At 38.1% G+C, this 62436-nt stretch overlaps 3 protein-coding genes, 1 long non-coding RNA gene, 3 other non-coding genes and 2 pseudogenes across 7 annotated transcripts; 7 read left to right on the top strand and 2 right to left on the bottom strand.

Annotated features, from left to right (window-relative positions):
* Positions 1–8541: 8541 nt before the first annotated feature.
* Trnal-aag (transfer RNA leucine (anticodon AAG)) lies at positions 8542–8623 on the top strand. Its single transcript has one exon. It is a non-coding gene; the product is annotated as a tRNA-Leu (tRNA).
* An 8003-nt stretch (positions 8624–16626) lies between these two features.
* LOC145483131 (D(1)-like dopamine receptor) lies at positions 16627–18786 on the bottom strand. Its single transcript, XM_081461729.1, has one exon. It carries the CDS (start codon positions 18311–18313, stop codon positions 17333–17335), a length of 981 nt encoding a protein of 326 aa, XP_081317855.1. The 5' UTR covers positions 18314–18786; the 3' UTR covers positions 16627–17332.
* Positions 18787–21453: 2667 nt separating this feature from the next.
* Trnal-aag (transfer RNA leucine (anticodon AAG)) lies at positions 21454–21535 on the top strand. The gene has a single exon. It is a non-coding gene; the product is annotated as a tRNA-Leu (tRNA).
* Positions 21536–29055: 7520 nt separating this feature from the next.
* LOC145483130 (uncharacterized) lies at positions 29056–30653 on the top strand (annotated as a pseudogene).
* A 106-nt stretch (positions 30654–30759) lies between these two features.
* LOC145482442 (uncharacterized) lies at positions 30760–33416 on the bottom strand (annotated as a pseudogene).
* Positions 33417–44225: 10809 nt separating this feature from the next.
* On the top strand, positions 44226–44307 carry Trnal-aag (transfer RNA leucine (anticodon AAG)). The gene has a single exon. It is a non-coding gene; the product is annotated as a tRNA-Leu (tRNA).
* A 625-nt stretch (positions 44308–44932) lies between these two features.
* On the top strand, positions 44933–50446 carry LOC145482929 (uncharacterized). Its single transcript, XR_014048844.1, has 3 exons — positions 44933–46576; positions 47254–47317; positions 48579–50446. It is a non-coding gene; the product is annotated as an uncharacterized LOC145482929 (long non-coding RNA).
* A 158-nt stretch (positions 50447–50604) lies between these two features.
* Positions 50605–59761, top strand: LOC145481724 (uncharacterized). Its single transcript, XM_081460250.1, has 3 exons — positions 50605–50816; positions 51960–52073; positions 53537–59761. Exons 1-3 carry the CDS (start codon positions 50735–50737, stop codon positions 57991–57993), a joined length of 4653 nt encoding a protein of 1550 aa, XP_081316376.1. The 5' UTR covers positions 50605–50734; the 3' UTR covers positions 57994–59761.
* A 1926-nt stretch (positions 59762–61687) lies between these two features.
* On the top strand, positions 61688–62048 carry LOC145482441 (uncharacterized; the record flags this gene model as incomplete). Its single annotated transcript, XM_081461060.1, has 1 exon — positions 61688–62048. A coding segment is annotated over one exon (255 nt), but the record flags the coding sequence as incomplete, so codon positions are not given.
* Between the last annotated feature and the right edge of the window lie 388 nt (positions 62049–62436).

Below are 62436 nucleotides of genomic sequence, written 5' to 3'. Positions count from 1 at the left end.
AATGACAACGAAGACGACAGTGGAGAAGACGACTACGACGATGGTGAAGATGACAGTGGCGAAAATGATGATGATGGCGGTGTAGATGGCAGTGGTGAAGATGAGGATGATGACGATGATGACAACGAAGATAACAGCCGTGAGGATGATGAGGATGAGGATGATTACCATTAAGGTGATATTAACGAAGTGGACGATGATGGCGATAGCGATTACAATCGCGAAGGTGATTATGATGACAATAATTATGATGGTGACGATGAAGATGGCATTGGTGGAGATGATGATGCTGACGATATAAATGATAGTGACGAAGGTAGCGATGATGACGATGGAGATGACACTGGCGAGGAAAGCGATAAAGAGGATGGAGATGATAGTGCCGAAGACAGCGGTGAAGAGGAGGTAGACGAAGAAGACGATAAATATGACAGAGGCGACGAGACACATGACGATGACGACGATAACGACGATAACGACGATAACGACGATGAGGATGACAGTGGGGAAGACGACGACGATGATGATGAAGATGACAGTGGGGAAGATGACAACGATGACGATGAAGACGACAGTGGCGAAGATGACGCTGATGGCGATGGAAGTGACAGCAGTGAGGTCAACGATGAAGATAACAAAGATGACATTGGTGAGAACGATAATGATGACGATGAAGATGACAGTGGTGATATTGATGAAGATGACGATGGAGTTGACGTTTATGATGATGGAGATGAAATTGACGAGGAAAGCCATGATGAAAATGAAAACGATAACGATGAATATAGCACATATTTTGCTAGAAAAACCTGGTGGATATATTGCTAGTAATATCGCAATGCTACGTAGGACGTTTTTCGCTATTTCTTTCACTGACTTGACTTATGTTCTCTTTGAAACGCAGCCTTTTACCTTGACAAACAGACAACTGTTCTATATATTATCAAATATGAGTTGAAAGTTAGAAGAATTTGATTGCAAATGTTCTGACTTTTTAAAGGGGTACTGGCGTTCTCCTCCTGCGTGGGTTCCAGGAGCGTATGTCTTCTTCGGAAGGATTAAGGCCCCTGCAGAGTCTTTTCCCTAAGATATTACTTTGGCCAGTGACAGTGCAAGCGATTCATTTATGGCGGTTGTCTAGGAAACGGAATGTGAGACAACATGTAAGACTAAAAATAAGACTAATAGCTTAAGGTAAATCTATGCAATGTAGAGGTCACTTATATTTGGTAACCATAGAGCCACCTTATTTATTTTGCCAAGTAGCGCATTACCAGTTAAGACAGAAGGCAAAAAGGCCAGCTTGGTCATGAAAAGATCATACGTAGTCCTTATGAACAATATCGCGATTCAGAGTAGTGAAAATAAAAAAAAAGTTAGAAGAGGAGAAAATACAGTGCAAACATGCGTTACTGTGTCTCAGTGTTGTATCTCTCCCCTTGTATCGTTAGAACGAAAATTGGGAAAAACTCGCCTACTTTTGTTTTGTTTTGACTGATTTCAGGTAGATGCTTTTTACCCAAAGTTCCTGGGCCGCGTAAAGCATCTTTTCCGAACTATTATTATAACCTCAAAACTGGAAAGTGCGAGAAGTTTATCTACGGTGGTTGCTTGGGAAATGCAAACCGTTTTGGCGACTTCGACGACTGCACCAAAACATGTCTAGTAAGTGTTTGTTTCTTTTTTTGCCTATACAGTGAAACCTTTATTAAGCGGACACCCTCGATCGGGACCTTCCCAAGTGTCCGCTTAATAGAGGGTGTCCGCTAATAAAGGTTTATAACAATTGCGCAGTGTTTGTCAACAATTAACATTCAGCAGTTCCTCTGTACTGTAATAAAGTTCCAGGTTGTTAACGAAGCTATTCAGGGTTCAAGTTCGTCAGCTTTCATTACCAACTTTAATTTGTTTGCAATACTTCCCTTTCCATACAGCAGCGATAATACAGGTACATTTAATCGACTATTCCAAGGACATAATCCAATGCCGCATTGTCAATTCAGTCCAGTGTCCGCTTAATATAAGTTTTTAACAATAGAAATTAGCAAAATACAATTTATTAAGTGTCCGCGTGCGCTTAATAGAGATGTCCGCTGAACATGGGTTCGTTATAAAGGGAAATATAACACGTTAATCTCGGGACCAGGGTAAGTGTCCGCTTAATAAAAGGTATCCGCTTAATTGGGGGGTCCGCTTAATAGAGGTTTCACTGTATGCAGAATACCAGTTGATAACCGAGGTATTGTACTTGGCTTTGGGCACTCTCCATTTACTAGCAACACTTGGAACGTGACTTCGTTTCTGACTCTATCGACTGTAGTTTTAGGTAGATAGTAAAATGTCAAAATAAAAATAAAAAAAATAACAGGTCTTTAGACTGCTGATATCGCATTCGTTGTAACATAAAGCAGAGACTAAGTTATGTAACAGAGAATATTAGGAAACATCCCCAGGAAAACACGCGCGCTAATTGGTTAAAAATCGTGTTTCTAAAACTCGATAGAAACACAGAACTAGCACGAACTGTTGACGTAATGATGGCGCGAGCAAAGCGAATTTACATTTTGATGATCAAAGTTAACAATTTGTTTGTCTTTGTTTTCCTCGCGGTGTTTTCTAAAAGAAATAGAAAACATGTTCTCCGTGTTTCGATCGAGTAATAGAAACACTTGTGAAAGTTTGGGAAAACTCGAAAAAGTTGGGGAAACACTCGCCTACGGCTCGTGTTCCACAGCATTTCTCGTTCTCCCAAACTTCCACTTATAACTCGATAGATACACGGTACATGTTTTCTATTTCTTAATTGGCATTACAAGGGTTTTGTTTAATGATTTTTGGTAGTGAAAAACGTAAGGTCTTCAAATAATCGAGAGATAGTAAAACTGCATAAAACTGCATCTTATACATATATATTGCACCTTAAATTTATACTTTCTTCATTGTTTTCCTGTCTTTGGCATGCAATCAATTCCTGACCGTGGATATCGAGCCATTATGCTTTCTACCAAAAAGGGTAGGACCTTGCACCCGCGCCTCCTCCGGTATTTCTACAACAAATATACTCGGAAATGTGGGCGTCTTTATTACGGCTGTTGTATTGGTAACCAGAACACCTTCCTGTCACTTGAGAAATGCAAAAGCAAGTGTTTTGGTAGGTATAATTAACACTAAATTTAATCTAGCAATGTGCGATGGAGAACAAGTGTTCAAATCTTCCTCAGTAGCAAAGAAAAAAAAAATTAGAGTTGATCATGTTTGAAAACATGGGAATGGAGACAAATGCAACGTAAATGCTACGCTCAAAATTGTTTTTTTTGGCCAAAGATTACCTTGTATATTATTATTATTATTATTATTATTATTGCTATTAGTATCATTATTATTATTATTATTATTATTATTATTATTATCATTATTACAAGTAACAAGGTGCACGCACCGACCGTAGACTAAACTGTATGTACATTGTAACAAATAACTCGATACAGGTATTCTCGAATTCATTTAAGTGTTGGGCGGTGTGTTATTTTGTAATCCACCACATATTTTCGAACGCGCACAATTGGTCTAATCATTTAACGTGACTGAATATGCCTCAGCTCAGCTAAAACTGGGGAATATCCAAGTGATATTCCCCAATTTTCAAAACCGTTCGTGTTGCGAAATATATTCGACGTATAATAAACACGATGGCCTCCATTTGGCGCGAAATATGTTCGGGTATTTATTCCTTGGACGTAATCTGTCCCTAAAAGCTCACAGTTTTCCTCGAGGTACGCTCTCGGAAAACTGTTTGCTTCTCGGAACAGATAATGCCCACGAAAAAATATCCTGACATATTTTCGAGCTAAATGAAGGCTATTTTTTATACAATTCGTTGTTTGGAGAATTGTGCAACCTGCATCGCCGTTCCTTAAAGCCCTGGGGACGAGGTTGTGAAATCTGGTATATGAATAACAGATTTTTTTTGTTGTCGTTGTTGTAGATCCCCAATGAAAGTGTAAATCAAGCCTACTTCCGTTTGGCCAGTTAGGAAGTTAAGGGTTTTCTGACAACAACACAACATGATGTATTGAGACTTGCATGTCTCGCTATAAGACCAAGCAGGAGCCATAATCGGGGACGGAGACCGTAAGACTCGGGATTCGCGCGCACCTATGACATGGGACAATTTTTCTATTTTTAGAACAAATTACGCCATCCTGACGTCATATATCCGCGCGGATTCACGCACATGTCGGGGGCTCTCGCGTGGATGTTGTCACGTTGCGTGATCAAATGGTGAGAGTTGAGAGATTCTCGTGCGCGTATTTTTCACAGCGATGGCAGGGAATAAGGCAGGGAATACCAACCAGGGCGCTTATATGTAGTTTTATGATCCGAGCTAACGGAAAAGGTAGGTTTTTCAGGGTCGAAAACAAGACTTCAATCTCGCACTGGGAAGGAATAATAAGATATGCTCACGCTAGTTGTAAGCTTACGCGTATGTTTTTGCGTTTGTTCTGACTTAAGGTCCGGTAATACGGGTAACATTTTCCTTCAACTTGTCTCGCAACTTTGTTGCATTGTAAGTTGAAACACATTGTTGCGCGTAGTACCACGTTTGTGACCAACTTGTCTCGCAGCAAAATATAGCGTTGCAGAAGTCTGCAGAATTCTACAGTTATAATTGCTTAATCGCGTGTGAATAAAGATGGCGCTTTCTTTAATATAATTTAGCATTTCGACGAAGTTGCACTTCGACTTCTGGCCGTCATTTTCGTCTTGACTTCCGTGCCAGCGAAGTTCTCTGAGTATGAAACTCATTGTCGTTTCAGGTAGCTAGGCGAAAAGTTGTATTTTTGCGACAGTTCTTCCAAGCCTTGTGCCTTTTTTCCTGCTTGTTTTGAAGGGACAAACGAGGCGTCCCAAAGACTATGATAGCTCTCGAGGTCTTTGTACAGGACAAATTTATGACTTTCCGAGAGTTCCCGCTCTTCTCCGAATTCAGGCTCGCCTTCACCGTCCGCCATATTTCTTTTTTTTTATTTGCCGCGCTTCGCGACAGCCAATCACAAGCGTTGAATTCAAATTTGTTGCGAGACAAGTTGTAGCTTCAGTGGTAATACGAGCAGCAAAACTAAAATTTGTTGCAGAAAGTAGAACTCGAGTCTACTTTGTGCAACATGTTGCCTTAACTTGCAACACTGTATTTTGCTGCGAGACAAGTTGGTCACAAACGTGGTCATACGCTCAACAATGTGTTTCATCTTGCAATGCAACAATGTTGCGAGACAAGTTGAAGCAAAATGTTGCCCGTATTAACGGACCTTGAAGAAAATAGCAAGAAAACTCTCTACTCTGGTATCGAGTTAATTTGTGAGTTTCTCAGACGATGGTTCATCATAACCAAAGCCTGTTTTGATGGTTTCTTATTGTTTCTGCTTGTTTGGTGAGTTTGCAAAAGTTTTTGAAAGGAAAGTCTGACGCGTGCAATTAGCTCATTTGCATAGTGCAGCTTGTGCACTTTCAAGTCCGAGTCGGTGTTTTTAATTGTCAACAAATCTTGACAAAGATTTCTTTCGTTATCTCTTGTACTGAGATGCTGCAACAAATTTCACAAACGCAAAAAAGGCTAGTAACATCATGTGTGTTTCTTCAACATAAGCATAGTGAAGTTTTACACTGCGGAAATGAAAATAGACAAGGAGTTTTGATAACTCGATCAACAAAATCGAAGTCGTTATTCCAGTTGATTAAACAAAGCGTCATCGTAACTTTTCTGATTATTTCTGCTTTATTCACATATTTTCAGCTTAGCTTTTAATATGTTCTCAAACATTTATCAATCTTAAACATATTTAAAAACTACAGAGTTATTGTTTGAGTTCGATGTACGCTTTCACACGAAAGTGCGGCGGAAGTTCAATTTGTCATGTTTACTGACTGTACAAACCACGCATCAGCGGGCGCTCTCATTCCTCGACAACAGAGAATTTACTGGATTTTTACACGAATAAAACTTAGCAGTATCTACGGACGTAAAGTTATTGGGCCTTTATGAAACATCAAGCGTTACTTACAATTCAAGCGAAACTCAGACTAGCAATTATTTTGTTTTACTTTTCGGTCGCGATAGACTGGCAAATTCCTCGCAAGCGTGTGGCAAGAGGAGCTAGGAAACTACGAAGTCCTGAAGCTCTGCTATATCTAAACATATCCAGCTAGTCTTTTGCTGTGTAATGGAAAAGCTGTTAATCTTCAACATATGTGAAATCTAAAGTGGAGTAATGAACAGCTCATGTAAAAGAAGCATCCGTCGGAACACAACCTGGTCAGCGATATATATAAACTTACAGCGTAACATACCTAAATTCGACACTGTCTTACTTCACTCAAACTGGAGCAGCTTACGACGAAAATACTTAAGCAAAATTCCAACAGACGTAAACCCGTTGAGTTGTGGGCCAAAAACAAGAAAAATTTCGGGAATTTCGGACGCCATTTCCCCCGCGCGACATCCGCAAAAATCCTCGCAGCATGTACGCGCTTGTGCCGCAAGCGATGGCGCAATTTGTTCTAAAAATAGAATTATTGTCCCATATCATGGGGACAGCTCCAATAGTAGAAATGACGTGCGCTTACGGTCTCCGTCCCCGATTATGGCTTCTGGACCAAGAAAAAAAAAAAAGAAAGAAAGAAAGAAAAACAATTGAAAAATTGTAATGCTGTTAAAGTAATAATATTCATGTGGTTGCTTGGTGGACGTAGCATCGTAACATTGTCTTGAAACAATTTTTTTTTTGTTGTTTTTTCATATATATATAGCACTGAAATAAAGCACGAAAAAATGTCCGGGTATGCTTTTGTTGTTTAAATCAAAGGTACGAAAATTTTGGTTATGACCACTCGTAGCTGCACCATCTTTGAGAATACTCTGCCCGAATTTCTCTTTTAGATCTGTTCCCCAGTCCAGCATGAAGAGCAGGAGGTGACGTCGGACGGGGGGGAGGGGGGGGGGGAAGGGAGGGATGGATGCCAAAAAAAAGGTCTTCCTTATTGTTAACGTATGCTTAGTTAAACCTTACAATACCCTGATTGTTTCTTTCAATGAGAATTCATTTTGTGAGAGCGTAATATTCTAGATGTCGTAGCTTGTAGCTCTGGAGTCGAATGAATGATTGCATTATTTAGAGAGCGGCCTTGATTGTCTTACTGTCCTGGATCAACGAGATTGCGATTCGCGTGCATTCCACGCTTATGTCATCTGCGCAACTTGTGAATTTTCCAATCTTGTATTATTTACGTTCCTATAGAACAAGTATCGTATATGGTTATTGTGATCCCCAAGTTTTTAGCTGAATTTCTTTTTTAAGTACGTTATGTAGTTCTCTTCTGTCACTGTCACCTTCTCACACAAGTATTTTGTTAATATTTGGATAAAAGCTAGTGTAAAGTAAAATCTCCACTTCTACCGTATCGTGGTTTGTTTGCAGCGAATGGCGGAATACAATCCATCTCAACATCCCCGACTTTTCTACTTAGGTCTCTAACTTCTTGATAAAAGTATTGATCTTAATTGGCAATTTTATTCCCTGCAGAAGATTTTATTGAACAAGTCATATAAGGAAGCGTGCATTATTCCCCTCATTAATCTGCGTCTGCAAAACACACCCAAAAAGAATTGACAGTGTTGATAGTCATTCCTGAATACGCCCATTAAATGATTCTGTTATTACCAAAGGTTATTTGAATAGTGGTCCATATATACCAACGCAAGAACCCCATTAACCAATATACCAATGCAAGAACCCCATTTTGGGTTGAAATGTTAATTCGAATTATGTGAAATGTCCCGTATCAGATGATGACTTGAAACACGCGCAAGTAGGAACACATGGTACAGAAAATATGATACCCGTAAAAGAGAGTTTCGAAATGGCTCGTGGGTTTACGAATAAAAGTAACATAGAAAGATTCCTGAAATAAAACTAGTCGATTTAAATGATTAATGTTCCAGTGGCTAAACCATCGAAGAAAGTTAAAAAGAACATACCAAATTACAGGGAACAACTTTATGAGGACCGCGCTAGCAGTGATCGTCCTTGTGACCTGTTTCCCCTATTCTGAAAAAGAGTGATGGCGATTGACGTTTTGACAAATTACACTACAAAGTAATTCTGAAATTCTTCATAGTTTGGAGTACCTTATAAATATTTTTCGAGTCTACCGCCAAGCAACGTTGGTTTTCTTTCAAGGTGAAAGACTGGGGTGGGGGAGGAAGGCCCAGGCTATCAGAGAATGCATTTTAAATAGAACAAGAATTTAAATTTTGTAAAGTGTCATTTTCTTAAAGCGTCTCAAGTTCTTTTTCGCCAATTGATGGACCAGGCCAATTCCTTTGATGCATACCTTAAGCATGAAGGGTGCCATCCCGCAGACCTAAGTTTTACTTTTTACCATTTAGCCCGACAGCAACCTGTTCTCTAGGCCCGGTGAGTTCTGAGTATTGATAAGGGCCCCTAGATTTGTCACGCTTTGGACCCAATTGTAAACACATCTGGTAGCGTGGCCGAGTGGTCTAAGGCGCTGGTTTAAGGCACCCGTCTCTACAAAGACGTGGGTTCGAGTCCCACCGCTGCCAAGTTTTGTTTTTCCATATGGCATGAGTAGTTCTATTCAACTGTGAACAATTTTTACCCAATGATCGGATGCAATGTCGTTAGATATAGAAATGTTTTAATAGCGCTTCATGTCCGGCAGCGTGGCCAAGTGGTCTAAGTCGCTGGTTTTAGGCAGCAGTCTCTTCGGCGGCTTGGGTTCGCTGCCAGAATTTCCTTTTTTACGATGATTATGATAAAATAAAAATAATAAAAAAAAATAAAAATACTAAAAACAGGGAATTAGAATTTTGCTGTTTTGGATCGAACCACTGACCCCTGTTCGGTGTTTTGAGTTTATGGTGTCCATACCCTTTACCTTGGACGCGCCAAGTTTTCCAAGCTGTTTTTGTTAGCATGCATGGAAACTTTTAAATGAGCAACAGAAATTTAAAAAAAAACAAAAAAACAAAAGCAAGTGAATACAATTAGGACTTAATTGGTCGTTCGCAAGCTCGTAGGGTATTTCAATCGACCTCAATTTCTTTGTCTAATATCATAGGTAACAATTTACTCCTTAAATTTTGCTCAAAATTTCAGCGTTAGTTAATAATTTGAAATGTTAAATAACAAAGTTGCCATGGCAAAATTTGGCGCGAAATTTTGTCGATAAAATAAACAAGTCAAAAGCCCACAATTGTAAGCGTAATTTGTCACTTAAGATATTTAAAGGAAATAAAATTCTACACTCGCGAGGTTAGGAAATCATTTCACCTACGTTTTGTTAAAAAAAAAAAAAAAAAAAAATATTAGAATTTTTGACAAATCGTACGTGAAATTATTTTCTAATTTCACTTCTTACCATTTCATTACCCATCCAAATTGAAGCATATTCCAATGGAATCTAAAAGAATACACCTTTGCTCACATGCGAGAATATTTGTGGTCTGCTTACAGATAAGCTCAACTGAGAGTCCATTAATCAAAATAAAACGCCACGTCATATAATATACTCATAAAAGCTTAGAGGCATTCTTTACCGCAGCAAATATATACGATTATTTTGTGCAATTGCAAGGCACGCATGGCATGTGCCACGCGAGATTTGACTTTGTTTGCTATTAATTACCCTTTCAATTTTTTAAGGCCGTTAACCCCAATTTTCCTTTTCTCATTAGCAGAGTGGCTGTTTATTATCGTTCGCATAGTTTAATTAATAATTATTTTCATTGCCAAGAATGGTGGCTATTAATTTAGCAGTTACTAGTTTCAATATCAACAGGAGCGACTATTAATAAATCATTCTATTTTGAAGCCGGGGTGCTTTATATCAGCGTAACATTACCATTAAAAACATGTCGCCGTTATCACGACCTCCTTTTACTCTTTTTTTTTCTTTTTTTTTCTTTTTTCTCTTGCCTAATTTGATAAAGAAGGTAAAGTTTGCAAGTAAGGATAAGGTCATGGAAAGAACAAAATTTCTCTTCTGCTATTTAGGTGTAGAAGTGTCATTGTTGGTCTTATGAAAATTGTCAAAAAATCTTCTAACCTTGAGAGACAAAATCCAACATCCACGATATGTTTTACATACAAAAATAACTTACTTTGTATTCACGTGTCCGTTATCGTTGCCTGGTTACCTAACATTTTGAAGCACGTGCACACGCCATATCATTCTGCTCTATACAGATGCATCCGCTTCTCTCCAGCATTTAACTGCATAGCAAGTTTTATTTTTACGATGTGACTGCATGACGGAGTTGGTAAAGAGTGGGTCAAGTTTGTTGCTATGCAACATGGCAGTGCAACCTTAAATTATTTTCGGATCAACAACAAAATCGTGATTTGAGTAAACAATTTCGCGTTATTTTCCCAGATAAGTAGGTCATTATTTGTATTAATGCCTCATTAAACTTAGCCTTGATGTCCCACGCAGGATATTAACATGCAGATAACACCATCAACAAAAATGCTGATAGAGCTTGTCGAAGTTGTTTTCATCTTAACTGGTTTGAAATGTCAATCAGAGAACATCATTGTAAATACTAGAAAAATACCGAGCATAGATACATCTTCAATAAAGCCCACGAAAGTTTTGATTTTAATTTAACAACAGAAGAAAACAACAACAAAATCAACAACAACAAAACAACAACAACGGGAGGCAACGACAACGACAACGACAAAAATAACAACAATAGGCAGGAGCAGCAACAATACAGAGTTCTCGACTGTTTGGTGTTTTATATCGCTCATGACTTGTGTGCCGAAGCTCGAAATTGCGTATTTGTCTTATTCATTGGGCACATCCTCATCCTAATCCTGGTAAAGTCTTCACATTCCTATTAAGAAAGCATCCTATAAGAAAGGGCGCGATGAAAGCTGTACTTCTGCAGAAGCACAGAACCAGCACGAGCTGTTCTCGTGATGACGATGCAAGCAAAGAGAAAGATCGCTATAAATGAGTAAGTTTCTCCTCTCTTTCAATGGCAGGTTTTTCTAAGCCAGACTGGAAACATTTGTTTTCCTGTTTCTCTCGAGTTAATTAATCACTGTGGAATTATATAGAGCTTCTGAGAGGTCGAGAAAGTGGCAGAAACGTTCACCATACACTATCTCTTTTCTTCGCAGCATTTCCAATCACATTCTCCTAAGGTTTCACTTGTGGTCACAACTTAACTCGATAAAGAAGCGACAAATGTTTTTTTTCTTTTTTTCCAATTTCTCAATTAGATTGTTTCAGAAAGTGTCACATCGTAGGTCTTTCCTCAGATTTACACTCTCTAACCTTGGCTTCGTTCAGTTGATATTATTATCCCATTAGCAAATTAGGAAATCCGTACAATGTGTTCTACTTATATGTGTAAATATTTCAAGGTAAAAGTAAATATGAAATAAAATATACAATTGTGGAATCATCCACGAAAAAAATATCCTTGTTGTAGTCTTCTTTTCCGCTTTCTTTTTATCTAGATACTCTAGGGAGGTTTACATGTAAAGGGTTAAAAATAGCACAAGTGAGTGAAACACGATCAATGCAGCTCTCACATGGTTAATCTAGATGAGATATCAACGCGTGCTGATGGGGACCCCGTTTCCTTGCACGTTTCTTTTATCTAAACGGATTACCGTGTAATTACTAATGCAATTCCTTTCTATCACGTGACTCACGTAGATAGATAATCTTGATAAGTTAATAAAGATGGTGCCTTTTAAGCTCGGTAATGAAATGTGAAGGTGAATTAATCAACATGACACGAGCGTGGGACAAAGAAAAATTCTGAGTTCCCGACAGGAATCGAACCCATGACCTCCCGAACACCGGGCGGGCGCTCTATCCACTGAGTTACGAGAACTCTTGGAGAGCAAGATCCACTTATCACTACTCACGATGAATTCGATAGCGTTGATCCTAGCAGTATGCAGGACACCTGCCATATATGAACTCAGTTAAATGACCTTGCTCTCCATGAGTTCTCGTAGCTCAGTGGATAAAGCGCCCGCCCGGTGTTCGGGAGGTCATGGGTTCGATTCCTGTCGGGGACTCAGAATTTTTCTTTGCGCCACGCTCGTGTCATGTTGATTAATTCACCTTCACATAGATAATCTTCTTAGCTGTCAACTTATTGTGAGTTTCGTTCACACAAAAATGATACCAGTCTACATGCCAGAGTGTCGGTTACGCTTTTCGTATATTATCCTCCAATCTGCAGAATTTGTTTCTCCTACACCAAACATTTCATACACGATAGCATTTATCTTATCCCCGTTGTATTGTTTCTTTACTTATCTCGTATTGGATTGTTTAGAATCGAAGCCGTATCTAAAGTCGTTAATTTCATTAACTTTGGAAGCTGATCATTATATCTTTGGGAAAATTTTAGTGAAACTAGCAATGTGAAAATTGTATATCCTTTATATTTAACAATAAAGAATTTAAAAAGTTTTGTCAAATTGTGAACATACTTATGAAGGCAGTAAAGCCATTGTGATCAAATCGAAATTAGTTACAATAATTCAAATTTCTAGATCCCGTAGCGTGGCCGAGTGGTCTAAAGCGCTGCTTTAAGGCACCAGTCTCTTCGGAGGCGTGGGTTCGAATCCCACCGCTACCAAGATTAATTTTTGTAATGATTGTATAAAAAAACTCCAAACATTAATTAGGTATCGGGTGTATGTCGACTGTAAGTCGTTTGCTTTTAGTAACAAGCTTATAATACTGCAAGGCTACACAGTTTAAGCAAGCTAGTTTAATTTCATTAATAAATCATTTTCAGTTGTTTCAAACAAAAAAGTTAACAGAAAAAATACAGCTGAAAGAATACAGAAAGTTACCGCCTAATTTTAAAAAGACTGTTCGCACTACGCGAAATTTTGTTTGTTTTGCAAAAAAATCTGACAACCTGAAACCATTGTCAATGCGAACCATTTTTTTGACCCTCCAAAATTTTTGCAAGTGCCATCAAACTTCAAAGATGCCGTTGACTAGTTTTGGAGGCCTACGGTTTTTTGTCGGGCGAGAAGATCTATCGTTCCTTGACAGAAAGACTTCAACTGGTCATCATATTTCGTAATTTATACCAAGTAAAATGGTAAAATGTACGTGACCCCATTAACGCCAGTTAGAGGTGGAGATTTGTCGAATGACCCTCTAGCTCCCCATTCTCAAATATCTACGGAAAAAGACTTCAGAGAAGGTATGCTGGTGCATGTGGATTTCAAACCAGGATTCTAGGAAATTTTCAATACGGGTGAAAACGACGGCGGTGTCGACGTCTAGTCGGCAGCTGGTTTAAAGTCTCCATGATCCGTAAAAGCCTTCCTAACAAAACCAGAAGTCATTCTTGACTAGCCACAATCAGGTTTTGCATGGCAAGCAAACAGCAAAGGAGGGCGATTAAAACATTTCGAGGGAGCATTTTGCCTTGCGATCAGTCCTTGACGGGAAAGGGTGTCTGAAAAACCCGAATAGCGAATAGCGAATAGTCGCGAATAGCGAATAATCGCGAATAGCGAATAATCGCGAATAGCGAATAATCGCGAATAGCGAATAGCCTCGAATAGCGAATAGTACGAATAGTGCGAACAGTCGCGAATAGTCGCAAATAGTGGCAAGTGAAGGGGGGGGGGGGGGGGGTTGTGACGAATGACAGAAATTTGGTGCCCAGTATCTCACAGTCAACCTAGCAGCAACGTGAGATGGGATTTTCGCGCTATAAAAGCATAGACGCTCATCAGGACAAAAGGTGTTTCTAAACATAATTTCTTCTGTTTTCACCGTTAATACGTCTTTATTAGGTTATCCTCGGCTAGTGTTTTTTTTTTGTTTTCTTAATGTCGGTGATGCACAGCCCTTACCTGAGTCCTGTCAAGAAAAGGTGAAATTCTGAAATTCCGTTGCTTATTTCGATAATATCATAGGTGACAAATTACTCCTTAATTCTGGAGCGAAATTTTACCATTAATTTATAATTTCACATGTGAAATTATAAAATTGCCATGGCAACGTCTCTTGTATCTCGATCAGTGCCAAGATGGCGTCGAGATTCTAAGATGGTGACCATTGAAGAAGATACGGCATTAAAAGAAGCGGCAGAAAACTTAAATACGCGAAAGGGCACAATCAACTGGGTGAGGGTTCTTGAGAAGTAGTGTGACGAAAATAGCCTTGAGAGATACCTGGAGATGATTCTTCCTGAGCAGTTGGATGAAGCACTCGAGCAGTTTTACGCCTTCATGTGTAAACAAGACGGAACTGATTACGAACGTGGGTCCCTAAAACAGATTATCCAACTACTCAGTCTGGAAAACGGTGGTCAGAAAGCTGAAGGCCAAGGGAGTTCCAAAATCCCAAATAATAACAATACCTGGCCATCGACAAGAACAATATTAAGCGTTGAAGCCTACGACTCCGGAAACGAAGACGAGCAGCGCAACTGTCTAGCATCATTGATGGCAAAGAAATCGACTTTAACCAGACAACCAGTCGAGTTCCCCTTCAGCCGCTAATCCAGTCCACTGCAGCGGTGAGCAGTGGCCAGGTCTTCAATTTCCACAACTGTAATGTGATGATAAACCACATGCCGGGCAGGCTAACGCTTCGTACACAACAAACCATGATGTATAATTTGTCCACAACCATGCTCCTTGCCAGCTTTGAAGGTGTTTTAACTTTGTACATTTTCGCCTGACTTTCATTTAGGCAAGTTTTCGTAGACCATAAAGTAAATTTTTAGTGACAATTTCACTTCAAAACAAGCTGTCAAAACTTTATATGGCCTCTAAAATTTCAGTTTCAGCGCATTTCAACGGGCGCTGTTGTCATTTCATTCATCAGTTCATGACGAATTAGAGCCAATCATTTAAGAGAGATTTGACAGTTGCCTTAATTTTGAAACATCATGAACAAGCACGAAGAATTCGAAAGGTATTTTTTGATAAGAAACTCAGAAAATTACGAACTTTAGCGGTAATGTATGCTTGAAACTAAAACTATATTCTTCTTAACGTTCTCGGTTTTCGATAGAATAAACCAGTAAAAAAAGTTACGGTTGTGAGCGTAATTTGTCACCCACGATATTAAAAGATAATCAAATGGTTTTCTCGTGAAATTAGGAAATAATTTCACTTGTTTTGTCAAAGTTCTGATAATTTCCCTCGCCTAAAGGTTCGGGAAATTATCAGAACTTTGACAAAACGCACGTGAAATCATTTCCTAATTTCACTCGTCACCATTTGATTACACATACTAATTACTTAACGCAAGATATAGCTTAGATGATGTTGTTTTTATAATCGGTTATCATAGCAGCTCGTTTGTGTCTCTTCAGTTGATAAACTAAACACAGACCACTTGACTCACATTTGTATTTTACTGTTACGTTTTTGCTGTTTGTTGTTGTTGTTGTTGTTGCTGTTGCTGTTGCTGTTGTTGTTGTTGTTGTTGTTTGGCAGAACGTGCTTGGTCGAATTTATCAGCTTCCGCGGGTAAACGCTATTACTCCACGTGATCAATTTCAATGAATCCAGATCAATGCTGAACTAAAATCTTGGTATATATTTAGATTGATTGGCATTTGTGGTTACACAAATAATTCGCATGTCTCAAGTACGAACGCTATTACGAAAACAAAAATTTCGTTATCACGAAATTTTCAATTTTTTTACGAACACTAAACCAAGTTATTCGCGGTAGTGCCAACAGGCAAAAAAAAAAGTAATAAAACCCAACGAAAAAAAACTCAACGATACTGATGCCATCATCAAAAGGGTGTCCAGATATTACCAACCGAAAAAAAAAGTATAAACAAATAACTAGAATAAGCAAAGACCTCAAAACTTTGCATGCTTTAATTCTTTTGGACTCAAGATAAAATCAAGGTCCAGAAATCACAGCAAACCAGGCTGTTTCTCTGAGGCAACTCGAGGCATGTGATTGGACCGCGTCTCAGTGGCGCCTGTACTAAACACGTTAATTTTTTCAACTAGTAAGATACTGAGGTGAAAGATACCAACTCTACAATAAAGAAACAAGTTTGACAGTTTGTTTGATTGTTTTAACGGGTGCAACCTCTTTGGGTTCCCAGTTTATGTATAATGTAATGACGGGTGGAAAGAGAGAGAAAAAGATTACGAGCCCTCACTACGGCCTCGTGAAGATCTAATAGTCTACCATCTTAATTAAAGGATGCCTCTGGATACACAATCATGCCTCAAGGAAAACAACATGTGAATTCATTAAAATCAATTTTTATTTTAATGACCATCGATCTTTTGGCGTTTTCGTAATTTCGTTTTGTAAAGGCAAACTATGTGGCCGCCGTCACCACTGGATTTTCAACGTCTCAAGAATCAAGATTTCATTTTCAATTTTGCGAGATAATTAGGAAGGAGACGGTTACAGTCAATTCATCGTATCGCCGACATTTTTTTAACAGTTTGAGTAGCAGTAATAAAGTGGTTTTTTCCGTTAGAGTTGAACACTTACTTGTTATAATGGTTGCACATTACTGAAAAGCTACACAAGTTCGATTTCATTGTTACTGTGGTGTAATGACTTAACAACTTTTGACAACCACACTTAACATGTTACAACTGGTTATAGAGTGTTCAAACTGAAAAAGCCCATAATACTAAATACTAAATCTTATTTAAGTTTTATAGCTCAGTCTAGATACTCAAATAACGTGGGCTTACACTCAACGTTGTTTGTCTCCATGGACACAAAATATGCGCTGTCTACTAACTATGTGGCTTGCGCTCTCAAACTTCCGCTTATGAGCATTTATATATGTGTCAACGACTTATTCCTTCCTCGTTTTTTTGCGACGTATCCAACGCCTACGTTGTGGTCTTAAAAAAATTTTTTTCGGAAAAAAATACCGATTTCACTGTTTGTCTCTCAATTAATTCACAAAACTCATGGGCGAGGAGTGATAGGTACACTAGTTTGCTTCGACATGAATTTCCGACACAATGAGGACTCTAATTAGCTACAATAAAATAAACATTAATTTCAGAACGGACATCCGCTTTTGCCTTCCGAAACCACCAGGACTTCACCTTGGAATTATTTGTGTAACTTTGTCATATCAGGAACTGCAAAACTAGTTACTGGGGACTGACTGTTAATCGATGGTGAGCATCAGATAAAATGTATGGATTATAACAAGTTCTTAAGGTACTTGTTCAGATAGTTCATGACTAGCGGTATTCCGTGTTACATGCTCAGTGCAAATAAGAGCACACTGATATCAGTATCTAGGCCTGAGTGGAAATCCCCAAGGAACTTCCTTCTCGCTATTAAAACGCTTTAGCCCCAGCAGTTTTAAAAATGTCCGTTTCATTTCCGGGTTACGACGCGCATACACAAGTGGGTTGACAGCGCTGTTTAAGTAATGGACACTCTTGACGATGATAACTAGACCCCTGAGGGAGCCTGGTGAGGAGGGAAGGCAATGGGGGCAGTATGCTGCTGTAACCGACACTGTAAAAAATGGCACCCAAGCAACGAGGAATAAGCCAGTGATGAGTGCTACAGTGGTAGCCACCTTTCTCTCCCTCTGATAGTACTTCTTTAAGCTTTTCGTGCTGTCCTGGCTCGCAGTGCGCGATGAGTTGCGTCGGAGCAGAGAACGTGCCACTGAAAAGACGCCGGTGTACATGCACGCTGTTATGGCGATGGGGAGAATGAACCCGCCGATGAACAACACCGTGGAGTAAACTCGGCTGATCCAGGGGGTGGTATTGGTGACAGAAGACAGTGAAGCTAGAAGGCCAGCAAATATCCAGGTGGAAGATATCATCACTCGGTGAAAGAATGGAGACAAGCATTTGTAGTAAAATGGCCGTGAAACAGCAATGTAACGTTCGATGCTGATTACAGACAAGTGGTAAATGGATGCGAGCGCTGCGAAGACGTCAAAAATTCTGAAAGCTGCCTTAAAAATGTATGACTCGCTGAACTCTATTAAGATGATGTAGATCCACATGGGTAAAGAGATACCGCCAACCAGGAGATCCGAGATCGCTAAGCTGACGAGATACGCGTTAGTTCGAGTTCTCAGTCTGTTGTTGATCTTGTATGATAAAACGACCAAAGAATTGCCAAATAATGTGACAACAGCAAGAAGGATGGATGGTACTAGGACGGCGCTCAGTGGAATGAAATTGGAATGCGCTTCATCAAATGTGTTGTTCGTACTGCTTGTGCTGTTCTGCGAAGGGGTCTTCATCTTAGCGTGCCAGTTCTGAAGAGACAAGTTGAAACAAGTTGAGAAAATCTTGAAAAAGTTGAAAATCAATATGAAAATGCCTACGAGACAGCGCTTTGAAAGTTTATAAACAATTGTTAGTTCACATACAGACGAGTTTCTGCTGTAGAGTTCCTTGACGATGAAACAACATCAACAACCGTAAGACAAAAATTTTTCTCGTTGTCAGGAAGTTATGGTAAATGTATACTTTCGAACGGCATAACTGAGTGTATATTGTGGTTTAAATTTGAAATGAGTAGGTGCGTCGCTTGGATTGCACTGCGAAGATAAAAAGATGAAAATGGCCACAACGAAATCTTTCTGAGATTGTGAACATACTAAAACTAATAAAGGGTTTTGTTTTATGACCTTTTTTCGCGCTATCTATGAACATCAACAGGAGCCACGTTGCGACGATTCTAAGAAGCGATACTTTATGTCTTTCTATACAATATTTATATCTCTGCCAAAAATTGGGTAGTTATTCAGAATCTTAATTTGCAGCTGTCATGCCTTAGAATAAAAAAATACCGTAAACATTTTTTTTTCTTTCAATACGCTACGTCTAACCTTTGGAGACTCCATAATGCAAGCTCTTAAATGATACTTAAAAAGAAGCTTAAAATAGATTAGTAGCTAGCGCATGGAAAAAGAAGAGCTTTGACGGCAGATGAGAGTGTTCATACCAACTACCGCAAAAAAAAAAAAAAAAAAAAAAAAAAATTCTCGTAAAGTTTGAGAGAAGCCTGCAATCCCCTAAACTTTCTTGGAATAGATTTCTTCAAACTAATAGCGACAGTAATTACTCTTACTAAAGCATTAAATTGCCTTGAGAGCCTTTTATACTTTGGCATATTGGCGAGATATTGACGAAAACGTTTTTACGAAGAAATACTTAAGCCTGGTAATAAAATAATCTTTTTTACATAGAGGGCATTGTTGTATATACTACATAATTAAATTGCTGTTATATTTTTCCTATCCCACAGCCGAACTGAAGGTTCCAAGCCAAATCAGAGCCATCACCAGAGGAATAGGTGGTGCCGCGCCAGCTTCGTCAATGAAATCATTTAGAAACACCAAAAATAGCACGAAACACAATTACAACGAATACTCAAACGAAATGAATGTTACCCAGTTTTTACCCTTCTATCAGTTGCCCATAAGAGGGCCAGGAGTCTTAACGAATTCAGAGCCAATGAGGAGCTGCAAGTTATTAAATCAACTTGGAGTCAACAAAGAAATTAGAAAAAAGAAAGATACGAAACACAATTAATACAAATACCGAAACAAAATGGATGTTGCTTAGTTTTTATCCTAATATCAGCTGCCCTTAAGAAGGGCATGTATTTTGGACCTAGCCAATATACCAGAATGCAAAAAAATACTGACAGCCCGAGCTTACTACCGCTACAAGAACGCACGAGAACCTGTCCCACAATCGCCATCAAGCTTCGTTCGCGTGCACCTATTTAATCATATTACTGCCTGTAAATGTTCGGTAGAATCCACATTCGAACCGAGTATTATTTGCAAAACTACTTAAAGGAGAATCAAGTTGGTATCTCACGCTAATTCAGTTAATGAACTTTTTCAGCTATCTTCTGCTTGTAACTTCAAGCCATCAAAAAGATTAAAATAACAGGAGAGAGAACAAAAAATTGAGAAATGTGTTTATTACCTTGTAAGTGGTGGTAGGCAAAAACAAAACCCTGCGAGATATAATGAAATAAAATGGATGACGGAGCAGCCATACAAAGTTATTAAGATCTCTATACTGATGGCATCATCAAAAGGTATTCAAACATTCATAGCAGGAAAAAATAGCGAAAATAGTCAGAATAAGTAAAGGCCTAAAAACTTTACATGCTTTAAACTTTTTGGACACAAGATAAGATCAAGGTCCAGAAATCACAACAAACCATGCTGTTTCTCTGGAGCAACAACGAAGGATGTGATTGGACCGGGTCTCAGTGGCGCCTGTACTGAACACATTTATTTTTAAATTGAGATGAGGGATACCAACTCTGCTTTAAAGAAACAAGACTGACTGTTTGTTTGGTTTTTGTAACGGCTACACATGGCTCTGAGGTTAAAAAAAATGACCAGCCCTCACTGACCCTTCGTGGAGATCTAATGGTCTGCCATCTTAATTAAAGGAAGCCGCTGGATACACAATCATGTCTCGAGGAAAACAAAATGTAAAGTCATTAAAATCACTTTTCATCCTAATGGCCATCGATCTTGTGAAGATTTTGAAATCTTCTTTCAGTAAGAGTAAACTATGTGACCGCCGTTACCACTGAATGCTCAATATCAAAAAGTAAGGATTTCATTTTCAATTTTGCGAGTTAATTAGGGGGAAAACAGTTACAGTCAATTCGTTATATCGCCGACATTTTTTAACAGTTTAAGGAGTAGAAATAAAATGGTCTTTCCGTTAGAGTTGATGTTGTAATGGTTGCACAATTGCGGCGTGTTTGAAAGGGAAATTTAGATTGTATTGTGATTGACGTGCAATGACTTAACGACTATCGTTAACAACCACATTTAAGATGTTACAACGGGTGAAACGAGCGTACTGAAGAAGCCCATAACGCTAAATACTAAATCTTACTTAAGTTTTATAGTTCCCAAAGAAAGTGGTTCTTTAGTTTTTTTTTATTCCATCTTGTTTGTCTCCATGGAATGATAATATGCAATGCCTATTAACAATATGGCTTGCGCTCTTAAGAATCCACTTCTAATGTAGCTATTTGTGTCAACAACTCGTTCCTTTCGTGTATAATGTCACGTATCCAACGCCTATGTTTCCATCAAAAAACTTCCTTTTTTTTTCAAAAAATGCTGAATTGTCTCTGGTTTGAATGTTCATTTATTCTGCTAATTGGTTCGTTCAGCGGAATATTTTCCGAGGCGAAGAAAATGAAAGAATCAAAAACATTTTATTCCCGTAGGTATTTCATGTTGCATTTTTTAAGAAGTCGTACGTGAAGCTGTCTTATTAAATTTTAAAGTTGATCATTATTTCTTTAGGACAAATTTACTAAAACTAGCAATGCGAAAATTATATAATTAGGACTGAAAAGGGTTTTTCCATTGATGAACATACGAGTTCAGGTAGCGTGGCCGAGTGGTCTAAGGCGCTGGTTTAAGGCACCAGTCTCTTAGGAGGTGTGGGTTCGAATCCCACCGCTGCCAAGGTTAATTTTTGCTGCGATTGTATAAGAAAAATTTCAGTCATAAGGTATCGTGTCTCGAATGGAAGTCGTTTGAAACAAAGCATTAACAGAAATACTACTGCAGTAGCTGCTTAAATATTTCGTCGCCGAAAAAAGTTAAATCAAACGAAAAAAAAAGAAAAAAAAAATCAAACAAACGGCAAGTGATGGTATATCACCTTTTGAAGTATGTTTCACGATGCGTTGTCCTGGACTTCGAAATTTTAGAATGTGGTTCTAAAAGACGCTTCTTACCTTAATCAGGATACTATTCACTCCCAGTAAACTAATAATGACACACGTCAGAACACCAATGAATGATGATGCCTTGATAGCATAAAGTGTACGCAATCACTATTTGTAAGTGCACCTGTCACGGCCGTGTTTCTTTGTGGCTTCTCACAGGCCTACGTTCGCTAGCCACTTCACGTTTTCAGCGCTTTATTCACCTTGAATATGTTGCGTCCTTTGTGGGGTTTAGTCTGTCAAGCGTCAACAGTAATAAAATATTTCGGTGTCACTGATAAACAACTATAATAAGACCCTTCAATACAGTGCAACCATAATATAATAATATAATAAAGAGTACTCTCACTTTTAAAAAACAGCATAACTTATAATGTGGACAAAAGATTTCACAGTATGCGTGACAATATTTATTTACTTTTCTATAACCCTGGAAAAGGTGTTTCTGGGCTAAATAAGCGAAAACATCGATGGTTAAGGTGACTGTATTTCATGCCTGTCCATGTTTAATCTCAAAAACATAATTCTAAACGGGTAAGACCGAGAAAATTGTGAGCAGAATATATCACTTACCAGTCTTAGATTAATTTTATTTTATTTTATTTTTTGTTTTTGTTTTTTTTTTTGTTTGAAGATTGAAGATATTACTTCATGTCAGAATCAAGTGTTTAGATGAAATTATACTCTTACTATATCAATTATCATGCAACATCGGATGAGAAATGGTAGATACATTATTTTGGTCCAACACAAATCTCCGACACTATAAGGACTCCAATCAGCAACAATAAAAGAAAATTCAAAACGGACATCCATTTTTTCCTTGTGTTATATACCGCGAGCACTTTACCTTGGAATTCTTTTTGTAACTTTGACATATCAGCAACTCTTTAAGGTGGCTCAAAACAGTTTCCAGCAGATAGGTTTTGATGGGTCATAATGACCACTCTTTATCACTTGATGCTACAATCGTGGTATTAAAAAATTCCCCAATTATTGCTGAACAAGTTGTTATCATTTTCTGGTCACAGTAGGTTACTATATTAACAGTATTACCTGCTAAAGCTAATCTTCTCTGTATCGTTCCAATTTTAGTATATGTGCTGCCGTTAAGCGAGCACAGGATGACACGCAAATTCGGGAAGCGTTCCAATTTTTTTTTTTTTTTTTTTTTTTTTTTTTGTGGGAGGCGCGGTGGCCTCATGGTTGGTGCACTCGTCTCCGGATCGAGCGGTCCGGGTTCGAGCCCTGGCCGGGGACATTTTGTTGTGTTCTTGGCCAAGACACTTTACTCTCACAGTGCCTCTTTCCACCCAGGTGTATAAATGGGTACCGGCGAACTTAATGCTGGGGGTAACCCTGCGATGGACTAGAATCCCATCCAGGGGGGAGTAGAAATACTCCTAGTCGCTTCATGCTACAGAAACCGGGATAAGCTCCAGCCTGGTGGGCCACTTAGGCCCGTAAGCGGACTTTACTTTACTTTATTACCTGGTAAAAATTACCCTTAATTACAGCTTTAGGGGCTTATAATTAAGGACAATTATATATATATATATATATATATATATATATATATATATATATATATATATATTATCAAATTTCAATAAGAATGATAAGACGCAACTTTTAACACATTTTGTAAAAAAATTCTTTACAAAGGGTGCAGGGCCACCTTAAAGTTTTGAAAATTTAGGGTGGCTCTGAACCGTGTTAACAGAATTTTTTAAACATTGCCAAAAGTTGCGTCTTATCATGTTAATTAAAATTTGACCAAATAAAAATGTTTCACCGTGCCGTTTTTGAAACATGAGCCCCTAAAGCTGTAATTAAGGGCGTTTTTAGCAGGTGACACTGTTGCTATGGTAACCTATAGCGTCATGAGAATGATAACAACGTGTTCACCAATGATTGGGCAGTTTTTTGATACCATGACTGTAACATCAAGAGATAAAGGGTGGTCATAACAACTCATCTAAATCTAAGCGCTGACAACTTTTTCGAGCCACCTTAACTGTAAAATGTTAATCGTGTCTGACTGTTAATTGATGGAGTGTATCAGATGAATGTATGGATTATTACTAATCTTAAGGTACGGTAAGGTGCGGTATTCCGTGTTACATAACTTAATGTGGCAAACATGTTTTCTTCCCTGAACAACAACGAGAGGAATCACGTTGCAACTATTCTTAAGAGGTTTACTTTATGTTGGTCTACCGCAACATCAATATGTCTGCCAAAAATTTGGTAATTTAGAATCTTAATAGACATATGTCATGCCATGTACATTTTCAGATGGAATGAAGATTGTTACTACTTAGCAGAGATGAAAATAAAAAGCGTGGGGCCCACGTAATGTAACACATGATCTTCAACGGCGAAATGTCGTCACGAGTTGAACGCAGTTGTGAAAGAATTAGAGAGTATTTGTGTAATCCCTTGATTTCCTTTTATTCTTATATATATATATATATTTTTTTTTTACGCTCACGCTTCGGACTTCCTGAATATGCACACAATATCTCAATATTTTATGAACTTGTGAACCTCCATTTGCGTCCATTTATTTAGAACCGGTAAACAATTAATGTGAAATCCAGCATTATTTTTAGAAGGCTACTGTTTCCATTTGAACTTTCCATTCTACTATCTTGTACTATCACTCCATTTATTTTGTTGTTTAGGAAAAGTGGATTTCCTAGGTATACTTAACAATTATTCCATGAGCGCGCGTTGGATATGAGATGGTAAATAGCCAACGAGGCCCGTAGGGCCGAATTGGCTATAACCAATCTCATATCCAACAAGCGCGAATGGAATAATTGTTTTATTAAATTCGGTGCGTTTGTATTCTTGGAAATATAGCTTAATTTTATTGGATTTTAATTTTACAAAACGACCGGAAGTCGATGTGGCAAAAACAACAACAAGTGGGAAATCACATGACATGCGCGCCGTTTATAAAATTAGTTGAATGAAAAATTTGAGAGCGAAGCAAGCGAATTTGCTGAATGAAATTGCAATCAAGTGGAATTCAAGAAACGTCTATCAAATGAAGGAGATATAACCTTGGTCAGAAAGTTTGAAAAGCGTTCAAGTTCGAGTCATGGAGAAGAGCCAAATAATTGTGCACTTGCACATTGCTATTGTAATAATGCTGCGGAAAACTTTGATCGCCATGTGACACAGACGTTGTGCCAAAATTATTCTCGACAAGATCTCTCTCAGGATTCCCTTGCTTTGAAAGGCTTGGCATTTCGAGCTGTCTGTGTGGAGCTCATTGTTGGTCAGTTTTAGAGTCAAGGACAGAAACTATCTTAGCGTCAGATTCATCTTCAGAATCTCCGAGGCCACCCTGGTGGCTTTTCGTGGCTGGTAAAGAACCGGGCTTACTTCGGTTCAGCTCAAAACACTCAACTCCTTGAGGTGTTTTTCGCAAGGACAGAATTGTTGGCGCTAGCTGTCGTTGATTCTCTCGTCGTCGTCGTCGGCCAAAAAAGAGACTGAGATGAAACTAGGTCGTCCTCTGTAGCTGTGCGGGACTCTTGCTCTCGGTTTCAGTTTCCTCATCTGCTCATTGGAAACTGGTTTCTTATGGACTACGCCGGCAATTATGCCTGTTTACCTGCGGCCTTTTACAAATGCATATGCTCTAATAATTTATTTGCCTGGTCAGAGATAATGGAAAACGGTTTGTTGTACGGCGGCGTGCGAAGGAAATGATCAACTGGCGGCTTTAATGGATTAAATCAATGAACTTTTGCAATACGTGTCATCTTTTTTCCTCGCAGACGAGTAAAAACACTTCAACTGAACATTCAGTTCTTCTTTTGACATTTCTTATATCGGTTTCGAAAATTTGGTGCCACCAGGACTAGCAAGCCATTCTGTTCAGGTAAAATTTGTTTTTGTTACATAATCTTCATGAATGCGTAAAATCTCGCCCGTCATATTTTAATTTTGCAACTTTTTTTTTTGTCGACGAAACTTCGCTTCACGCGAAAAAGCTCATGCCGAGCGACATTTGCCGCTTTCATTTCCATAAAAGGTCAAACGCAGGTATAATGGCTGGTAACCGAGATCCAGTGAACCAATCAGAAAGCTAGAATTGCATTATCCGAGGCTGAGAATTTAATAAATGCAGTTATTTCTAGGATAAGAAATTCGTCGACGTTTAAATAGACGAAGGCGACGTCAACGTTTTACAACATTCAAACCACATAAAATTCAAACTGATAAAAGAAGAAGCAGTACAGGCTATGGTTGACAATGAAGAAAATAATCCAACACTTCATAGTATGTTAGTGAAGCAGTAGTAATAAATACAATAGTAATAAATAAATGTTTTGAGAGGAGGCCTCCAATCAACTAGACGTGATTTTCAGGAGGGTCCTCTAAAAAATAAAAGTCTAAAATGTACATTAAATGTCTAAAATAAAGAAGAAATAAAAGCTAAAGACCAAAAATAAGGTTTAAAACTAGATCTAGGATTTAAAATACTATTACTAACTAAGGTGGTTGAGTAAGGCTGTTTCAGTTCGTGTTCTTTAGCTCACTTTGCAGCGAGGACAAATCGGTTATTGCTTTATAATACGTTTTGTTTCTGTCCCGTTCCGTTCTTGACTTGCTAAATTTGAACATGCAACCATTTCAGGTATTGTAACCGTGTTGTTGGCTCATGTTAGCGCTCGAAATGTGGGGGGTCTTTCCTTTCGTTGCGTCTTACCCAATACAACACCTATGACCAAAGCGCCTCGCGTGCAATGGGACCCACCGCAACGATGTTAGGGCCTCAATTGATGCTACTTTTCCTTTTACAATCTTCTTTGCAATGCGACTTTGGAATGGTTAAAATTGCTTCATCTGTGTTGTAAGACCAGGCTGATATCCCCAGACGATATCTACATGATCTAGGTGTGGTAGGACAAGGCCATTAAAGTACGCTGTGAAACTTTTCTCGTCGCACGTATGATAGATTAGGTTGAATACTAAAATGCGATGCCCCAGTTTTTGTAATAGCCTATTGACATGCATCTTCCATTTCCATTTCTCATCCAGCACTACTCCTAGGTACTTAAAAAATGAAACACGATTCACTTGGTCGTTATCAGTAGAAAACGTGGAGTCATTAAATGACGACAACGTTGTTTTGCCTCCTGACAGCATCAATTTAGTCTTCTTTACATTAACTGTTAATTTGTTGCTGGTGTACCAGTTGTAGATTAGGTTGAAGTAATGTCGAAAGGCATCAGTAAGCTCCTGGAATGTCAATGCAGCAACCACGAGAACAGCATCATCTGCATACAATTTCAGTTCACTCTTCGTTACAGCAGTTGACAAGCTAGCTGTTAATGTATACATTGAATAAAAGTGGACCTAAGATACTCCATTATTGCAAACCCATGTAAATGGGGGCGTGTCTCTGACACTTCTCCATTTATACACATGCATTGCCGTCTGTCTGCAAGATACGATTTAACCCTCTGACGTACAAGGCGGGAGGGGGGGGGGGGGGGCGGTAGATGCCATCCTCCCCGTAAGGTTTTTTCAAAGTTTTAAAAAAAATGATGTACTCTAAGGGGCTGAACCTTTCAGTAGCTGTTCCTTCATTGTCTGCGGAAATGTTGATATGTCATTTGCGGGTCCATCATATTTGAAGTTCCCATGGCAACCATCAAATTTCATGTAGGTTCTGGCTAAAAATCAAATTTTTTGAGATTATTCTGTAGTTTTCTATATATATATATATATATATATATATATAGTTTTCTTCATCAGATTGCAGAAATTCATGAATCTGTACATTGTGGCTTCATTTTGTGTTAATTTCCATCATTTCTTGACTTTTTAAGAAAGTAGAAAAATCCAAGATGGCGGTTCAAATGACGTCATATCCAACAAAAATAATACCATCTTGTAGAGAAAGCTCAGGGTTATCTACATTTAAAATGTAAATTTATTTATCTCTGCCTTAACAGAACGAAAACCAAGACGGGGGGTCCATCGATACCTTGTACCACGGTGGGGGTACGAGTTAGTTTGTACGTTCGAGGGTTAACCCATCTCAGGCTCCTCGCTGATAGTCCTAGTGGTAAATGTTTCTTACCGAAAACTATTTAATGTGTAAATAGTTGTTTTATTTCACTGGGTGATGGTACAAAACAAAGTGCTGACTGAAGCAAATAATCCCTCAGTTTGGGAAAACTGAACATTTTCAAAACTCTGATAAAATCTAGAAATATATTTCCTTCGGAACTACCTGTCGCAACAACAGTTTCTGCACACATTTCAATCTGACTTGAACTAGAACATGACTATGTAAACAATTTTCGTCCACATTAACTACACGACTCTTTTCTTCGTCTATTCTACAATTCATTCTTTTACGTACGTGTATATATTTGATATTCTAGACAAAGAACTGAATTTGCTTGCATTGACCCTACGCTCTTCACATAAATGCGTGTCACTCGATCTTAGTTAGCTGTATATTATTAGTGTTTCACATGGCTCTTGTTAACGAGAAACAGTCTAAAGGAGTTTACGAATATGGCTAGATGTACTGTATATCTGCTATTAGCGTGCCTGATGCCGTTACCAGCGCAATCGTAGCCCCCTCTCAGGTGTAGATATTATAAACCAAATGCAAAGTGGTGTCCCTGTGTTTTCTAATACATTCATGCACTTTTGAAGTGTAGAAAAACTGCTGAACACAACTGCATTCCACTCGTACCTCCACAGGCACTTTTTCTAGACCTGAGGCATGTCCAGGAAGGGCTTGAAGATGCCATAATGATGAAGTGGTAAGTTCCGTGTCGATGGAAAGCATTATCAACAATGTTTGAGCATGTTTAATTCTAGACAAAGAGGATCAATTGGAGGTTGTTTGCTAAGCACTTAATGGATTTTTGGGATATTTTTTTTAATTCATAGTTTACTAAAGCATAGAAACACGGTCCGTAAGCGAACACTTCACTTAAATTTTACATCAGCTCACATCACATTGTAAAAATAGGCTTAAAATATAATACTTCTTTTATGTCTTCAAACCTTCTGAAACAAATGATAATGCTGAGTCTTGTGTTTCTTGCGCTCTGTTTGATGGACGAGGAGATAAACAATAAATAAACAAACAACGTGTTGGTGAAAAATGGCTATGAGCCTTTTGCTCATAGAGTGCTAAAGTCCTGACGTCACGTTTCCATGACACCGAAATTCTCAGTTAAAAACAAACAGCACATTCCAGACAAAATGGCGTCGCTGTCGATCACTTCCCTAATTTATTCCTTCTCGGAAGAAAAGAAATCTATCAGAAAAGGAGAAAACCACTACAAATCGGATCATGTGGAGTCACTTTCGTATCAACAAGGTGTTTTACGCGGGGAAGTGCATGCAAGAATGAAAAAGATGGTCTATAAAGTCACGATGAGTTAACTCAAGCTAAGCTTACATACTAAATGAAAAGCGCTCAGCAGATTCAAGATTTAGTCAGATTTACAGGTTTGTCTTAAACAGATTTGTTTGGTTCTTTTACTTCTTTGAATGATTACAGATGGTGAAGATGATCTAAGCCGCCGAATTCCAACTTACCGTATTTCAAACGTGACGGCTGTCAAACAAACATTTTTGTAGTGATTTATTTCATAGCGTGGTTTTAGGGCAGCACATCGATGTTATCATTTGAGACCAACTGAATCCAATTCCTTGGTGTAATGTTCTTTCGTTGATTTACTTGGATGAGCAACACGAAATTAAGTCGACTGAGTGCGAATGCCCAAGAGGAGCATTTAAGTGTAGCCATGTAGCTGCACTCTTTATCCACGGTATCCATAATCTAAGCAGAACCGACGTTGAATGCCAGTAGAGGAAAAGGAAGTCGAACACATCGCTCTCAGCTCAAGCTGTGGCAGAAATGTTCCCGCGGACTAAGAAGTACACTGCCTTGGGAAGAAAGCCAGCACAAGTTGACCGAACACAGCTTTACGAAGACCTGAAACAATATGAAAGATTTACAGGCCTTTGCTGGCTGCTTAGCCCAGAGCCCCCCCCCCCCCCCCTCCCTGCTGTCAGTAAACTACCAATTCCAACAATAGAAGATATAACATTTTCAGAAGAGTTTCTCCAAACCAGAGGGCTTCAACGACAACTGAACTGTTTAGTTCGCCGATCCATAATACTTGAGAAGACATCTTGAAAATCAGTAGGATCACTCTTGGCCAGCGTGGCAGCCCTACCTGGCATTTGGCAAGGAGGGGCCATATTACTGCCAGCAACTTTGGTAGTGTTCTGAAAGCCAACGAGTTGCTCTCTCACTTCTGAAACGCCTTCTTGTAGAATATGACCTCTTAAGAGTGAAAGCAGTACAATGGGGGGTTCACAATGAACAAGAAGCTATTAAGGCCTTCACCTTGAAGACAGGGAAAACGGTTGAGGGAATTGGAATCTGGTTTCATTCCTCTGGTATTCTTGGTGCTTCCCCTGATAGGATCGTTGACCATGAAACTGTTCTTGAGGCCAAGTGCCCATACATTGAAAAAGACCTAACCATAGAAAAGGCCGCACAATCTTCAGCAACATTTTGCCTTGATAAATCTGACAGTGGAGAGTATGTATTGAAGAAGGAGCATGTTTACTGGCACCAGGTCCAAGGAGAAATGTATTTTTATCGACAAAAATTATGTTATTTTGTTGTGTGGACCACAGAGCATGTAGCTGTTTTAAAAATAGAAAGGGATGAAACTTGGGCAGCTAACTTCTCACTTTTAACACAATTTTATTTTAATAATGTCTCCCCAAGTAGTTGCCACTGGGGGTTTTATTAACATTTTCAGTAGAAAGGTAACTGGTTTTCACAGGCAGGAAAAACTTTTTGAATTGAACTTCTAAATTCTAAGATTACCTTTCCTCTAGATTGTCAAACCAGGAGGTCAAAATCGTCCTCGCAGCCCAGTACCCAGTCCTTTAATGAAACCTCTGCCTAGCCCTCTGCTACCATCAGTTTTTCCTCAAAAACATTCTTTGGGCAAGGCTGTGATTCCAATAATAGTAGACAGACTACCGTAAAACAATTGAGGCAGGTGAAGAATTGTATAGTTCTGTCTAATTTTCATTAAAGTGATAAAAATCTGAACTTCAAAATAAATTGACTCCACTTTCCAGCCAGAAAAATAATTTATGTCATCTTTGAACCTAAGTGGATGTTTTACAACAATATTAAATACCTCTTTTGTTGCAAGGCCTGTCTCCATTCTAACACCATGCACATCATCACTAAGTTTTGTAGCATTTTGTTTTGTACGTACTTTGCTTTGGCTTCGAGTTCCTTGAGCTCCCTCTTAGCTAGCTCCAGTTCGGCTTCCTGGAAAATCTCATGTGTTGTTCCCGGATTTATTTCATGACCTTCCACTTGGGATGGCTGCTCTTTCCTTCTTGCATTTTCTATAACTTCCTGCAATGACTGCTTCCCTGGTTCACTGTTTTTCCTTTTTATCCTTTCTGGCGCATCTCCTAGTTGCGGGAACAATCTATCCTGATTTCTAGCATAGATCTCCGGCCATTGATTTTCTTGCCATCTCGGAAATGACAACTGCAAGCCCTTGAATGCTCACTGGGCTCCCTATCTTGCCTTCTGTCGGACAAAAAATATATATATTAGGAAAACACGATAAAGTACATTGTATAAGAATTCACAGACATATAAGCTTAAGTACAAAGTCGTAGCAGTCATAGAAAACTGAGAAATAAGAAGCGGTTAAACACGATCGGCGTACGTTCATCTGCCAATTGCAGGAATCGAGTCGTAGACAAGCGCGGTCAACAAACCGTCACATTTTACATCTGATTCGTATGGAGAAGGCAATTGCAAAGATGATTTCTAATCTTAGTAGCCGGTTCCATCGCCTGTACTCGTCTTTCTGTTTTTCTGCGCTTGGAAATGCGAAAAACTTGCATGTTTGGCCCTCCGACGGGTGGCTGCAGGTTGGAGCAAAGCAATAGACCATTTTGGTCGTTTGAAACCCTTTTTTATGGTGCAAACGTATTTTCAAACACGGCGTGATTCTTTGTGTGTTGTTAGTGAGAAATACGCCTTTTGTGAGATAATTACAGGGTCGTGACCTTTCGGAAGAAGATGTTCGAAGCGAGGCGCTTTGTTATTCTGAGGTTTGTTTAGAACTGAGAATTTCGGTGTCATGGTAACGTGACGTCACACTACTATATAGCCCCTTTAATTATTTATGTAAATTGAAATATTGTATAGCCATGAGCAAAGGTCCATAACCACCTCATTAGAAAATTTTATTAAAGGACTTATATTGTCTTACTTTACAAATAAAGATTTTGCCCAGCAACGGTGAAGACAACCAAAACGAAGGCAAAGGCTACTAAAGGCTAAAGGAGAAGGTGGGAGAAAGCAATTGTAGAGCTCCGTAATTCAGTCAGACCAAATTTTTGAAAAACACATGTGTGCGCTAGAGGATGATACATACTATGTACTTATTGACTGAGTGGGAGGGCCGGACGGGAAAGTATTTGGCTCGAAGTCAGGACGTGCGTCCTGACCGAGAGACAAATAGTTTCCGGTCCGGCCCGACCTTACTCAGTCAATAAGCATTTTATCATATGACCACTTAACGGTTGAACCTAAATAGGACGCGAGTACATAACATCAGAAGGCCGTGCGCGGAAAAACTACAGAAATGATTCCATTATAAAATCTCAGTGTCATTTATTTCTTCGCGTCGAACAAGAAACTCACAATTCATCGAAAAACACGACACATTTTCTAATATTTTTTTTCAATGTAAGTCTAATATTACAATTCATGCTAAAAAGCCGACAGAAAGTTGACATAAAGCTGTCAAAAATATGTCAAAACCATCAAAAACTTAGCGAGTGACAAAAGTTTGCTTCATGTTTCAATGAAATTGTTCACAAATCTTCTTCATCTGAAGATTCAAGAAAATGTTGGCGTCGTTTGAAGCTATTATTTGTCGACCTCTTGGATTCTCTTGAACAAGGGAGAACCACCAACTGAACATTAATGACACCGATGTTGGCTCCTGCAAACAGTACCTGGGTTTGCTGACTTTGCTGGCTTTGCTGTGTAGTGGAAATGCAAGCGAGTTTTATTTTCTGGATGAACTGTGCGGTAATGAACTTGTGTTCGTCCTCAGTTTTTTTCTCTTCAAACAACACTGCAGAGCAATTTATCCTACTGTACACAAGGTATGTTTGTGATTTCTCTTCTCCCAACTCTGGAAACTCGAAGAAAAAAATTATATCGTACTTTGTTTTCCTCGCGACTTGCCGGTTTTCTTGCTTTTGACTGCACGGTGAATTCTTTGATGCTTTCCACTGAAAGAAGTTTCGCCTCAAGACTGTTTGCTTATTCCGAAGGTTAATTATAGGACAATTCATCCGTAAAAGTTGTTTCTTGACCGCCTGTTTGCATGTTGTGGGCTTCTGGGAAAGTTGTGAACTTCTTCAGTTGTGAGGACTGTTGACTTTCTTTCTGTGCTTTCGGAGTGAGTTGGAGACTGAAGCAGTTCTGCATCGGACAGTTCGCCTGGAGAATAAACTTCGCTCTCAGAATGTTCACTTTCATCACTCATTTTGAAGAGAACAAAATTTTGCAGCGACAAAATTGTTTTGTCATTAACTCGCATCGAGTTTCTAGTAGGGCCGTACGCATTTCTAGTAGGGCCGTACGTGTTTTTCCGGCCCTATCACTTCGACGCGTACGGCCCTCATACGGAACCTTTTTTCTTATGGTTTTCCAAGGAAATTGCGCGCGGGGCCGTACGGGTCATACGATAAAATATTACATTGCTTGAGCCCTGCCCCGTGACCACAGCATCGTGACATTATGTCACATAATACACGTCAACGCTGGATCTCTCTCTACTTACTTTAATCATTTAAAATAGAATCGGATTTAAGCCATAAAACTCCTATTTGAGTACAAATGTTCTTTTTGTCTTCAAACCTTCTGAAACAAGTGATAATTCTGAGTGTTGCGTTTCCCGCCCTCTGTTTGATGGGCGAGGAATGGGCAATAAATAAACAAGCAACGTGTTGGTGAAAAATGGCTATGAGCCATTTGCTCATAACCACTTTAATTATTTATGTCAATTAAAATGATGTATAGCTATGAGCAAAGGCCTATAGCCACCTCATTAGAATTTTTTTTTTTTTTAATTTAAAAACGTTTATAGTCTTACTTCACAAATAAATACTTTGCTCAGCAAAGGTGAGGGCAACCAAAACGCCACAAGCATCATGCAATGATGCAGCCCCACCCAAGGGGAACACAATACCCAATGCCCAAGAAAGCCATAAGAATTTGAACAACTAAATAAAGATACATAATGAAATGAGTCAGGCTGTGGCCCTTACTAGAGAGACTGAATATATAATGAAAATAGCAAACACTTGCAGCTGTAGTGAAAGGAAGTGAGAGAGACTGTTGCCTTTGCAAGACAGCCGTAAGTATAAACTCGTGGAGCTAAGAACGACATTGATAAAATTAATACATGAAATAGAGTGCTACCATTTGGAGACAGCCATATTTATCTCAGTACAATTCATGACACAAAATTCACGTGGTCCATGAGTCGGACTGTTACTCGATGTCAAGCGGCCTTCACACGGCAAACTAAAGTTGGCAAACTCGTGCTGGCAAACTTCAAAAAGTTGGCAAACTCGTGCCTTCACACGTCAAACCCGCGTCAAATCACAACACGCGCAAAAAATACAACATGGCCGACGTAGTGCAGTGGTACTCACGTAGAGTTGCCGCTTCTGTCTTAGTCCAATTTTATGCTAATCGCCGGAGAGGAAACAGAAAGCGCTGAAAAAATAGAAAGGTTTATTCGTCTTTATTCGCTTATCACACTCACGATGCCTTTGACAGTGCTGATATTAGCAGTATGCAGGACACCTTTCACATGTGAACTCAGTTAAATGACCTTGCTCTCCATGAGTTCTTGTAGCTCAGTAGATAGAGCACCCGCCCGGTGTTCGGGAGTTTATGGGTTCGATTCCTGTCGGGGACTCAGAATTTTTTCTTTGTCCCACGCTCGTGTCATATTAATTTTATGTACTAGTACTGAAAAAAAATTGGATCAATCGTGCCAAGTACAGGAATAATTCAGTTAACTTCAAGCGCCTTATCAATACTTATGATTGCAATGTGAGGTTTATTTAACAACATTTCTACCAAAACGTTCAACCATTTTAAAACTGAGTGGTTCATTAAATAAAATATATCTTTCGTGGCTTTCGGCCGTTTTTGTGTATACAAAGGATAATACAACAAAAGCTACCTTACCTCATTTTTCACGTGGCCAAAATTCTTAGCAATTTATTTTGAAAAAAAGAAAAAGGGATATTATTTTGATCAGATTAACAACATTTATCATCACTTAAAGAACAAACGATTTTTGTGCCCCTTCTGCCTTCCATATAACTGGCAGACGATAACCACTACGAACCAACAAGAACCTGCGCCAAATATTTTTTACCTTGAAAATTTTATTGACTTTATCTTTTTTGACTCTCTTGTTGGAAAATTACGATTCTTCAAATTTTCTCAGTTACTTCAGGTAAACCTCAGGTCTATTTTTATGGTGACTATAAATTAATTACATTTAATCCCAAATATACGTTTACGTTTGTTTTGTAAGCTTCAAAGTATTTGCGTTTAAGCGTTTTGTCGGAACAAAAAAAATTCCGAGCGACAACAATCGTGAGAGGATAATATTAAATGATCATTTAGTAGATAACATTGATTGATCATTGTCCAGCCGTCGCATTTTTAAAAATTAAAAACCGAGAAACAAAGTTAACAAAAATACTCAAACGAAATGAGCGTTGGCCAGCTTTTACCCTTGTGTCAGTGGCCACTTTATTTCGACTCCTAGCCATCTAGCCAGGAGTCGAAATAAAGTGGCCACTAAGAGTTGCTAGTTATATTTAATTAACTTGAAGTAAACAAAAGATATTGGAAAATTAAAAAAAAAGAAAAAGAAAAAGAAAAAAAAAATGAATGACGCGAAAAACGATTAATACAAGTACTGAAACTAAATCAAAGTTGCCTATTTACGTTTTTACTCTCCATATATTCCATATATTTCCATATATTTTCCATATATTTTGGACCTAACCAATTTAGCCAAATGAAAAAGACACCGACGTTCCGAGCGTACTGCCAGAAAACCCAATATCAACAATGAACAAAGCTGCAAAAACAGCGAGGAAATTTACACTGATAACAGAATAAACGTAAGAACGCATTGGAACCTGTCTCACAATCACGATCATCCTTCGTTAACGTGCATAAATTAAATCATCATATTGTGGCCGGTTAATATTCCGTTCAGTCTACATTTGAACCTCTTCGGTTTGCGATTATTATTTGCAAAACTGCTTCATGGATAATCGAGCTGGTATCCTACGATACTTCAGTTAAGGAACTTTTCTTCAGTTATCTTCTGCATAGAGCTGTAGGTCAAAGAAAGATTAAAACACCAGGAAGGAAAAACACGGGATTATTGTTTTGATCATCTTGTAGCTATATTTAATAGGTGCGGTAGGCAAAAAGGAAACCAAGCAAGATATAATGAACCCCATATGGATGATGCAGCAGTCATACATAATTCGTAAGATCTTTATAATGATGCCATCATCCAAAAATATCCAAACATTCATAGCAGAAAAAAAAGGTGTAAAAAAATAATCAGAATAAGTAAGGACCTCACAACTTTGAAGGCTTTAAATCTTTTGAACGCATGATAAGATCAAGGACCAGAAATCACAACAAAGAACGCTGTTTCTCTGGGGCAACATCAAAGGATGTGATTGGACTGCGTTTTAGTGGCGCCTATACCGAACACTTTTATTTTCTGAATTAGTAAAATACTGAGATGAAGGATTCCAAATCTACATTAAGGAAAGAGTTTGACAGTTTGTTTGGTCGTCGTAACGGCTACACGCGGTTCTCGGTTTAGTTATAATATTATGACGGGGGAAGGAGAGAGAAAAAATATCACGATCCCTCATTATGCCTTCGTGGAGATAATATCATGTCTTCTTAATTAAAGAATGCAGTTCGATACACAATCTCGCCTCAAAGAAAAAGGAAATGTGAAATATTTAAAATCATTTATTTATCGTAATAACCATCGATCTTGTGAAGTTTTGACATGTTACTGTAAAAAGTCAATTCATCATATCGAAGACATTTTGAGGAATAGCTATAAAGTTTTCTTTTCCGTTGGAGTTGGACACTCACTTGCTGTAATGGCTACACAATTGAGGACTGTTTGCAAAGAAGAGTTAGATTTTATTGTTACTGACGTACACTGACTTAAGGACGGTGCCTAGTAAATACAAAGGTTTTTGCGCCAGGTCAGGACCATGCGGAAAAAGTAGAGATGATTAGCATTGAATCGCAGCAAAATGCTGACATCAACATTTTTCTAAAAAAAGAAGGAAATGATATTTCTTCACAGGTTTCCTTAGAATTCGCCTTTACACACAGAAAAGCAAACACATTTACAAAGCTCTTAAAACTTCATGGTAAATAGTAACCAAAAAAATTTTTTAGGTATGTTTTTAATAAAAAAAATCATTGCAACAGCGCTTTTAGAGTCTCTGACAGCCTTCCTCTGGTTCAGCTTAAATACAGTCTAAATACCTTTTGCTCACAGCAAGAAACTAATCACGTGCTGAATAGGCTTGCCACTTCCATTTCATAACATAAAATGTAGGGGTAACCACGCGCTTTTTTAAAGTTTTGATCCTTTTTGAAAAGTTTTACGGTACTCGTTACATTTTTTTCTGTCACCTCCCCAGTGAATAAACCATTGGCATATCTCGCACTTGTTTTGTGCGCGCACTACGCCATCTGCAGGTACATGTTTACAGTTGGATTTCAGTAGAATTTTCGACAGTCAACCGCTAGTTTTTCAGCTGGAAGACGTTAACAGTTAGTGGTTAGCGACATGCTGCTATTCTAGTACCCCTGGTTTAAGTACAAGTTCATTAAATTTGATTTGTTCACAAAAGGAAAATTATGCTTTCATTTTTGTCGTGTGCTTGGTAGCGTAGTTGATTGCGTCAATGTCAATCCAGCGCGCGCGAGGCGCTTAAACCATGCCTTGCGTGATGCGCAGAACGTGTGCGCACTAACAAAAGTAGGCACCATCCTCAACGACTTTTGTTGACAACCATATTTAAGACGCTAAAACTGGTGATACGTATTTAATAACAATAATAATGATAATGATAATGATAATGATAATGATAATGATAATGATAATGATAATGATAATGATAATGATAATGATAATGATAATGATAATGATAATGATAATGATAATGATAATGATAATGATAATGATAATGATAATGATAATGATAATGATAATGATAATGATAATGATAATGATAATGATAATGATAATGATAATGATAATGATAATGATAATGATAATGATAATGATAATGATAATGATAATGATAATGATAATGATAATGATAATGATAATGATAATGATAATGATAATGATAATGATAATGATAATGATAATGATAATGATAATGATAATGATAATGATAATGATAATGATAATGATAATGATAATGATAATGATAATGATAATAATAATAATAATAATAGTTTGTTTAACAATTTAAAAACCCAAAATATTAAATACTAAATCTTATTTAAGTTTTAAAGTTCAGTCTAGATACTAAAAAAAGTGGGCTCTTTAGTTAGTTACACTCAGCCTTGTTTGTTCCTATGGCTACAAATTTGCGCTGTGTATTAAAAATATGGCTTGCGCCGCTTGCATCCGCTTGTGATGTAGCTGATTTGTGTCACTAAACTTTTCATTTCTTGTATGTCACGTATCCCACGGCTTTTGTGATTTTTTTCAATAAAAAACTTTTCAAGAAAGTGCTGAATTTCACTGTGTAGCTCTGGTTTGTTAGCGAAGTGGTTCCTGAATTGAACATAATAAACAATCCCCAAGTATTTTATCCCAGAAGGTATATCATTTCGCACCGCTTTAAAAGCCGTACTTGAAACACAATCAAGTTGTTTCATTGGAAAAAATTTAGGAAAACAAGCAATGCGAAAATGATATATCATTTAATTTATATTTAAGAGATTCTTCATATAACACGTAAAAGAATTCAAAAAGGTTTGTAAATTTGTGAACATACGAATAAAGTCAATAAAGGCATTGGGATCAAAATGAAACGATCTAAAATTGAATAATTTTCAAGTTCAGGTAGCGTGGCCGAGTGGTCTAAGGCACGGAGTCTCTTCGGAGGCGTGGGTTCGAATCCCACCGCTGCTAAGATTGATTTTTGTAGACATCACAAGTAGTTGGCAACATGAATTTCCGACACTAGGAGGACTCTAATAAGCAAATCAAAAAACAACAAAAAAACGAACGGACATCCGCTTTGGTATTCCAATACCGAGAGCACCTCACCTTGGAATTCCTTTTGTAAATTTGGGATATCAGGAAATTTGTTACTACAAAATTCAGTTGGGAACTGACTGTTAATCGTTGGAGTGCATCAGATGAATGTATGGATTACTAGGTATTCTCAAGGAACTTGTTCGGATAGTTCACGACTAACGGTATTCCGTTTTGACTAACTAAATGACTAACTGTGGCAAACATGTCTGCTTCCCCGAATAAAAACAGGAACCACGTTTTAACGATTGTAAAAAGCTATACTTTCTGTGGAAATGTGGAAATTCAGAATCTTGACAAACATCTGTCATGCCTAAGAATATATAAATACCGGAAATGTATTTTTTTTTTCAAACACGCTACCTTTGGACACTCCATAAGTTCTTAAATGATACATTAAAAACAAAAACTGCTTTGATGAAGTTTCAAACAGAGTAGTAACAAGAACAACGAAAACGCCGACTCAGTTTCAAGAGCCATATCGTTTGCAACGGGTCTAGAAACGTTCCATGTACTCCATATTGACTTACCAGGTGGGAATCAGATGCCTTACAGTTAAAATGTTTTTTTCTTATTTATTTATTTATTTATTTATTTATTTATTTATTTATATTTTTGTTATAATAGCTGACCCACAGAAAATCTGTTACGCCATAAACTTCAAAACTACCTTTGACGAAACTTTCCTAAGAAGTCTCTGGTCTTAATCACTCGAGAACAACTTTATCTATCCTGGAAATACTTTAATTCTGATGGCAAAAATTTCAAAATTTTAATTTTTCAAGACACAGTTACAATTTAACAGTTAAAAAGTTACTCCAGTCACAGTCAATTTCGCGCATACATTTCCAGATGGAATAAGGACCTCGACTGTTGTGACTTAGCAGAGATAGAAATAGAAAGCGCGGAACCCATATTGATATCACACATGATCTGCAACGGTATAATACAAACCTCGCAACGCCTTCAGTGTAGTAGTGAAAGAATTAGATAGTGTTTCCGTTATACCTGGATTTCCATATATTCCTATATCCTTTTCACGCTAACTCCTTGTCCTCCTGAATATGCATACAATATCACCGAGATATATTTTCGTCATCACTGAAAGCATCGATCCCGAAAGGGATTCGATTTGCTTATCAAAGCCTGATTCCTCGCTTGCCGGCCCTTATGTGAACTTGTGAACCACCATTTTCGGCCCCGATATTTACAACCAGTAAAATATTTCCTCAATATTTCTAAATATTTATATTTAGAAGGTTTCAGTTTCCCTGAAAACTTTCCAGGCTACTTCGTATTATTATTTTGAGGGTTAGAAAAATACACGTATACATAGATGGCATACATGCGGCAGTTTTTCTAGAACAAGAGAGTCGTTACTGTTGCACTAGACGATCGAAGGCGACAACGACTTACACAACATGGAAACCACAATAATGTTAAATCTGATAAAAAACGAAATTAGTACAGGCTCTAGTTGAGAATGACGCACACACACACACACACACACACACACACACGCACGCACGCACCGTCCAATTTGTTTTGTAACCAATTTTTATTCACACTTTCTAATAGACTGTTTTCTTCGTCGACTAATCATTTTATACATTCTTCTATGATTGAGAGATAAGCAGAGTGTGTATTTGATCTTCTCGAAATCGAACTGAATATTGCTCGCACTTACCGTACGCTGTCAACAAGAATGCTGAAAGTCACTTGAGCTGAAGTAGCTGTATATTAATATTACTCATGGTTCTTGTAAACGAGGAACAATCTAAAGGAGTTGAGAATATACCTACCTGTGCAATTTACCCGCTATCGGAGCTAGCATTCTTGATCGATGCCACTGTCAGTGCAATCTATGGTGTAAATATTTTAGCTTAAAGTGGTAAATGTAAGTTTTGTATCAATGCAAAGCGTTATCAAAAATTGCTATTATGTTTTAGCATGTTTGTTTATAGCAAAAGACGATCAGTCAGTGGTAATTGCTGAACACTATGTGAATTTTGGTTATTTTTTTTGTTTAATTTAAAGCTTGCAAAGACATATTAAGAAACACGGTCGATCAGGCAACACTTCATACATTTACCAGCTTGCATTCTATGAAAGATCTAAGAAGGTATCGAGTTTTCCAAAAATGTGTAGTAATATGGAGAAGATTCTTGCGATTTTTGGAATAGTATACAATAGCAGCATTTTATTTGTATACTAGTTGAGTTCTACTAATTGCTGATAGAAAACAACATCGTAATAGGAAACTTAAATCAAAAAAAATGATTGTGCGATGATTTTGTGCCAAACGTTTTCAATGACAATGTGTTTTGTACTTGCAAGTAGTTGCACTGCAGACTACCTCTTTGGTTTGGTAACATTTGTGACTCTCTCTTAATTAGAACTTTAAAATTTGTTAATTTTGCACTGACAATAATATATATATTTTTTATGTATAACTGAAGAAAATTGCATCAATCTTGCCAAGTACAAGAATAATTCATCTAACTGCACACGTCTTATCAATACCTATGCTTGGAATATCCTTATAAGGTCTGTTTAACAATCATCCTCATAGTGGTTAATTAAGTATATTACCTCTCTGGTGGTTATCGGCAGCTCTTGTAGGCAAAGATAATACAACAAAAACTCCCGTTCGCTATGTTTCATAAATGTGTCAGCAAATTATTTTTAAAAAAAGGAAAGGAACAAAAAAAAAAACTATTTCAGTGATAACAATGTTTATCATTGCTTAAGAGAAGAAATGATTTTTATATGCCTCTTTTGACTTTCGTATCACTGGCATACTGATCATCTCGATGAAGCAAAAATACTCTGCGCTAAATATTTGTGAGCCTTACATATGTACAGCTGACAATTTTCAGTTTATGATTGCCATTTCTACAGAATTTTTCGCTAAATCCCAGTTATTTTGAACTATATCTTTAATGCTGCTTCTGTTAAACTTCAGGTCTACATTTTGCTGACTATAAATAAGAAGTGAGAGTCAAACATTTCTAGTCCCGAATGTTGCTTCATTTTGGTTCTGCAAGCCATATAGTATTTGCGTTTCTGATTTGCTTCGTTGAAATGATGTCCTCTCGTTATGTGAAAAAATTAAAATATGTATATTTATCGAACGATAAGAATCTTGAATAATATTAATTGATCATCGAATACCCTGAAATATTATAACAGAATCATTGCGAGAACGCGCGAGAACCTGCCCCACAATCGCTATCATGCTTCGTACCCGTGCATCTATTCAATTCCCATGTTACTGCCTGTAAATTTTCCGTTGAATCCGCTTTTGCGATCATTATTTGCAAAACTACTTGAAGAAAAATCAAGCTGGTGTCTCACGCTATCTTCTGCATGTAACTAAAGTCAAAAAAATTAAAACGCCAGGAAAGAAAAGAAAAATGGGATTAATTTGTTGATTATCTTGTAGGTATATTTAATAGGTGGCGGTAGGGAAAAATGAATCTACGCGTGATATAATAAAACCCATTTAGATGATGCAACAGTCATACATAATTAGTAGTATCTTTATGCTGATATCATCATCAAAAAGTATCTAAACATACATGGAGGACAAAAAGTGTAAATAATAATCAGAATAATTAAAGACCTCAAGACTTCGCATGCTCTGAATTTTTTAAACTCATGATAAGATCAAGGTCCAGAAATTACTACAAACCTCGTTGTTTCTCTGGGGCAACATCGAAGGATGTTGCGACTTAGTGGCGCTTGTACTGATCAAGTTTCTTTTTTCAACTAGTGAAATACTGAGATGAAGGATGCCAACTCTGCGTTAAGGAAATGAATTTGACAGTTTCCTTGGTTGCTGTAATGCCTACACACGGTTCTCAGTCTAGGTATAATAAAAAGACGGGAGAAAGGAGAGGGAAAAAAATAGCCCTCACTGCGTCTTCGTGGATATCGAATAGTCTGCCTTCTTAGTTAAAGGTAACCGTTAGATACACAATCATGACTCAAGGAAAACAAAATGTGAAATATGTCAAATTATTTTGTTTTTTCGTAATAACCATCGATCTTGTGAAGTTTTCGCATCTTCTTACTGTAAAAGCAAGTTATATGGCCGCCTTTACCACGGAATGCTTAGCATTCTAAGATAGAGATTTCATTTTCAGTTTTGCAAGTTAATTAGGGAGGAAACGGTTACAGGCAATTCATCATATCGAGGACATTTTGAGAAATAGTAATAACGTGGTCTTTTCCGTTAGACTTGGTCACTTACTAGCTGTATGACTGTAAAATTGAGACCTGTTTGAAAGGAAAAGTTAGATTTCATTGATACGTACACTACTTAAAAGCCCATGCATAATACTAAATACTAAAACTGATTTAAGTTTTATAGCTCAGTTTAGATACTGAAAGAAAGTGGGCTCTTTAGTTATTTACACTCAACCTTGTTTGTTCCTATGGTTACAAATATGCGCACTGTAATAACGATATGGCTTGTGCTCTTCAACATCCGCTTATGATATAGCTACATGTATCTGTGTCAATAACCTATTCCTTTCTCGTATAATGTCACGTATCCAACGCCCACGTGATTTTCTTCAATAAACAACTTTTTTAAAGAAAATGCTGAATTTCACTGTGTCTCTGGTTTGTTAGTGGACTGGCGTTTCCCGAGGTGAACATGATAAGTATTTTTCCCGGTAGGTATTTCATATCGCATTGTTTTAGAAGCCGTACTTGAAGCACAATGAAGTACGGAGTTGCTTCATTGGGACAAATTTAGGAAAACAAGCAATGCGAAAATTATATATCCTTTAATTTATATTTAAGAGATTCTTCGTATATCACGACAAAAATTTGAAATCAATTTGTGAACATACGTACAAAGACAGTAAATACCTTGTGATCAAAATGAAACGATCTAAAATTAAGTAGACTTCAGTTTCAGGTAGCGTGGCCGAGTGGTCTAAGGCGCTGGTTTAAGGCATCAGTCTCTTCGGAGGCGTGGGTTCGAATCCCACCGCTGCCAATATTGATTTTTGCTGACTCACAATTAGTTCAAATGGTAGACATACTATTGGGTTCAACATGAATTTCCGACTCTAGTTAGCAAATCTAAAATAAACTACAGAACGGACATCCGCTTTTGTCTTCCGTTACCGCGAGCATCTCACCTTGGAATTCTTTGTGTAACTTTGAGATATCAGGAACTTTATTACTGCAAAATTTAGTTAGGAACTGACTGTTAATCGACGGGGTGCATCAGATGAATGTATGGATTACTAGGTATTCTCAAGGAACTTGTTCGGATAGTTCACGACTAGCGGTATTCCGTTTTACATGAATAAATGTGGCAAACATGTTTCCCTCCCTGAACAGCAACAGGAACCACGTTGCAACGATTCTAAGAAGCTATACTATATGCTGATTGACCGCAACAGCAATATGGCCGCCAAAAATTTGGAAATTCAGAATCTTCATAAACATCTGTCAGGCCTTAGAATATAGAAATACAGTAAATATATATATATATATATATATATTTTTTTTTTTTTTTTTTTTTTTTTTTTTTTTCAACACGCTACGTCTAGCCTTGGAGACTCCATATGCTCTTAAATGATACGTAAAAAAAATTATTTTGATGAAGTCCAAAATAAAGTTGTAACTAGAACATAGAAAAAGCCGACTTGGTCGCAAGAGCCATATCGTTTGCAACGTTTCTAGAAACGTTCTGTTTCACCATCTTGCCATCTCGTACCAGGTGGGAATCAAATGACTTATAGTTAAGATGTCTTTCTCTTACAATAGCTGACCCAGTTAAAAACCGTTAGGCCGTAAACCTCGAAACCACCTTTGAAGAAGCTTTCGTAAGAAGTGTCTGGTCTTAATCACTCGAGAAAAACTTTATCTCATAGGAAAAGTTGATCTCTTTTAGAAATATTTAATTCTGATCGCAAAAATTTCAAATTTTTCAAATTTTAAATTTTAAATTTTAAAAAAAACTATATAATTTAACAGTTAAAAAGTTACTCCAGTCACAGTCAATTCGGCACATACATTTTTTAGATAGAATAAGGATAGTTGCGACTTAGCAGAGATAACTGAAATAACAAGCGTGGAGTTCAAGTAATATCACGCATGATCTGCAACGGCATAATACAAATTCAGCAGCGCATTCAATGGAGTTGTGAAGAATTCGATAGTGTTTCTGTTATACCTGGATTTCCATATATTCTTATATTCTTTTCACGCTCACAACTTTCGGTCCTCGTGATATGCACACAATATCCTAAGATATATTGTTGTTATTACTGAAAGCTTCCCGAAAGGGTTCGATTCGCTTATCAAAGCCGAATTCTTCGCTTGCCGGCTCTTATGTGAACTTGTGAACCGCCATTTTCGTCCTTTTATTGACAACCGGTAGAAAATTATGTGAACGGCGAGCATTATTTTTACAAGGTTTCAGTTTCTACTTAAACTTTCCAGGCTACTCTCTCTTGTTATATTTACGGTTAGAAAAAGAAAACAGCATTTATGTCTAGAACAAGATCATCGTTAATATTGCATTAGCTCTAGTGCAACATTAACGATTATCTTGTTCTAGACATAAATGCTATTTTATTTTTTCTAACCATAAATATAACAAGAGATGGTAGCCAGACGATGGAAGGCGACGACAACTTTCACAACATGCAAGCCACACACCATTTAATCTCGTAAAAACGAAAGTAGTACAGGTTCTAGCCTAGAATGAGAAAAATAATCTAACACACCTATGATTTTGCATTGTAACGAATTTTTATCCACATCATCTTTTCGACTCTTTTCTCATTACGTGTATGTGTTTGTTCTTCTAGAATTCGCACTGAATATAGCTTGCATTTACCGCATGCTCTGAACATAAAACCTAAGTGTCACTCGAGCTGAGTTAGCTGTATATTAGTATCACTCATGGTTTTTGTTCACGAGAAACAATCTAAAGGAGTTAAGAATATATAGCTACATGTACAGTATACCCGCTATTAGCGTGCCTTATGCCTTTACAGGCTCAATCATAGTCCCTTCTCGGATGTAAATTTTCTAGCTTAAAATGCTATATTCTCAACCAAATATAGCGTTGTTATGTTTTCTAATACATTGATGCACTTTTTGGACCCTTTGTAGACCTCAAGCGTGCATTGTTTCTTAGTAAACATGGAACAACATCTCTTTTTGGCAATAAGAGCTTTTTACGTTCACATGCACATCATTGATTCCAGGAGGAGCTTGAAGGTGCTAAAATGATGAAAGTGGTTAATGTAAGTTTCGTATCAATGCAGAGCGTTATCAACAATTGTCATGTTTGTGCGTGTTTCTTTATAGACAAAGACGAGTCTTTATTGTAGTCGATAGTTTGCCAAAAAAAATATTAAGAACACGATCAGTCAGGAAACACTTCACACATGTATAATCTTGCATTTTATGAAAGGTCTAAGAACGTATCGAATTTTCAAAAGTCTGTTGTAATATGGTGACAAAACCCTTCGATTTATGGAATAGAATACGTATATACATTAGCAACATTTGCATTTGATTGGTATAGTAGTTGAGTTTAACTGATTGCTGACAGAAAACAACGTGGTATTAAGAAACTCAAGAATACAAAGGTTTTTCGCTTCTTTTCGTTTTAATATTACAGTTTTATTCGCAGTTCAACTGCTTACAGACGTGTCACTCGTTTAAAAGGTTGTCCATATTGTAATTTATCTCCATCACCAGGATCATTTAACATTATTGATATCTTATATTTCTGAACTAAAAAAGATGACACCGGATGATGACGATCCAACCATATCTTGGCTTTGGCCGTTTTTATTGGTTTTTTTTTTTGGTTTTTTTTGTTGTTTTTTTTCAGTTTTGGTAATGTCGATCAAATTTGTAAACGGCACATAGTGATCATTTCCGTTGTTTAAAAGCTCTTTTTTTCAAAATCTAGGTCCATGACAGTGTGTTTCTACTTACCAGCACTGGCACTGCAGATCACTTTTTCGGGATTTCTGGTACGGTATTATTGGTGACTCTATTTTATTTAGAATATGAAAGAAATGTGAACTTTACACTGACAGTAATTTATTTTGTGAATTACTGAAGAAAATTGGATCAATCGTGCCACGTGCAAGAATGATTCAGCTACCTCCACACGCCTTATCAATACTTACCCTTGCAATATAAGATACCTGTATAACATTTCTACCCAAACGTTCAACCATCTTAAAAGTGGTTGATTAATTATATTATCTCTCTGGTAGTCGGCAGATTTTGTGATACAAAGAAAACATAAAAAAAATTAGCTTATGCTATGTATCACATAGCATAATTGGTAAGCAAATTATTTTCCAAAATGGAAGAGCAAAACTGTTTCATCCATAACAACGTTCATCATCACTTAAGAGAACAAACTATTTTTATATCCCCTTTTTAATTTCCATAAAACTGGTATACTGATAACTCCGATGAAGCAAAAAGACTCTGCAGCTGCGCCAAATATTTTGGACCTCATCAAATGTACTTGACAATTTTCAGTTTATGACTACAGAATGTTTCTGGCGTATCCCAGGTGACTACACATTAACTGCATTTAATCCCGAATATCGAATTAGTTTAGTTTTGCAAGCTATAAAGTATTTGCGTCTGAGCTAGGCTTTGTTGAAATTATCTCTTTTCTTTTTGAAAAAAAAAAATATCCAACGGTAAGAATCGTGAGAGGATGATATTAATTGACCATCGAGCACCCTGAAATTACCGTTCATAAGTGATTTTTCTGTTGAAATATTTGCTTTAAAAACTTCGGTGTCGTAAAAAACTGTTGGTGAATAAATTACTACCAAATCGATAAAATTTAAAAACCAGAAGTAAACCAAACTATTTCTTTTTTGGTACGTGTGATCAAACTATTGAAAATATTGTGCAGCTACGAGACAGTGCATGTTTTAACAGTTATGTATTTGTATAGGGAAATATCATGAGTGCAAATTAAGAATCAACGATAAATTGGCCGGCTCTCAGCTAATACTTTTAGGTAATTTCTTTACTCACGTAACCTATTTACAAGTTTACCAAAGTTAACGACCATATACTTAAGCAATATATAGAGCTTTGCTATTTTCTCCTCGCCAGATAAAGTCAAGTCCATTACTCATATAAAAGAAAGGAGGAAATAATTAAGCCTGGTAATAAGAATTTTTATTTATATATCATATAATATGGCATTTTGCATATACTACGAAAATCAATTGTTGTTATATTTTTCCTATCCCACAGCCCGAACTGAAGATTCCGAGCCAAATCAGAGCCAACGCCGGACTAATGGGTGGTGCCAGCCTCATCAATAAAGACATTTAGAACCACAAAATGGCAAAAAGCAAACATTTATAACAGAAACACTGCGAAAACGCATGAGAACCTCTCCCCCAATCACTAACATGCTTCGTTCACGTGCATCTATTTATTACCATATTACTGCCAGTAAATGCTCCGTTGAATCCACTTTCGAACCTCTTCGGTTTTGCGATCATTATTTGTAAAACTACTTGAAGGAGAATCAAGCTGGTTTATTACGATCAAAATAATATTAAAACACCAGGAAAGAAAAATTTCGAATTAATGTGTTGATTACCTTGCAGCTGTATTTAATTGGTGGCGGTTGGTAAAAAAGAAACCACGCGTGATATAATTAAAGAAACATATATATATATGTGTGTGAAAACTCTCCCTGGGAGGAGCATTATAGTTAGGTCTTCATACTGATGCCAACTTCAAAAGGTATACAAACATTCAAAGCAGAAAAAAGAATTGTAAAAGAATCAGAACAAGTAAAGACTTCAAAACGTTGCGTGCTTCAAATTTTTTGCACACATGATAAAGGATCAAGGTTCAATAATCACAACAAACCATACTGTTTCTCTGAGGCAACATCGTAGGATGTGATTGGACCGCGTCTCAGTGGCGCCTGTACTAAACACGTTTATTTTTTCAGCAACTGAAATACTGAGGAGAAAGATACCAACTCTGCATTAAAGAAACAAGTTTGACAGTTTGTTAGGTTTTTGTAACGGCTTCACACGGTTCTCAGTGTTCTCAGTTCATACATAATGTAAAGGAAGAAAAAAAAAAGGAGACCCGGGCCCTTCGTGGAAATCTAGTAGTCCGCCATCGAAATTAAATGATGCAGCTGAATACACAGTAATGCCTCAAGGGAAATAACATGGGAAGTCATTAAAATCAATTTTTATCATAATGACCATCGATCTGGCGAAGTTTTCACATCTTCTTTCAGTAAGTGCAAACTTTATGATCGCCGTTACCACGAAAAGTTTAACGTTCCAAAAACAGAGATTTCATTTTCAATTTTGCGTGTTAATTAGAGAGGAAACAGTTGGAGTCAATTCATCATGTCGAAGTCATTTTGAGGAATTGTAATAAAGTGGTCTTTTCCGTTGGAGTTGGACGCTTACTTGCTGTAATGGTTGCACAATTTAGGCCTGTTTGAAAGAAAAAGTTACATTTCATTGTTATTGGCGTGCAGTGACTTAACGACTTTTGTTGACAACTATATTTAAGATATTAAAACTGATGATACGCACTGCAAGTCCCATACAACGAAGTATTAATTCGTATTTAAGTTCCGTCTAGATAATGAAAAAAATGGGCTCTTTAGTTATTTACTCTCAACCTTGTTGGTCTCCATGGATACAAAATATGACTGTGTATTAACAATATAGCTTGCGCTCTTCAACATCCGCTTATGATGTAGCTATCTGTGTCAATGGCTTTTTCCTTTCTCGTATAATGTCACGTATCCACCGTCTACGTGATCTTCTTCATTAAACAACTTTTTTTCGTAAAATACCGAATTTTACCGTATGTTTCTGGTTTTTAATTCCTTACTTGCCCAATTGGTTTGTTAGCGGAATGTTTTCCAAGGCGAAAACAATAACAAATCACAAGCATTTTATTTCGGTAGCAACGGGCCGATTGTAAGAAACATAACAATATCGGTGAAAGGCAACCATTATGTTTTGGAGAATAACAATTTCAAATAAAGCTGTTTGGTGAAAAGAGTAAACATATTTATCAAATCCGAGGCACGAGTTCGGTTAACCGTCCTGAGCAGACACATTTATTGAAAGAGTTTCACGGTAAAACATCAAAATATACGAGCGCATGCTCTGCGGAATTTATGGCATGGCTCTCTTGTTGTTATTTATCTCGTGAATCGAGCATTCGAGTGATTCTAAATTTAAGAAACGAGAGATGATAATATCAAATAGCTCAGTGAACTTGGTTGAGTCCCGAGGTTGCATGACAATATCAATGGTTTTTTGACATGTGTGAGTCCGAAATATAAATTGTGAAGTAGAGAACGAATGCATTAGTACGACGAAGACTCTGCGGAAGCAGGATCCACGAGACAAAAAATGATTACCAGAATTATATTTCTGCTGTGTTTCGTAACTCTTTTGCAGCCAGTTTGGGATCTTCCTTTACCACGACCAGACGGTAAGAATTTGATTTTTCTTTTAATTATTCATCTTCAATTTTTTAGCGCATTGTTGAGTGTCTTTCTTTTTATATATTCTAATTCTAAAATAGCATTTAAGTTACTTGTTGTTTTTTTTGTTTTTTTTTTTTTCTCGTACTTCAAGAACGCTACGGCCTTCTAGGGGACGCAATTGCTGCAATGATAAAAACGGTGTTCCTTTAGCGATTTTAACCTCGCTGGAAAAAGATGTATTCGGTTCCCATTTTTTGCTGTCCTTAAGTTCCTTAGGACTAAGAGCTTCAAACGGCCCGTGAAATGCTCAGCTGCGGAACTGCTCAGTTTTATAAAAACGCCAGATTTTTTATTTCTTTTTCTTTTATTTTCTTTTATTTTATTTTATTTTTTTCAGGCTTTATTTTTACAACTTCTTAAGTCTTGGATATAACTCTGATGATCAACCACGTGTTCCTATAACGCTTTTCATATTCGATTCAAAGATGGGTTATTGCTTTAATTGCTTTTTCCTCGTTCGAGCCCTAATTTATAGCGCCATGCATAATGTTGTCTAACTGTCGGACATGCTTCAGCACTAGTGCTTTTTTTTTTCCTACTTAAGAAATAGAAAACATGTACCATTTTTCTATCGAGTTATAGAAACACGAGTGGAAGTTTGGGAGAACGAGAAATACTGCGAGAACACAATTTGCAGGCGAGTGTTTCAACAGCTTTTTCGAGTTATCCCAAACTTTCACAGGGAGAACATGTTTTCTATTTCTTTTAGAAAACACCGCGACGACAAAAAGGAAAACAACTTTGATTATCAAAATGTAAATTCTCTTTGCATGCGCCATCATTACGTCAACAGCACGTTCTAGTTCTGTGTTTCTATCGAGTTATAGAAACGCGACTTTTAACAAATCAGCGCTCGTATTTTCTTAGGACTTTTTTTCTAAATAACTATAGCAGGTGCTTTAATCTTACTATACTTTGATGTAAGGTCCATAAGTCTTCAATAAACAAAATAAAGCAGGCTCATGCTCTTCTTTTTTCGCCAAAGGGATGTCACTGGGATACATTTGCTGATAAAAACGCTCCGAACAGTAATGAAACCACTTAAAAATGAAATAAAAATTAACGTCTTAATATTTGTCGTTTTTTAGAGGGGATTAAACCCGATGGAGATGACACTGAAACAACTGAAGTGCGTAGTGAAGAGGTTAGCATTAATACTGTCAGCGATGAAGTTGATGCAGATGATGACTCTGATGACGGAGGTAAGACAAACATTTCATTTCCTTGTAATATGATGGCTAGATATCTAAAGGGATAAAGCCTGAGGAAAATCATTTCAGAAAATTCATCTCCGTGACTTATACCCTTCTGGATGTTAACCGTGATCGAATGGAATCGATTCATTTTAGATCGACGACAAATATCGGTGTAGAAGATAGAGTTAATTTTATTTTGCAGAGTTAAATATTTGTTATTGCTGTCAGTATTGAGCGTGCCACCTCCTTAACGATTGCACTTTTTATTACGATTACACTTTTCATTACAAAATGTATAAAAATGGACCATTCTCCTTGGGAATTTTGATTTACTGAAAGTTGAAAGAAGTTAGCTCAAAGCAATTTCGTCTTTGAGATTAGTGATATCACCTAAATGCGAAGAGCAGTATAATATCAGATATCTGTTGACCACCACGAGTGCTATATAGGACATTAACGAATTCCCCCCATTCTGACTCGTCAGTTCAAAGCTGGATTTTGATAAAAAAAAAAAAAAAAAAAACACTTAGAATAATTATCCCTTAATTGGAGAACCAATTCGTACCTGCTCTGTATTTACTTTATAACATGCTCGAGATCTAGGACATTACACGAAACTCCATGTGGGATTTTTTCGAAACTGTTTCGTGAAAACCCGCGATCGACTTCGGCAGAAGTACAGTATATTTTCCGGTGAAAAGAAGGAAAAGTGCTCGTTAATTGTTCCGATAATTAGTGTGAATTAGATCAAAGGTTCAAGAGCTCCGACTAGATATAATCAGCATAATGAAAGCAATTTGTTTAATATTGTTTTCTAAACCCAAATAATCCTTTGTCAAAAATAGGGCAAACAAGGGGTATTTTCCAGAGCTGCATGCTAAATCAACTAAATCGAACTAAAATGTGCATTCTTCCTAAGATATAAGAAAAAATAAATTGTTTGAACTTTTGCAACATCACATTAGCCCTGATAAGTATCTCCTCTTGGATTTGAATCAGGACCAGGTTTTCAACGACCAAACTTCCTGTTTACATACTGTTAGAATCAATCAAATAAGAAAGTCCTTTAACTTATGATTAAAGAGGAATCGTTTTTACACATGTTGAAACACGAATGACGAAAAAGAAACTAGAGAGATTTTACTAAAACCTTTAACGTTAATTTCTTGGCTTTGCCCGTCATGCCCTTGGAGAAGAACATCAAGCTCTCTATTGCTTTACTTCCACTCCGTTGATTTAAAAAGTTCCTTCAAAAATGACAAAATATAAAAATAAGTTAATGCATACCTAATAGGCAAAAAATAAACAACAATTAAGTATCTAACCCGAATACGAAAACGACCGTTTTCCAAAATTTTAACACGTCACATACTCTTGAAATGGGATATCAAGCAAAGTCAATTAAAAATAAGTAACTGGTCTTCAAAAGTAATTATTGTTAAACAATTTGAAAAATATGTTTTATTTAGATCTAGAAAGTAACGAAGACAGCGACAAAGAAGACAGTGATGATGACGACGGAGATGACACTAGCGAAGACAATGATGAAGACAATGTAGAAGACAGTGAGGAAGACAGGGATGATGAAGATGATGGAGATGACATTGACGAAGATAGCGACAAAGAGGATGAAGGCGATGAAGGAGACGATGAAGACGACAGTGGCGAAGAAGATGATGACAATGAAGATGACAGTGGCGTAGATGACGATGATGACGATGGTGATGACAGTGGCGAGGACGATGATAATGACGATGAAGATGACAGCGGCGAAGAAGATGATGACGATGAAGATGACAGTGGCGTAGATGGCGATGATGACGATGGGGATGACAGTGGCGAGGACGATGATAATGACGATGATAATGACAGTGAAGAAGACAACGACGATGATGATGAAGACGACAGTGGCGAAGATAATGATGATGATGATGATGACGATAGCGAAGACAGTGGCGAGGACGGTGATGACGATGAAAATGATAGTGGTGACGACGACAATGATGACGACGACGATGAGGACGACGACGAAGATGATAGCGGTGGAGAAGACGATGATGAAAATGAAGATGATAGTGGCGAAGACGACGAAGATGACGATGGAGGTGACAGTGGTGAAGATAATGATGATGATGATGATAATGATAACGATGAAGATGATAGTGGCGAAGATGACGATGATGAGGATGGAAATGACAGTGACGACGATGAGGCTGATGATAACGATGATGATGACAGTAACAAAGATGACGATGATGACGATGAAGATGACAGTGGCGAAGATGACGATGATGGCGATGAAGATGACAGTGGCGAAGGTGATGATGATGACGATGAAGCTGAAAGTGGCGAGGATGATGATGACGGTGATGACGATGGAGACGAAAGTGCCGAAGACGACGACGATGGCAATGAAGGTGACAGTGGTGAAGATGATGATAGTGACGATGAAGATGACAGTGGCGAAGATGATGATGATGACAATGAAGATGACAGTGGCGAAGATGACGATGATGGCGATGAAGGAGACAGTGGTGAAGATGACGATGATGACGATGATAATGATAACGATGAAGATGATAGTGGCGAAGATGACGATGATGAGGATGGAAATGACAGTGACGACGATGAGGCTGATGATAACGATGATGATGACAGTAACAAAGATGACGATGATGACGATGAAGATGACAGTGGCGAAGATGACGATGATGGCGATGAAGATGACAGTGGCGAAGGTGATGATGATGACGATGAAGCTGAAAGTGGCGAGGATGATGATGACGGTGATGACGATGGAGACGAAAGTGCCGAAGACGACGACGATGGCAATGAAGGAGACAGTGGTGAAGATGACGATGATGACGATGACAGTGGCGAAGATGACGATGATGACGATGATGACGATGATGACGATGAAGACAGTGGCGAGGGTGATGATGATGACGATGATGACGATAAAGACGAAAACGGCGAAGATGATGATAACGATGATGAAGATGGAGATGAAAGTGCCGAAGACGACGACGATGGTGATGAAGGTGACAGTGGTGAGGATGACGATGATGACGATGAAGATGACAGTGGTGAAGATGGCGATGTAGACGATGAAGAGGATGGTGTCGAAGATGACGATGATGACGATGAAGATGACAGTGGTGAAGATGGCGATGTTGATGATGAAGAGGATGGTGTCGAAGATGACGATGATGACGATGAAGATAACAACGGGGAAGATGCAAGTGATGACGATGAAGACGACCGTGGCGAAGACGACGACGATGGCAATGAAGGTGACAGTGGTGAAGATGATGATAGTGACGATGAAGATGACAGTGGTGAAGATGATGATGATGACAATGAAGATGACAGTGGCGAAGATGACGATGATGGCGATGAAGGAGACAGTGGTGAAGATGACGATGATGACGATGACAGTGGCGAAGATGACGATGATGATGATGAAGACAGTGGCGAGGGTGATGATGATGACGATGATGACGATAAAGACGAAAACGGCGAAGATGATGATAACGATGATGAAGATGGAGATGAAAGTGCCGAAGACGACGACGATGGTGATGAAGGTGACAGTGGTGAGGATGACGATGATGACGATGAAGATGACAGTGGTGAAGATGGCGATGTAGACGATGAAGAGGATGGTGTCGAAGATGACGATGATGACGATGAAGATCACAGTGGTGAAGATGGCGATGTTGACGATGAAGAGGATAGTGTCGAAGATGACGATGATGACGATGAAGATGACAACAGGGAAGATGCAAGTGATGACGATGAAGACGACAGTGGCGAAGATGAGGATGATGACGTTGAAGGTGACAGTAGTGAAGATGACGATGATGACGATGACAGTGGCGAAGATGACGATGATGATGATGAAGACAGTGGCGAGGGTGATGATGATGACGATGATGACGATAAAGACGAAAACGGCGAAGATGATGATAACGATGATGAAGATGGAGATGAAAGTGCCGAAGACGACGACGATGGTGATGAAGGTGACAGTGGTGAGGATGACGATGATGACGATGAAGATGACAGTGGTGAAGATGGCGATGTAGACGATGAAGAGGATGGTGTCGAAGATGACGATGATGACGATGAAGATGACAGTGGTGAAGATGGCGATGTTGACGATGAAGAGGATAGTGTCGAAGATGACGATGATGACGATGAAGATGACAACAGGGAAGATGCAAGTGATGACGATGAAGACGACAGTGGCGAAGATGAGGATGATGACGTTGAAGGTGACAGTAGTGAAGATGACGATGATGACGATGGAGATGACGGTGGCGACAATAATGACGATGAGGATGTAGATGACAGCGGAGAAGATGGCGTTGATGACGATGAAGACGAAAGTGGGGAAGATGATGATGATGACAACGAAGATGACAGTGGTGAGAATGACAATGATGACGATGGAGAGGACGATGATGGCGGTGAAGATGACAGTGGAGAAGAAAGCAATGATGACGGTGAAGATGATAGTAGTGAAGACGATGATGATGTTGATGCTGATGATGACAGTGGTGAAGACGACGATGATGACGATGACGAAGACAGTGGAGAAGATGATGATGATAATGATGGCGATGGAGATGACAGTGGGGAAGATGAAGATGGTGAAGATGGTGATGACGGTGGGGAAGACGTCGATGATGAAAGTGGTGAAGATGACGATGACGATGACGATGATGATGATGATAATGACAGTGGAGAAAACGAAGATGACGATGTTGACGATGGAGATGATAGCGGCGAAAACGATGATGACGATGAAGATGACAGTGGTGAAGACGACGATGACGTCGTTGATGATGACAGTGGCGAAGACGACGATGACGACGACAATGGCGAAGATGATGATGATGATGATGATGATGACGAAGGCGACGACAGTGGCGAAGATGATGATGATGATGACGACGACGGAGATGACAGTGGCGAAGATGAAGATGATGACGATGGAGAAGACAGTGGTGACGACGACGATGACGACGGAGATGACAGCAGCGAGGACAACGATGATGAAGGCGAAGACGAAGATGACATTGGCGAGGTCGACGATGATATTGATGAAGATGAGAGTGACGAAGACGACAGTGATGACGATGAAGTTGACAGTGGCGAAGACAACGATGATGACGATGGAGACGATAGTGGCGAAGACGAAGATGGTGAAGATGAAGATGATAGTGTTGAAGATGACGGTGATGACGATAAAGATGACGATGGGGACGACAGTGGTGAAGATGCCGACAATGACGTAGGAGATGATAGCGGCGAAGATAGCGATGACGGTGATGGCGACGACAGTGCCGTAGATAGTGATGATGACGATGAAGATGATAGTAACGAAGACGACGCCGATGACGACGAAGATGACGGTGCTGTAGACAGTGACGATGACGATGAAGATGACAGTGGCGAAGACAGCGACGATGACGATGGAGATGATAGTGGCGAAGATAGCGAAGACGTTGATGATGATGAAGATGATGAAGATGGTAATGACAGTGGCGAAGAAAGCGATGATGATGATGATGATGATGATGATGCTGATGCTGATGCTGATGATGCTGATGGAGAGGACAAAGCCGACGACAGTGATGATTCCGAAGTTGGTGAGACAGATAAGGAGGACGATAATGAGATCGATGAATCGAATGACGATGGATACGCTGAAAATGACCTGAGAACTATTAAAGAGATGATCACAGATGTGTTAAGAAATAGAGGCGACGATCATGTTACTGATGATGACAAGATAGACGACTTGGTTAAGGAAGCCAGGGCGCAGGGACTTGTATCCTCCAGTTTTTCTGTTGCTGATGGAAGCATTCTTTCCAGAGTGTTAAGTTTAGTTACGTGCCTTATAATCTTTTTATTATGAATCTGCTAAAATAATTATCACCGCGATGCGCGATACACTTTTCTGCCATCGACACTTGTAGTTTATAGAACAAAATTCAAAGGAACAACTAGCGAAAGAGATGAAAAGTCGTATGAAACTCAAGTATCTGTCTTTGTAATCGAAGAAAGTGTATCTAATTAAACATAGCTTTGAAAAGCCTTTACAAAACGACAATAATCACTTTAGATTTGCCATGTTTGTAAATAGATGTGAATAGTGAGTTATCGTTTGTCCCTTATGCTTACCGTGTTTTCCACACGACGCTTTACTTAACTTAGAATTTGTGAAATGCAAATTCGTTATATTTATTCTACTATTTATATTAAATACCTGTCGAAATTAAAGAGGGTTCTCTTTGAAGTAGATGTCTCCATAATTTATGTTGGGGAACATCAGGTAATACGCGTTTCTAGTCCACTCAAATCTACTTCATTGATTCAACGCACGAGTCAAGAACAAATTGAGTGCACTATTTGTCACGTAAGTGAAACTTGATCACTTGGCGTGCAGTGAAAGGTCTCCAATTTGATTTTGCACCGAGTGAAATTCAGTCCAGTGATTCTAAGACTGTCGTAGCCAGCGTTTATCCTCCGTAAAAAAATGGCCTCGGAACAAAGGCGAAGAAAATTTATGTCGATTTAATTGCACCTACAAACTTCCCTATTTTTGAAATCTCAATATGCAAGAATTTGGCCTGAGAAATTGTTGGATATAAGTGAAGGGGCTGGCATGAATCACGTGAACAAAGTGCCTTATCCGTATGAAACTTGAGCTACCAATTTATGCAGGTTATTTACAGATTGAGGCTAGAGTTTGTTAGTGTCACGGACTTATAATAGCTTGTTTATCTAATCGAAGGCTGAAGGCCGAATCAACTACTGGGACTTTTACTCCACAGAACTCGAGTGCGAATATCTTTTTTTTTTCTTTTTTTTTTTTTTAATGCGTACTAATAGAATCCTACCCAATTTTTGCCTTTTTTTTTCTTTTTTGCAAACATCGATTTCTAATTGTTTGTTTGCATATTTTGTTTTAAGCAGTATTTCTTCATGGCTTAGCAAAATTACTCACTGACTACTCGGGCTTCTGTAGGAAAATCCGAGTCATAAAAAGAGGGCCGTTTTGTCTTGGTCGCCAAAATGAGGGCTCATGGTCCCAGGTGTTCTTAGCGTAGAGCGTGAAAAGCGATAGCTTGCTTTATCGTCTGCCAGCTCTCCGTGAACACCTTAAGTCGTAGTATGCTGTGTTTGTAAATAAAGTTTTGGAAAGAATCACACCCGCGTTCATCTCACATATAAAGATGTTGATCGTTTTCGGGTACGAATTATGTTGCTTGAAGCCTGCCAAATAAGCAAAGTTCAGGCTCGTTCTAACGGGATAACAAATGAGCAATATACGAATTTAAACTACGACAACACTGACAAAAGCCTATGATTACTGACTTAAAAACAAACTATGATGCTGAGACAAACACCCTAGATGTAAATAAAATCAAGAATGGTCGTAAACAGAACCTCGAAGATGAAGCAAACAACAAGCAACTGGGCAAAGAGGATGCTCAAGGAAGCAACTTAAATAGTAATTATATCTTAACGTAACTCTTCTGTTAAAATATCCTGATTTTCTCGTTTGTTTTTACTGTGTTCAATAAGCTTACTTGTGAAGTGCAACTTGATATTGCGGTACAAAGATGTTAGGAGGCCCGAGAAAACGCTCTTAGACCGTCTTCTTGAGTTTTTTTTTTTTAAATCTTGCAGGTGTTTTAAAAGCGCTTATCAGTTCATTGAAAAATTTGAGGTTTTAAGAGGGAATGTCCACTAAGACCGAGACCAATCGAAAATATGTGATACATGATGAAAAATCAAAATTCTTCGCCTAGAAACCTGGTCGGGGATTTTTTTCTTGAAATAGTGTTTTAAACCCACTAAAAAATCGCAAATTAGTTACGACCCCAGGTTTGGTGAAAAAAAAAGCGCAACATTTAGTGACTCATATCTTATCAAAAACTTCGCTCTGTTCAATCTGCATCACAATAAGACTCCAGTCTGAGCCAGTAAATTTATTGTTGACGACGAGCCGCTTAAAATCACTGAAATTTGTTTCCTCAGAATTCTTAATTATGCAAATTTTTCAAGCGGCAAATTCGCTACCCGGTAAAACACCGAACAACCTAAAATTCCGACATGTCGAAAGAGGATATGTCATTGTAAAACCTGGTATAAAAATCATTTTCGGGCTTTTGATCAGCCCTGAATACTAACGCTCACAAAATCGTGATAATCCAAACACTAACCTGTTAGAAACGAAAAAATAGGCCACTGACCAGATAATCAAAAGGAAAGTGAAAATGTCTTCTTGCATTTGATTTCCTTCTTGTATCTGGACTTAAACTATGGCTTAAAGTCATGTTTAACTCACCTTCTGTAGAATATTACATTCAAATATCAAGCGAAATGCTTAGTGATTACAGAAGATGAGCTAACCACGACTTTGAATAAGTCACCTCGAGCTCTAGCCGAGATATGAAAAAAAAAAAAAGAAAGAAAGAAAGAAAGAAAAAAAAAATGGATTTTTCATCATGTGCCATGACTAGCGTTGTGTTAGTGGGCATTTCCTCTCAAGTGGAATAACGGTTAATTTTCTTTCTTTAGTGTTCTTGGGAATTGAATTATCGAGTAACATTTGTAAATATAAAGAAAAAGTCGCCGTTACAAAGAATGACCCCCAGCCACTGCACGCAGTTATGTCTGATGGAGGACGATAGCTCAGCCAATCAGATTATATAAGCTCTCCACTTGATTTGATTTAATTAAATGTCTATGACTCTGAAATAGAATAGGCCCGAAATATTCTAAAATTTTCCTAATTGTAACAAACCGACATTTGATTTCAACGTACAAGGTTAACAATCCTACCAATCCCTGCAATTCCCCGTCAGACTTTTGAGTTAATTAATATATTTTTTGCCTTTCACCGGTATCCTTTTCCTTTCCTTTCTTAAAACTTTCTTAACGTGAAATGCTTTCGTCGCTTTGCTCCGCAGATTTTGCGTCCGGGACTGAGTCTGTTCTTTTACTCTTTCAGTCGCTGTGTTTAGTTTGTCGCGTCATCTCATGAATTTGATCAGAACAAGCAACTTGATCAGGAAAGTACAATAAAGTTTGTTCTCATGCATTGACAGGCTTTTTCCACAGTTATTTCATAAAAGCAATAGACCACTCTTTCTATGGGTTTATCGGCGCAATAAACCACTTGGAATGCTGGAAGAACATTCGAAAATCTTGTAAATCACGAGCCGTTAGGTGAGTGATTTACAAGCTTTTCTCGTCCTTTCCCAACATCCCGCGAGGTTTATTGGGCCAGTAAACCTATAGAAAGAGTGTTCTATTACTTAGATATAACTATAGTTTTCCCGATATTGTATTTTGGGAAATAAAGCTATTGTTGCTACTTTAGACAGCATCGTATCTGTGTTTTTGATTACGGATTCTTCTAGACTGATGATTCTTTGAAACTGAAATGAGTTTCAAAAAGCTTTCAAGCCCATAGCAACTGCATGGTTTTATTAGATTCAATAGGCAGCAACATTTTTCTTATATCTGCTACCAAGGAACTGGTACCACGCAACTAAGTCAATCAAGCTCAAATGGGAAAGACGTTTAATCTTGTTTGAAATGACACTGACAATGACAATGACAACGACAACGACAGTGACAGTGACAGTGACAGTGACAGTGACAGTGACAGTGACAGCGACAGCGACAGTGACAGTGACAGTGACAGTGACAGTGACAGAGACAGTGACGGTGACGGCGACGGTGACGGTGACGGAACGGTGACGGTGACGGTGACGGTGACGGTGACCGTGACAGTGACGGAGACGGTGACAGTGACGGTGACGGTGACGGTGGCGGTGACGGTACGTTGACGGTGACGGTGACCGTGACAATGACAATGGCAATGACAATGACAATGACAATGACAATGACAATGACAATGACAATGACAATGACAATGACAATGACAATGACAATGACAATGACAATGACAATGACAATGACAATGACAATGACAATGACAATGACAATGACAATGACAATGACAATGACAATGACAATGACAATGACAATGACAATGACAATGACAATGACAATGACAATGACAATGATAATGATAATGATAATGATAATAATACAAATATACTAATAACAAGTTTAGATTGCTGCTTCATATAGTTATATGTTGTATTTTTATTGTATAGTATTTTCTATTAAATGTAGAAATGACATCAACTCGGAAAAGATCCGAGTTCCAGATGGGTCGAGAGTCGTAGATTCACATCACATCTGGAACTCGGATTTTCCCGAGTTGATGTCATTTTTATACTTGACATTTCTTATAATACTCACTTTGGAGGATAGC

The sequence above is a fragment of the Orbicella franksi genome, chromosome 3 (genome assembly GCF_964199315.1).
Source record: "Orbicella franksi chromosome 3, jaOrbFran1.1, whole genome shotgun sequence".
Classification (NCBI taxonomy): Eukaryota; Metazoa; Cnidaria; class Anthozoa; order Scleractinia; family Merulinidae; genus Orbicella; species Orbicella franksi.
This window is presented reverse-complemented; position numbering and strand designations above follow the sequence as displayed.

Bases quoted from the DNA above. Each gene is read 5' to 3' on its own strand.
- LOC145481724 (XM_081460250.1), top strand. From the start codon at position 50,735: ATGATTACCAGAATTATATTTCTGCTGTGTTTCGTAACTCTTTTGCAG. The intron at 50,817-51,959 runs GTAAGAATTTGA...GTCGTTTTTTAG, and splicing joins TCCTTTACCACGACCAGACG to AGGGGATTAAACCCGATGGA. The intron at 52,074-53,536 runs GTAAGACAAACA...TGTTTTATTTAG, and splicing joins TGATGACTCTGATGACGGAG to ATCTAGAAAGTAACGAAGAC.
- LOC145483131 (XM_081461729.1), bottom strand. From the start codon at position 18,313: ATGAAGACCCCTTCGCAGAACAGCACAAGCAGTACGAACAACACATTT.